Here is a 64,859-nt window from a genome sequence, read left to right as displayed (position 1 = left end):
CCCGGGCTCCGGCGGCGGGCCGTGGGGCTGCCCCCCTGCCCCGGCTCGGCACGGCCCCCGCCGGTCACCCGCCACCCTGCCCACCCAGGTGCTGGAGGGCGGCGCGGGCGGCCAGAGCCCGGTGCGGCACGACCTGCGGCCCCTCGTCCTGGCCCGCTACCTGCGGCTGGTGCCGCTGCAGCACGGCGGCAGCCTGCGCCTGGAGCTGCTGGGCTGCCCGGCGGGTGAGCGCGCCGGGTCCCCGCTCCCCCCGCTGCCTGCCTGCAGTGGGGCTGGAGGGGGGGGGGCGGACACGGTTGGGGGGCACCGGGGCGGGGGGGTTGGCCCGTGCCGCAGCCTGTCCTTGCCCCGCGCAGGGGAGCCGGCAGCCGAGGAGGACGCGGCGGCCACCGCCGGGCCGGGGGGCTCCGGGGGGCCGGGGCTGAGCGTGGCCCTCCCCGCCGGGCTGCAGAGCCCCGCTCCCTCCGTGGGGCCCCCCGGGCCGCGCATGGCCGCGGTGACGGTGTCTGCCGGCGGCACGGCACAGCCCACGGCCCCCTCCCGGCCGGCTCCGACCGGGGTCAGCCCCCCGACGCCTGCAGGTAAGGGGGCACTGTGCGGCTGGGGGGCTGGGGGGTTGGGGTGTTGTGGGGTTTGGGGTGCTGTGGGGCTGGTGTGCTGTGGGACTGGTGTGCTGTGGGACTGGGGTGTCGTGGGGTTTGGGGTGTCGTGGGGCTGGGGTGCTGTGGGGCTGGGGTGTCGTGGGGCTGGGGTGCTGTGGGGCTGGGGTGCTGTGGGGCTGCAGTGTCGTGGGGCTGCAGTGTCGTGGGGCTGGGGTGCTGTGGGACTGGGGTGTCGTGGGGCTGGGGTGCTGTGGGGGTGGGGTGTTGTGGGGTTTGGGGTGTCGTGGGACTGGGATGTTGTGGGGTTTGGGGTGTTGTGGGGCTGGGGTGCCGTGGGCCAGTGTGCCATGGTGCAAGGTGCCATGGGGCAGGGTACCGTGAGGCAGGGTGCCGTGAGGCAGGGTGCCGTGGTGCAGGGTGCCATCATGCAGGGTGCCATGGGGCTGGGGTGCTGTGAGACTGGGGTGCTGTGGGGCAGGGTGCCATGGTGCAAGGTGCCATGGGGCAGGGTACCGTGAGGCAGGGTGCCGTGGGGCAGGGTGCCATGGGACTGGGGTGCTGTGGGGCAGGGTGCCGTGGGGCAGGGAGTCGTGGGACTGGCGTGCTGTGGGGCAGGATGCCGTGGGGCAGGGTGCCATGGGACTGGGTGCTGTGGGGCCCCCCCAGCCCAGCTGCTGCCCCACTGCCTGCGCACTGCTGGCTGCGGGCGGCCGTCGCCTCGTGCCCCGGGTGGGACGGCTGCCTAGATGGCTCGGGAGAGGTGCACTGCCCTGAGCGCGGCCCGCGGCCGCCGGGGCGCTCCGGGAGCTGCCGGGGTGGGATGCTCTGGGAGCCAGCGGGATGCTCTGGGAGCTGCTGGGATGCTCTGGGAGCTGCTGGGGTGGGATGCTCCGGGAGCCAGCGGGATGCTCTGGGAGCCAGCGGGATGCTCTGGGAGCTGCCGGGGTGGGATGCTCTGGGAGCCAGCGGGATGCTCTGGGAGCTGCTGGGATGCTCTGGGAGCTGCTGGGGTGGGATGCTCCAGGAGCCAGCAGGATGCTCTGGGAGCCAGCGGGATGCTCTGGGAGCTGCAGGGGTGGGATGCTGTAGGAGCCAGCGGGATGCTCTGGGAGCTGCTGGGATGCTCTGGGAGCTGCTGGGGTGGGATGCTCTGAGAGCCAGCGGGATGCTCCAGGAGCCACCAGGATGCTCCAGGAGCTGCTGGGGTGGGCTGCTGCAGGAGCCAGTGGGATGCTCTGGGAGCTACTGGGGTGGGATGCTCCAGGAGCCAGCGGGATGCTCTGGGAGCTGCCGGGGTGGGATGCTCCAGGAGCCAGTGGGATGCTCTGGGAGCTGCTGGGATGCTCTGGGAGCTGCTGGGGTGGGATGCTCTGGGAGCCAGCGGGATGCTCTGGGAGCTGCTGGGATGGTCCGGGAGCTGCTGGGGTGGGATGCTCTGGGAGCCAGCGGGATGCTCTGGGAGCTGCCGGGGTGGGATGCTCCAGGAGCCAGTGGGATGCTCTGGGAGCTGCCAGGGTGGGATGCTCCAGGAGCCAGTGGGATGCTCTGGGAGCTGCTGGGGTGGGATGCTCTGGGAGCCAGCGGGATGCTCTGGGAGCTGCCGGGGTGGGATGCTCCAGGAGCCAGTGGGATGCTCTGGGAGCTGCTGGGGTGGGATGCTCCAGGAGCCAGTGGGATGCTCTGGGAGCTGCCGGGGTGGGATGCTCTGGGAGCCGCCAGGATGCTCTGGGGATGCTGTGCCGCCATGCCAGCCCGGCTCTGTGCCCACAGGCAGCCCCGCAGCCTCAGCCGGCCCGCTGGTGCCCACGGCCGGGCCCCCCACCTGCTCGCCCAAGCAGTTCTCCTGCCGCTCTGGGGAGTGCCTGGCGGCGGACAAGCGCTGCGACCTGCGCCGTGACTGCACCGACGGCTCTGACGAGAGCGACTGCGGTACGGGGGCTGGGAACGGCGGCTGGAGCGTCTCCCATCCCCGCTGGCTCCTGCATCTGGGGGGCCGTGCGTTTGTCCCGCTCCGGGCCGGGCCCGCGGGATGAGGGGATGACGGGATGAGCTGGTGTCCCACGGGGACCGGGGCAGCAGAGCCCGGCGGGTGGGCTGCGCCTGGGGGACCGGGACGCTGTGGAGCACCGACAGGGCCGGCGTGCTGGGCGCTGAGGCCGCTGCATCCGTCCCGCCAGTCGACTGCATCATGTCCGCCTGGAGCGGCTGGAGCGAGTGCAGCCGCTCGTGCGGGCTGGGGGTCATCTTCCGCCGGCGGGAGCTGCTGCGAAACGCCCTGCCGGGGGGCACCTGCGACCGCCCCGACTTTGACAGCCGCTCCTGCTTCCTCCGCGCCTGCCCAGGTACGGCTGCATGGGGTCCCCATCCCCTGCGTGGGGTCTGTGTGGGGTCCCTGGTACCTGCGTGGGGTCTGCATGGGGTCCCCATCCCCTGCGTGGGGTCTGTGTGGTGCCCCTGGTCCCTGCGTGGGGTCTGCATGGGGTCCTCATCTCCTACATGGGGTCTGTGTGGGGTCCCCATCCCCTGCATGGGGTCTGTGTGGGGTCCCTGGTCCCTGTCTGGGGTCTGTGTGGGGTCTCCATCCCCTGTGTGGAGTCTGTGTGGGGTCCCTGGTCCCTGTCCGGGGTCTGCATGTGGTCCCTGTCCCCTGCGTGGGGTTCCCGGTCTCTGCCTGGGGTCTGTGTGGGATCCCCAGTCCCTACTCGGGGTCTGTGTGGGGTCCTCAGTCCCTGTCTGGGGTCTGCGTGGGGTCCCCGGTCCCTGTGTGGGGTCTGCGTGGGGTCCCCATCCCCTGCCCACTGTCCGTGTAGGGTCCCCATCCCCTGCCTGGGACATGCGTGGGGTCCCCATCCCCTGTGTGTGGTCTGCATGGGATCCCCATCCCCTGTCCAGCATCTGTGGGGGGTCCTCATCCCCTGTCCGGGGTCTGCGTGGGGTCCTCATCTCCTGCATGGGGTCTGCGTGGGGTCCCCATCCCCTGCGTGGAGTCTGTGTGGGGTCCCTGGTCCCTGTCTGGTATCTGTCTGGGGTCCCCCTCCCCTGCGTGGGGTCTGCATGGGGTCCCTGGTCCCTGCGTGGGGTCTGCATGGGGTCCTCATCTCCTACATGGGGTCTGTGTGAGGTTTCTGTCCCCTGTCTGGGGTCTGCGTGGGGTCCTGGGTCCCTGTATGGTTTTTGCGTGGGGTCCCCGTCCCAGGTGTGGGGTCTGCATGGGGTCTCCATCCCCTGCGTGGGGTCTGCGTGGGGTCCCTGGTGCCTGCATGGGGTCTATGTGTGGTCTCCATCCCCTGTGTGGGATCCGCATGGGGTCCCTGGTCCCTGCATGGGGACGTGGGGCCGGGCCGGGGGGGCCGGGGTGCACCCAGACTCTCGCCTGCCCGCGCTGCCTCCGGCCCCCAGTGCCCGGCGCCTGGGCGCCCTGGGGCGCCTGGTCGCAGTGCGACGCCGAGTGCCGGGGGGGCGCGCGGAGCCGGGCGCGGAGCTGCGCCGACCCGCCGCCCAAGAACGGGGGCCAGCCCTGCCCGGGCGACGCCGTGCAGACCGAAGCCTGCAACCTGCAGCCCTGCGGGGACGCCGCAGGTAGGGCGGCCGGGCGCCGCGGCTCGGGGCGCTCGCCCCCCCGGCCGCAGCCCCGCCGCAGCCCCCTCTGCCTCCCCTCCAGACTGCGGCCCCGACATGGTGCTCGTGCGGGCGGGCGACTGCGAGCGGGGGCTGGTGCCCCCCTGCGCCCAGGCCTGCGGGGACCTGAGCGCCACGCGGAGCTGCCGCAGCCCCTGCGAGGAAGGTGAGCGGCCCGGCCGGCGACGCGGGCAGCGCTGCCCCGGCCAGCGCGGGCACGCACGCGTGCGCACCCCTGGCTGCAAACCTGGCTGTGCACCCTGCTTTCCCCGGGGACCCGCCGTCAGGTCTGGGGCGCGGGGTCCCTGGGCACGGGGACGTCCCCGCCGCGGGCGGCCAGCCGGCGGTTCCCGCGCCCCGTGATGCTGCAGGGGTGCGTGCGCCGGCGGGGCTGACGGTGCGCTCCGGGCAGGCTGCCGGTGCCCGCCGGGGCTCTTCCTGCAGGAGGGCGGCTGCGTGAACGTCAGCCGGTGCCACTGCGGCGCTGGCCCCGAGCGCCGCCTGCCCGGCGAGCTGTTCCTCCGCGACGGCTGCAGCCAGTGGTGAGCGCCGGCTCCCCGTGACGCCTCCGGGCCGTCTGCACCCCGGCCCCGGTCCCTGCCCTGGGCTCGGCTCGCGGCGGGCTGCGGTGCCCGCGTGCTGAGCCCGCCCGCCGCCTGCCCGCAGCGTGTGCCTGGACGGGGCGGTGAGGTGCGAGGACGTGGCTTGCCCCGTCGACTGCGGCTGGTCGGCGTGGTCGGCGTGGACGGCCTGCGACCGCAGCTGCGGTGTGGGCGTGCAGGAGCGCTTCAGGTGCGGGGCGGTGCGGCCGGGGCGGCCAGCGGGCGGGGGCACCGCTGGCCGAGCTGGGGCGGCCACGCTGCACTTCGCCCGCAGGTCCCCCTCCAACCCCGCGGCGGCCGGCGGCGGAGCCCCCTGCCACGGGGACGCCCGGGAGGTGCGCCGGTGCCACGTGCCCTGCGCCGCCGGTACGTGCACGCCGCCCGTCTGCGAGACGCGCCGGGCTGCAGCTGGGCGCGGGGTGGGGGGGGCGCGGGTGCCCGCTGCGGTCCCCGGAGCACCGTGCCACCGCGTCCCCCGGCAGAGCCAGGCGGCCTCTGGAGCGCTTGGACGTCCTGGTCGCCCTGCTCCAAAACCTGCTTCCACCACGTGGACCGGGTCGGGGTGAGGAAGCGCTTCCGGCACTGCGGCGACGCCGGCGGCTGCCCGGGGCCGGCGCTGCAGGAGGAGCTGTGCCACACGCCGCCCTGCCCGGGTAAGGTCCGCGTCCCCGCGGCGAGGTGCCCGGAGCTGGGGCACGGCCTGGCGGGACGGGGCGGCAGGCAGGGCGGCCGAGCGGCTTCTGGCGCTGGAGCCGGGCGTCCCCAGGAGCCCCGTCCGCGCCGTCCGCGCCCGCTGGGCCCCCGCTGCTGGGCATCTCCGCAGCTTGCGGTGAGCTCGGGACCCTCCGGCCAAGCCCGTCCCGCCGCCCCTCTCCGGCAGTGGACGGCGTCTGGACGCCCTGGACAGCCTGGTCCGAGTGCTCGGCTCCCTGCGACGCCGGCGTGCAGACGCGCAACCGCAGCTGCTCCCACCCGGCCTACGGGGGTCCCGGCTGCACGGGCCCCCTCGTCCAGACCCGCGACTGCAACACGCAGCCCTGCAGAGGTGGGCAGGCGCCGGGCTGCCCCGCATGCGGGGCTGGGATGTGGGACGGCGCCCGTGAGGAGCACGTGTGCTCCCGCCGGGCGCCCCTCGCTGGGCACGGCCCCCACGCGCGGCCCCTCTCCTTGCAGCGCTGTGCCCCGGGAACATGGTCTACCGGACGGCGGAGGAGTGCCGGCGCGGCGGGGGCGCCTGCCCGCGGCTCTGCCTGGACCAGGGCGCCGGCGTGGAGTGCGCAGCCCACTGCTACGAGGGCTGCTACTGCCCCGAGGGGCTCTTCCTGCAGAACGACACCTGCGTGCCGCGCAGCCAGTGCCTCTGCTACCACCGCGGCACCCTGTACCAGCCCGGCGACACCACCGCCCTCGACACCTGCAACAACTGGTGCGGGGGCTCCCGGGGTGCAGGGGGCTCGAGGGGTGCAGGGGGCTCCTGGGGTGCAGGCAGCTCTCAGGGTGCAGGCAGTTCCTGGGGTGCAGGGGGCTCGAGGGGTGCAGGTGGCTCCTGGGGTGCAGGGGGCTCCCAGGGTGCAGGGGGCTCCTGGGGTGCAGTGGGCTCCTGGGATGCAGGGGGCTCGCAGGGTGCAGGGGGCTCCCGGGGTGCAGGTGGCTCCCAGGGTGCAGGGGGCTCGCGGGGTGCAGGCGGCTCCCAGGGTGCAGGGGGCTCCTGAGGCACAGGGGGCTCCCGGGGTGCAGTCGGCTCCCAAGCCGGGACTGCTGGTGTCCCGAGGTGCTCCGGCCCTGCTCACCCAGCCTCACCCCCATCTCTTGCAGCACCTGCATGTCCGGGGAGATGGTGTGCGGCGCCAAGCCGTGCCCAGGTAATGCCGCGTCCCGCTGGGGTAGAGCAGAAGCGCTTAGGCGCGCGGCGAGGGTAACTCACCGGAGCGGGTGCCTGGAGAGCAGGAATTTTCCCAAGCCTGTCTGGATGGAGCCGCTCTCCACGTGCCTCCCGCTGTGCCTGGGAGGGGCGGGATGCCAGGGGACGGGGCCTTCCCCATGCCTGGCTGCAGGCAGAGCAGGGTGCAAGGCCAGGCCCCGGGCCAGCGCGGGCGGCGGGAAGCCGGGGTGCCCTCGGCGCGCCGCGGGGCGGAGGGCGGCACCGGGGCTGCAGCGAGGTCCCTGCGCCTCTCCGCAGTGCACTGCGGCTGGAGCAGCTGGACGGCGTGGAGCGCCTGCAGCCGCAGCTGCAACGTGGGCACGCGGCGGCGGTACCGCACCGGCTCCACTCCGCCGGCCGCCTTTGGGGGCCGCGACTGCCGGGGCCCCGGCGTGGAGATGGAGTTCTGCAGCCTGCAGCCCTGCCGCGGTGAGCCGGCCCGGCGCCGGGCCCTGTGCCCCCTGGGGGGGCTTTTCCTGGGGCGTGCAGCGAGGGTGGGCACCCCAGGGGGGCCTGGCAGTGCCCGGAGCCCCCTCCTGCCGTGTGCGCAGGTGCCGGAGTGGAGTGGGGACCCTGGTCGGAGTGCTCGGTGCCCTGCGGGGGCGGCTACAGGAACCGCACGCGGACCGGCTCCCCCCCGAGCGGCCTCGAGTTCAGCACCTGCAACCTCGCACCCTGCCCCGGTGAGCCCGTCCGCCCGAGCAGCCCCTCGGCGAGCGCGGTCCATCCCTCCAGCGTGAGACCCCCTGGGGCATGGTCCCTCCCACCGCGTGTGGTCCCGGAGGGTGGCTCTGCCCGCAGCCCGGCGGGACGCCGGTGATGTGCCGGGGGTGGTGCGGGCTCGGCTGGCTGCATGCCGCACGGCACCGGCCCCGCGCGCAGCCCCGGGGCTTTGCAGCCCGGCTCGCGCCAGGCGGGTGCAGCCCCTCTGTCCGGCTCCGCAGGCGAGGCGCCGGGCGCCTGCCCGGCCGGGAAGGTGTGGAAGGAGTGTGCCGACATCTCGGCCTCGTGCGCCGAGCTGAGCGCGGCGCCCGCCGCCAACGGGACCTGCCACCCCGGCTGCTACTGCCCCACGGGTGCCGTGCTGCTGGTGAGCGGGGCGATCGTGGGGCCGGGGTCTCCGCGGTGGGCGGCGCGGGCTCGGCAGGCCCGACGCCCCCACGATGGGCTGGCTGGCCGCTGCCTCTGCCGCGGGCTGTGTCCGACGCCGGCGCGCGGCGCTGTCTCCTGCAGAACAACGAGTGCGTGGCCGAGACGGAGTGCCCCTGCGCCGCCGACGGCGAGCTCTACCCTCCCGGAGCCGCCGTGCCCCGGGGCTGCGAGAACTGGTGAGTGCCAGTGCCGGGGACCCCCTTGCCCTGACCGTGCCCCCCTCCGCTGCCCGGCTCCGACCGGCTGCTCTCTTCCCTCTCCCAGCTCCTGCATCGCTGGCCGGATCACCAACTGCTCCCGGGCGGCTTGCGATGATGGTAAGGCCTGAGCCCCCGTGCAGACGGGGCTCCTGCAAGAGCCCCCGGGCAGGGCGTGCGTGGGGTGGGGGGCTCTGCTGCCCCAGCACTGTGCTCACCCCTGTGCTGCAGCATCGCGGACCGGCCCCAGGCCAGCGACCACCCCCCGTCCTCTGCCCCGGGTCCCCAAAGGTCCCCTTGTTCCTGCTGTCCCCAGGACTGGGGGGCCTTGGGCCTCGGGGCTGGGTCAGGGCAACATGCTGCACGGGGTTGTCACATCCCAGCCCTGCCCCGGGGCAGCGAGGGACCAGCCCCAAAGTGAGGGACCAGCCCCAAAGCTGGGGGACCAGTTGCAAAATGAGGGACGAGTCCCCAAAATGAGGGACGAGTCCCAAAGTGAAGGACCAGCCCTGAAGTGAGAGAACAGCTCCAAAATGAAAGACGAGCCCCAAAGTGAGAGACAAGCCCCAAAATGAGGGATGAACCCCAAAGCGAGGGACCAGCCCCAAAGCGAGGGACCCGTGCACAGAGCAGCCTGGGGACCCCCGTGTCTTCCCCCAGGAAAGCAGCCGTGCATGGGCCGGGGGTGGCCGTCGGCTGGTGTCTGGGCTGCTGGGGGGCTGGGGGTGCCCGCGGCCGGGGGCCAGCCTGATGCCCACTGTGCTTCCCGGGGCAGCAAGCGGGCGCTGGTCCGCCTGGACCCCCTGGAGCGACTGCTCGGTCTCCTGCGGGCTGGGCCTGCAGCGCCGGTACCGCTTCTGCCCGGAGGCCGGGCCGCCCTGCCCGGGGCCGCAGCCGGACGAGCGGCCCTGCATCCTCGAGCCCTGCTCCCGTGAGTGCCGCCGGCCCGCACCCGGCCGTCCTGGGGACGGGCACGTGGCCGACCCGGCCGCCGGCACGTGCATCGCCTCCGTGCATGCACGAGCAGGAGGCGGGGGGCGCGGGGCAGCGGGGACCTAGGGGGCTGCATGCACCGGCCGCGGCAGCCCCCGGGCCAGCCCCGGCGGTGGCTGAGGGTGCTTTGCCCGGCGCAGGGCCCGGCGGCTGGGGTGCCTGGAGCCCCTGGAGCGGGTGCAGCCGGAGCTGCGGGCAGGGCGTGCGCAGCCGCAGCAGAGCCTGCAGCAGCCCCGCTCCCCAGGGCCAGGGCGACTTCTGCGAGGGGGCCCCAGTCCAGGTGGAGGCCTGCAACCCCCAGGAGTGCCCGGGTGAGCCACCGCGGGGCCGAGCGGGCACTGGGTGTTGCGGCCGCCTCCGGCGCGCCCTGACGCCTGCTCTCCCGTGCCCGCAGCCCTGGACTGCGCCGCCGTGGAGGGCTCTGCGTACAGCCGCTGCGGCCCCTCCTGTCCCCGCTCCTGCGACGACATCGCGGTGAGCGGGTCCCCCCCGCCGGCGCCCAGGGTGCCTGCGCCCGGCGCCTCCAGCTTCGTCCCTCTGCAGAGGGAGGAGAGGTCACATCCCGTCCCCAATATGCCGCCCCCAGCACTGCGTCTGGCGCTGCGAGCCCGGCTGCTACTGCCCCGCCGGCCGAGTGCTGGACCCGCGCGGGCCGACGTGCGTGACCCCTCAGCACTGCCCCTGCCTGGACCTGCTGGCCGGCCGGCGCTACCTGCCCGGGGAGACGGTCGCCCGCGGGGACGGCTGCAACAACTGGTCAGCGGGGACGGGGATGGGGATGGGGACGGGGAGGGGAAGGGGGATGGGGATGGGGACGGGGATGGGGACAGGGATGGGGACAGGGATGGGGACAAGGATGGGGACGGGGACGGGGACGGGAATGGGGACAGGGACAGTGACGGGGTTGGGGATGGGGATGGGGACAGGGATTGGACAGGGATGGGGATGGGGACGGGGACAGGGACGGGGATGGGGACAGGGATGGGGACGGGGATGGGGATGGGGATGGGGACAGGGATGGGGATGGAGAGGGTCCGCAGGAGCGCAGGGGGGTCCTTGCGCTGCAGGAGCGCTGCCTGCTCCTGTGCTGACCCCTTTGCTCTGCCTCCCCAGCACCTGCACCCAGGGGAAGCTGCTGTGCACCAGCCTGCCCTGCCCCGGTGAGTGTCCGCCGCCGGCTGGCAAAGCCGGAGGGACGGCGGCGGCTCAGGACCTGCTGGGGTGGAGCGCGGGGTGCTGCGGGGAGACGGAGGGGCTCGCGCGGCGGGGTGTCCCCCGCTGCCCCAAGCCGCCAGCGCTCGCCCGGCTCTCCCCAGTGCCCGGCGGCTGGTGCGACTGGTCCCCGTGGACGCCCTGCTCGCGGACCTGCGGCGGCGAGGCGACGAGCCGCTACCGCGCCTGCTCCTGCCCCAAGCCGGAGCGGGGCGGCGAGGCGTGTGCCGGCCAGCAGGAGCAGCACGGGGACACCGGGGTCCAGCGCCAGCGCAAGGACTGCCCGGCCGCCGCCGCCGCCTGCCCCGGTAGGTGTGTGCCGGAGGCTCGTGCCGGGGCGCCCCGCAGGCTGCCCTGCCCGCCCCGTGCCCCACGTCTCAGCGCCCCGTCTCGCTCGCAGTGCACGGGGCCTGGAGCGCCTGGGGGCCCTGGTCACCCTGCGGGGGCTGCGCGGGGCAGGCGGTGCGCGCCCGGCACTGCACCAGCCCCGCCGCCCGCTTCGGGGGCCTGCCGTGCGCCGGGGAAGCCCGCCAGAGCCGCCCCTGCCCGGAGGGCAGCAGCGCCTGCGAAGGTGAGCGGGCAGCCGGCCCCCGGCCCCCCCCTCGCTCCAGGGTGACGCGTGGTGCCCGCCAGCCCTGCAGCCCTGCAACCTGCGGCTGCTGCGTGGTGCACGGTGCACGGTGCACGGTGCACAGCCCAGGGCACTGCCCCGGGGCCAGCTCGGAGCGTGTCCCCTCACCCGCCTGCACACCCGCTGGGGCGGCACGGGCGCTGATGCTGTGCCCCCCTCCACCCCAGACTGCGGCGGGGGCCAAGTGTCCTTCGCCTGCGGCAAGCCCTGTCCCCGCTCCTGCGAGGACCTGCACGAGGACACGGCCTGCCTGGAGAGCCCGCGGTGCCAGCCCGCCTGCGCCTGCCCGCCCGGGCTGCTCCTCCAGGACGGCGCATGCGTGAGCCCAGCCCGCTGCCGCTGCAAGTACCGCAGCAGCTCGCTGGGCGACAGCTCGCCGGGTGACGCCTTGCCCGGTGACACCATGCTGGGTGACAGCTCGCTGGGTGACAGCTCGCCGGGTGACGCCTTGCCCGGCGACACCATGCTGGGTGACAGCTCGCTGGGGGACAGCTCGCCGGGTGAGTGCTGGGGGCTGCAGCGCTCGGATGCCCGGGGAGCCCCTTCACAGCGGACGGGCTGCACCCAGTGCTGGCCCCACGCCGTGGGGGGGTCCGGCCACCCCACGGGGATCATGCACCGCGTGCCAGACCCAGTGACCGGGGCCGGGGCGGGCCTCAGGGGCGGTGTGCGAGGGGTGGCAGGGCCGGGGGCGCATGCTGCGAGGGGCGGGAGGAAGGGGCCCAGCAAGGACGGGGCAGGCGGGAGCCCCCGGTAGCTCCCCACTGCGCGTGCACGGTGCAGTCCGGGCTGGGGGCGACGCCTGTCTGCCCACAGGGTCCCCCCGGGCGGCCAACGCCTCGGCCGGGGACGGGATGGTGCCGTGGGAAATCCTGCAGCCCGGCGAGAGCGTGCGCGGGCCCTGCCAGAACTGGTGAGCGCCCTCGTCCCGCTCGTCCTGCTGGCGTCCGGCCCCGGGGCCAGGGCCCCCCGGCTCCGCCTGACGCCGCCGTCCCTCCTGCAGCACGTGCGAGGCCGGGCAGCTGCGGTGCCGCGCGGCGCCTGGCTGCCGCGCAGATGGCGGCTGGAGCCCCTGGGGGCCGTGGACGCCCTGCGCCCCCGGCTGCCACGCCGGCACCCAGCTCCGCTCCCGCGAGTGCAGCAACCCGGCGCCGCAGCACGGGGGCCGGGGCTGCCCCGGGCAAAGCCAGCACCGGCGCGCCTGCCCCGCAGAGGGCGCCTGCCCAGGTGAGGGGCGCGGGGCTGGGCTGGAGGGGCAGCGGTGGGTTTCACGGGGCCGGCTTGGGGTGCAGCGAGGTGCCATGCTGTGCAGTGCACTGCCCTGAGGGGCTGTGCGGGGCCACAGGATGCCGTGTGGTGCCCTGCAGAGCCGTGCGATGCTGCGTAGTGCAATGCTGGGCAGTGCAGTGCCGCACAGTGCGGTGCAGCGTGGTGCAATGCCAGGCAGTGCAGTGCCACACAGCGCGGTGCAGTGTGCTGCAATGCTGGGCAGCGCAGTGCCGCACAGCATGGTGCAGCGTGGTGCAATGCCGGGCAGTGCAGTGCCATGCGATGTGGTGTACTGTGGTGCAATGCAGAGCAGTTTAGTGCAATGCCGTGCAGTGAGGCGGCATGCTGCATGGTGCAATGCTGGACAGATCACCGCAGTGCCACGCAGCGTGGCGCAGTGTTGTGCAATGCAGAACAGTTTAGTGCAGTGCCACGCAGCGTGGTGCAATGCTGGGCAATGCAGTGCCACGTGGTGCGGTGCAGTTCAATGCAATGCAGAACAGTTCAGTGCAGCGCCATGCAGCGTGATGTCGTGCTGCATGGTGCAATGCTGGGCAGCGCAGTGCCATGCAGTGTGGTGCAATGCGGGGCAGCTCACTGTTGTGCAGTGCGGTGTACTGTGGTGCAGTGCAGAGCAGTTCAGCGCAGTGTCATGCAGTGTGGTGCCATGTGGCGCCGCGCAGTCCAATGCAGCGCAGCATAGCGCAGCGCCATGCAGGGCACTGTGCTGCAGCGTGGGGTGCAATGCCACTCGGGGCAGTGTGGGGCTGCGCAGTGCAGTGCAGCGCAGCGCGGGCAATCCCGCTGGGGCCCAGCACGTCCAGCCCTGCCCCGGGAGGGGAGCTGGGGTCGGCGTGGGGGCCGGCGCGGGGCGAGAGGCAGCCCCAAAGCCCGCAGGGCGCGCGGCCCCAGGCCGGCGCTGCGCGAGGCTCTGCGCTAGCCCCGCTCTCCTGGCCCCTGCGCCCCGCAGAGGAGGAGCCGTGGGGCGAGTGGGCCCCGTGGGGGCCGTGCAGCGTGTCCTGCGGCGGCGGCGAGCAGCTCCGCAGCCGGCTCTGCCGCCGGCCGGGCTGCCAGGGGCTGGCCGTGCAGAGCAAGGCGTGCAACATCCAGGTGTGCCGCGGTGAGTACGGGCTCGAGTGCGGCGGGGGCCGCGGGGGGCCGCCGGGCAGGGGGCGGCCGGCGGCTCAGCCCCGTGCACCGCGGCCCGCAGAGGCGGGCTGCCCGGCGGGGCGGCTGTACCGCGAGTGCCGGCGGGGCGAGGGCTGCCCCTACAGCTGCGCCCACCTGGCGGGCCGCGTGGCGTGCTCGGCCGAGGGCTGCGACCAGGGCTGCCACTGCCCCCGCGGCACCTTCCTGCACCGCGGCGCCTGCCTCCAGGTGAGCGGCGCTGCCGCCCGGCGCGGCCCGCGGGTCCAGGGGGCAGCGGCGACCAGCGGGCTGCCTGGGGCTGCGGGGGCTGCTGGGGAGGAGGGGGCTGTGCAGGAGGAGGGTGCTGGGTGGGGCTGTGGGTGCTGGGTGGGATGAGGGTGCTGGGTGGGGCAGTGGGTGCTGGGTGGGGCTGTGGGTGCTGCCTGGGATGAGGGTGCTGCTTGGGGCTGTGGGTGCTGAGTGGGGCTCTGGGTGCTGGGTGGGATGAGGGTGCTGCTCGGGATGAGGGTGTTGCCTGGGGTGAGGGTGCCACATGGGATGAGGGTGCTGGGTGGGATGAGGATGCTGCTTGGGGCTGTGGGTGCTGGGTGGGATGCGGGTGCTGCTTGGGATGAGGGTTCTGTGTGGGATGAGGGTGCTGGCTGGGACAAGGGTGCTGCGTGGGATGAGGCTGCCGGGTGGGGCTGTGGGTGCTGCTTGGGATGAGGGTGCTGGGTGGGGCTGTGGGTGCTGCTTGGGATGAGGGTGCTGGGTGGGACAAGGGTGCTGGGTGGGACGAGGGTGCTGCTTGTGATAAGGGTGCTGGGTGGGTCTGTAGGTGCTGCTTGGGGAAGAGGATGCTGCATGCGATGCGGGTGCTGGGTGGGATGAGGGTGCTGCTTGGGATGAGGGTGTTGCTGGGGCTGTGGGTGCTGTGTGGGGCTGTGGGAGCTGCTTGGGATGCGGGTGCTGCTTGAGATTAGGGTGCTGCTTGGGATGAGGGTGCTGGGTGGGGCTGTGGGTGCTGTCTGGGACAAGGGTGCTGCATGGGATGAGGGTGCTGCTTGGGATGAGGGTGCTGGGTGGGGCAGTGGGTGCGGCTTGGGAGGAGGGTGCTGGGTGGGGCTGTGGGTGCTGCTCGGGAGGAGGGTGCTGGGTGGGGCTGTGGGTGCTGCTTGGGATGAGGGTGCTGCTTGGGATGAGGGTGCTGGGTGGGATGCGGGTGCTGCTTGGGGCTGTGGGGCTGCTTGGGATGTGGGTGCTGCTCGGGCTGAGGGTGCTGGGTGGGGCAGTGGGTGCTGCTCGGGATGAGGGTGCTGTGTGGGATGCAGGTGCTGCCTGGGATGAGGGTGCTGCTTGGGGCTGTGGGTGCTGGGTGAGATGAGGGTGCTGCCTGGGGCTGTGGGTGCTGGGTGGGATGTGGGTGCTGGGTGGTGCTGTGGGTGCTGGGTGGGTCTGTGGGGCTGTGTGGGGCTGTGGGTGCTGGGTGGGGCTGGGTGGGGCTGTGGGGCTGGGTGGGGCTGCAGGTGCTGTGTGGGTCTGTGGGTGCTGGGTGGGTCTGTGGGGCTGTGTGGGGCTGCGGGTGCTGGGTGAGTCTGTGGGTGCTGTGTGGGGCTGTGGGGCTGTGTGGGGCTGTGGATGCTGGGTGGGTCTGTGGGTGCTGGGTGGGATGAGGGTGCTGGGTGGGTCTGTGGGTGCTGTGTGGGGCTGTGTGGGTCTGTGGGGCTGGGTGGGTCTGTGGGGCTGTGTGGGTCTGTGGGGCTGTGTGGGGCTGCGGGTGCTGGGTGGGATGAGGGTGCTGTGTGGGTCTGTGGGTGCTGGGTGGGTCTGTGGGGCTGTGTGGGGCTATGGGTGCTGGGTGGGGCTGCGGGTGCTGGGTGGGATGAGGGTGCTGGGTGGGTCTGTGGGTGCTGTGTGGGTCTGTGGGGCTGTGTGGGGCTGCGGGTGCTGGGTGGGATGAGGGTGCTGGGTGGGTCTGTGGGTGCTGTGTGGGTCTGTGGGGCTGTATGGGGCTGCGGGTGCTGGGTGGGATGAGGGTGCTGTGTGGGGCTGTGGGTGCTGGGTGGGGCTGTGGGTGCTGTGTGGGTCTGTGGGGCTGTGTGGGGCTGTGGGTGCTGGGTGGGTCTGTGGGGCTGTGTGGGGCTGTGGGTGCTGGGTGGGGCTGCGGGTGCTGGGTGGGATGAGGGTGCTGGGTGGGTCTGTAGGGCTGTGTGGGTCTGCGGGTGCTGTGTGGGGCTGCGGGTGCTGAGTGGGATGAGGGTGCTGGGTGAGTCTGTGGGTGCTGGGTGAGTCTGTGGGGCTGTGTGGGGCTGCGGGTGCTGGGTGGGGCTGCGGGTGCTGGGTGGGATGCGGGTGCCGCCCGTGCCCGGGTGCCGGGGGCGCGCTGGGTCTGGCCCTCGCAGGAGTGTCCCTGCGCGCTGACCGACGAGGTCCTGCGGGAGCTGCACAACGGCTCCGCCGAGCCCAGCGCGGCGCCGGCCCTCGCCGGCCCCCCGGGGACCCCCGTGGCGCTGGGCCAGGAGGTGCCGCACGGCAGCACCCTCCTCTCTGCCTGCACCAACTGGTGAGCCCACCCGCGCCTGCACCCCGCACTGCATCCCTGCACTGCATCCCCACGCCGTATCCCTGCACTGCACCCCCACGCTGCACCCCCACGCTGCATCCCTGCACTGCACCCCCACGCCGCATCCCTGCACTGCACCCCCACGCTGCACCCCCACGCTGCATCCTTGCACTGCACCCTCATGTTGCATCCTTGCACTGCATGCCTGCACTGCATCCCCACGCTGCACCCCCGCGCTGCATTCCCCCGCATTGCAGCCCTGTGGGCCATCCTTGCACTACATCCCCACACTGCATCCCCACACTGCATCCTCGTGTTGCATCCCTGCACTGCATCCCTGCGCTGTATCCCTGTGCTGCCATCCCACACTGCAGCCTTGCACCCGGCCACGGTGCCACGCGCATCTCTCGCCCCGCAGCACCTGCCTGCACGGCCGCCTGAGCTGCGCGGAGCCCCGGTGCCCGCGGGACGGCGGCTTCACGCCCTGGAGCCCCTGGAGCGGCTGCTCGCGCACCTGCGGTGGGCTGGGCCACATGAGCCGCACGCGGGCCTGCACCAACCCGCCGCCCGCCCGCGGCGGCCGCGACTGCGCCGGGCCCCGCACCGACACCAAGTACTGCCAGGCGCCCGACTGCGAAGGTGGGCCGGGGTCCCACCGGGGGTCGGAGCCCATCACCATCCCCTCCAGCCTGCCGGGGGTTGGAGCCCATCCCTGTCCTCTTCATCCCACTGAGGGTCTGAGCCCATCCCCGTCCCCTCTGTCCCACCGGGGGTCCGAGCCCATCCCCATCCTGTCCTCCCTGCTGGGGATCTGAGCCCATCCCCATCCCCTCCTCCTGTTTGGGGGTCGGAGCCCATCCCCGTCCCCTCTGTCCCGCTGGGGGTCGGAGCCCATCCCCGTCCTTTCCTCCTGGTTGGGGGTTGGAGCCCATCCCCGTCCCCTCCATCCCGCTGAGGGTCTGAGCCCATCCCCATCCCCTCCATCCCGCTGGGGGTCTGAGCCCATCCCCGTCCCCTCTGTCCCGCTGAGGGTCTGAGCCCATCCCTGTCCTTTCCTCCTGGTTGGGGGTCTGAGCCCATCCCCATCCCTTCAATTCCCTTCCATCCCACTGAGGGTCGGAGCCCATCCACGTCCCCTCCATCCCACTGAGGGTCGGAGCCCATCCCCGTCCCCTCCATCCCGCTGGGGGTCGGAGCCCATCCCCGTCCCCTCCTCCTGGTTGGGGGTCTGAGTCCTTCTCCTCCTGGTTGGGGGTCGGAGCCCATCCCCTCCCCTCTGTCCCACTGGGGGTCAGAGCCCATCCCTGTCCCCTCTGTCCCACCAGGGGTCCGAGCCCATCCCCATCCTGTCCTCCATGCTGGGGATCCGAGCCCATCCTTGTCCCCTCCTCCTGGTGGGGGTCGGAGCCCATCCCCGTCCCCTCTGTCCCGCTGGGGGTCGGAGCCCATCCCCATCCCCTCCTCCTGTTTGGGGGTCAGAGCCCATCCCCGTCCCCTCTGGCCTGCCGGGGGTCGGAGCCCATCCCCGTGACGGGGCCGGGCAGGGCGGCGGGGGTCAGCGCCGTGTGCCCTGCCCTCCGCAGCGGTGGCCGTCCCCACGGAGGAGCCCGGCCCCGGTGCGCCAGGTGAGGGCACGGTCCGGGGGCCGCGGTCCCTGCGCGGGGGGCGGAGGGGGCCGGCTGCCTTGGCCAGCACCGAGCGCCCCCCGCCACCCCCTGCCCCGGCCAGGTGACCAGGAGGCCTTCAGCCCCTGGACCCCCTGGAGCCCCTGCTCCCGAACCTGCACCGAGCCCCGCGCCCCCGCCACCAAAACCCGCACGCGCTCCTGCGCCGCGGCAGCCGGCTGCACGGGGGAGACCTTCCAGGAGCTGCCCTGCAACCTGCCCCACTGCGCAGGTGAGGGGCCCGGGCCGGCCCCTGCCCCACTGCGGGGGGGAGACTGGCCCCCTTGCCCTGCTGCTGGGGGCATCTGGGACCAACCCCCCTGCCCCGCTGCTGGGGGGGGTCTGGGACCGGCCCCCCTGCCGCACTGCAGGGGGGGACCAGCCCCCCTGCTCCGCTGCTGGTGGGGGTCTGGGACTGGCCCCCCTGCCCCACTGCGGGGGGGGTCTGGGACCGGCCCCCCTGCCCCGCTGCTGATGGGGGTCTGGGACCGGCCCACCTGCCCCACTGCAGGGGGGGACCGGCCCCCCTGCTCCGCTGCCGGGGGGGTCCTGGGACCATCCTGCTTACCCCACTGCTGGGAGGGGGGAACTGGTCCCCCTGCCCCACTGCTAGGGGAGGTCTGGGACTCTCCATCTGCCCCACTGCTGGGTGGGGGAGACCAGCCCACCTGCCCTGCTGCCATTGGGGGGGAGTCTGGGACCCTCGATCTGCCCCACTGCCATGGGGGGGGGCGTCCTGCCTGCCCCACTGCCAGGGGGGTCTGGGACCATCCCGGCTGCCCCACTGCTGGGGGGGGTCTGGGACCCTCGATCTGCCTCACTGCCATGGGGGGGGGTCTCGGACCATCCATCTGCCCCACGGCTGGGGGGGAAGGTCTGGGACCCTCCATCTGCCCCACTGCTGGGTGGGGGGGACCAGCCCACCTGCCCCACTGCCATGGGGGGGGACGTCCTGCCTGCCCCACTGCCGGGGGGGGGTCTGGGGGCCGCCGCCGGCCGTGCCCCCCCCGACGGTGCCGTGTCCCCGCAGCGGCGGCGCCGTGCCGGGGAGAGGAGTGTGCCGGCGTGAACTGCTCGTGGACGCCGTGGGGGCCGTGGGGCGCGTGCTCCCGCAGCTGCGGCGGGGGCCTGCAGCAGCGCCTGCGCGCCTACACCCCCCCCGGGCCGGGGGGCCGCTGGTGCGAGGCCGTGCTCAGCGCCCACGCCCAGCGCCGCCGCTGCAGCCTGCAGCCCTGCCGAGGTGGGGGCCGGCGCGGGGGGCGCGGGCCGGGGTGACCCCCCACCCCTGCCCGTGCCCTAACCCCCCCCCCGCCCCCTCCGCCTGCTTCCCGGCCGCAGTGGACGGCGCCTGGTCCAAGTGGAGCCCCTGGTCGCGGTGCGACCGGACGTGCGGCGGGGGCCGCGCCGTCCGCACGCGCGCCTGCACCGGCCCCCCGCCCAAGAACGGCGGGCGGCACTGCCGGGGCGAGCGGCACCGCGTGCGCGCCTGCAACGCCCAGCCCTGCGGTACGGCCACGGCGCAGCGCGGCACGCACGGCCCGGCGGCGCCGCGGCCCGATGCGCCCGGCGCCGGGCTGACGCGCTGCACCGTCTCCCAGGCGAGAGCTGCCCGCCCGGCATGGCCCTGGTGGCCTGCGCCACCCGCTGCCCGCGCCACTGCTGGGACCTGCAGGAGGGCATCGCCTGCCAGGACGAGGAGCCCTGCGAGCCGGGCTGCCGGTGCCCCGACGGTGAGCGCGGCGGGCCCCGGGGCTGCTCGTGCTTGGCGCGCTGGCCCCCATCCTTCCAGCCCTCCTGGGGAGGGAGGGGAGCCCAACCTGCGGGGCTGCCGGGGAGGGAGCAGAGCTTGCGTCCCCCATGGGCAAGGCTGCAGGGGCGCCGTGGCTGCCTGCTGCGTGCATGCACTGCAAACGCACCCAGCCATGTGCGCGCTGCAAATGCTGATGCACAGCTGTGCGGGCGCTGAAAATGCCCATGGAGCTGTGCACACACTGCAAGGACAGCCACACGCACAGCTGTGCATGCACTGCAAACAGTCACAGGGCTGTGCATGCACTGCAAGGACAGCCACATGCAGGGCTGTGCATGCACTGCAAACACAGTCACAGAGCTGTGCATGCACAGCCACACACAGAGCTGTGCATGCACTGCAAATGCAGCCGCAGAGCTGTGCATGCACTGCAAACGTGCTCACACTGAGACAAGCAGAGGGGACCAGCCACGTGCAGCTGGAGGCTGTGCTGGCCACGATACACGTGCTCACACGCACCCGCACACGCACTCACGTGCCCAGAAGGGTCCCTGCCACGCTCAGAGCCCGGGGGGGCAAAGCATGACGCTGCTCCCCCCTGCAGGGACCCTGGAGCAGGACGGCGGCTGCGTCTCCCCCGCGCACTGCGAGTGCACGGACGCGCAGGGCCACGGCTGGGCGCCGGGCAGCCAGTACTACGACGGCTGCAACAACTGCACCTGCGCCGAGGGCCGGCTGCTTTGCACCAACCGCACCTGCGCGCCCCGCGAGTGCGGCTGGAGCCGCTGGTCCAGCTGGTCCCAGTGCAGCGTCACCTGCGGGGACGGCCTGCAGACGCGCTTCAGGTGGGCTCCCGGCCAGGGACACCCCCGCCCTGCCGCCCGGGGGCGCGAGTGGCCCCCCGGGGCGCTCACGCTGGCCGCCTCCTGCCCGCCTCCGCAGGGCTCCCACGTCGGGCTCGGGGGCCGCCGAGTGCCGCCGGGAGCAGCTGGAGAGCCGGGGCTGCGCGCCGGGGGCCTGCCCGCCGCTCTGCCCCCACGGCGCCGGGGAGAGGCGCCTGGGCGACGCGTGGCTGCAGGGCGACTGCCGGCGATGGTCAGTGGGGCGGCGCGGTGGGACGGGCAGGGGCAGAGGGTGGGCGCGGGCAGGGGGGTCCGGGGATGCTGCAGAGCCGCTCCGGGGGCCGCGGGAGCCGCCTGCCGCCAGCCGCCTGCCCGGCCCTTCCTGCAGCACCTGCACCCCGGAGGGCACCGTCTGCCAGGACATCGCCTGCGCCGGTGAGAGCCCCTCTCCCGCGGCCCCGGCCCCCCCAAGGGCGGCGCGGCCGGGCTGACCCTAGCGCTCACCCCGCAGTGCCGGGAGGCTGGACGCCCTGGTCGCCCTGGTCCGACTGCCCCGCCACCTGCGGGCGGCACCGCCAGATCCGCACCCGCGCCTGCATCAACCCCGCGCCGCGCCACAACGGCTCCGACTGCGCCGGGCCCGACAGCCAGGCCCAGGACTGCGCCGCCTGGCCCTGCCCGGGTAAGGAGCTGGGGGCCGAGCGGCGCGCGAGCGAGGCGGTAGCGCCGGGGCGAGCGCTGCCGGGGTCCCCCGGGCTGGCACTGCGGACCCGTGCCGACCCCTTCTGCCGAGCTGGGGCTTCCTTGTGCGGGGCATGCCCCTTGCTAAGATTAAGCTGGCAATGAGCAAATTGGAGGAGACTGGGTTGCAAAAGCCGCTTCCTAGCCCTGAAGCTGCTGGGAATGCAGGGGGCTCGCGGGTGCTGTGGGGCACGTGCCGCGCGAGGGCTGCCGCCGCAGTGCTGTCCCTGCGAAGCCCTTGGCCCCAGGTGCCCGCGCCCGCCTTGGAGGGTGCTGGAAGCGCTCTGGGAACGCGGCAGGCAGCTGCAGAGCCCCAGGCCACGAGCCGGCTGCGGGACGCACCGGCACTCTGCAGCGCTCGGATGCCTCCGCGCCAGGGCCGTGGGGCTCGGGTCGGGGGGCGGAGGTGCCCGCTGACGTGCCTCCTCCGCAGCCCCGGGCCACGAGCGGTGCGACTGGACCGAGTGGAGCCCCTGCTCCCGCACCTGCGGCACCGGGCTGGCCTCCCGGGAGGCCACGTGCGCCTGCCCGGCCCCCGCCGCTGCCGCCGGCGCCCCGTGCAACGCCAGCGCGCACCGCGAGCTGCAGGCCTGCTACCTGCGCCCCTGCCCAGGTACGGGGGGCCGCTGGCCGGCGGGCTGCTGCGCGGCACGGCGCCTGCCTGCCACGCTGCCCCTCTCCTCGCTGCCCCCAGACGAGTGCTCCTGGAGCGCCTGGACCCCGTGGAGCCCCTGCTCCTGCAGCCTGCCCCTGCAGCAGCGCTACCGGCACCAGCTCGGCCGCAGCACCAGCACCGGCGCCGGCTCGGAGCTGTGCGTGGGGCTGGACGCGCAGTTGCGCCCCTGCAACCATTCGGGGTGCTCAGGTGAGGGGTGGCGCAGGCAGGAAGCTGTTGGCCCGCCGCTGCTGCCTGTCCTGCGCCCACTGCCCCGGCCCGGCCCGTGTGCGCAGTGCCTGCACCCCAGGGTGTCCCTGCCCACCCGGCCTGCTCCCCCCAGCGCCCGTCCCCTTTGCTGCCAGCCCTCTCCCGGTGCATCCCATACGCTCCCCGGGGTGTCCCTGTCCGTCCGGTGTGCTTCCTGCCCCGACCCTGCCTATCCTGTGGGTTCCCCGGGGTGTCCCTGCCTGTCCCATGTGCTCCCTGGGGTGTCCCTGTCTGTCCCGTGTGCTCCCTGGGGTGTCCCTGCCCAGTCTGTGTGCTCCTTGGGGCGTCCCTGTCCATCCCAGGTGCTCCCCGGGGGGTCCCTGGCTGTCCCGGCTGCTCCCCGGGATGTCCCTGGAGGGTGCCCATGTGCTCCCCTGTCCATCCCTGCCTGTCCCGGGTGCTCCCCGGGGTGTCCCTGTCTGTCCTGGGTGCTCCCCGGGGTGTCCCTGTTCATCCCGTGTGCTCCCTGGGGTGTCCCTGTCCATCCCTGTGTGCTCCCCAGGGTGTCTCTGTCCGTCCCTGTGTGCTCCCCAGGGTGTCCCTGCCCATCCCTATGTGCTCCCTGGGGTGTCCCTGCCCATCCCTGTGTGCTCCCTGGGGTGTCCCTGCCTGTCCTGGGTGCTCCCCGAGGTGCAGGCTGCCTGTGCCTGGTGCTCGGGCGTCCCTGCCCAGCAGCCCAGCTCCCCGCCTGACCCCTTCGCTCTCGCGCCAGCCGCCAGCTGCCAGCCCCCCTTCGAGTACCGGCCCTGCGGCTCGCCATGCGCAGGGCTCTGCGCCAGCAGGCAGCACCCGGAGCTGTGCGCGGAGCTGCCCCCCTGCCTGCCCGGCTGCTTCTGCCCCCAGGCAAGAGGGGTGGGCTCGGGGGGGGGGGGAGATGGGGTCCTGGCGCTGAGGAGGGGTCCCGGCTGGTAGGAAAGGGCCGATATAGGGCCCCGGAGCCAGGCTGATGCGCAGGCACATCCCGTTGCAGGGGTGCAGGTGGGGGGTGCAGATTGCCCCCGTGGCGTCAGGCGGACGGGGCGGGAGAGCCCAGGAAGAGCCCGCTGCTCGCGGGGTCAGGGCGAGAGGTGGGCTGCAAAGGTGCAGCGGTTCCCGCGCTGGCGGGAAGGGCCGGGGCAGGCTGCGGGGTTGCGCTGGCGGCCCCAGCCCCAGCCCGGCTGTGCTGGCAGGGGCTGCTGGAGCAGAGCGGGGCCTGCGTGCCGCCCTCGGGCTGCGGCTGCCTGCACGCCAGCGGGCTCGACGTCCCCGTGCACCTGGCCGCCGGAGACACCATCCTGCTTGGCTGCAAGGAGTGGTGAGAGGGGCTGGGGTTGGGGGCAGACCCGCGCGGGGCAGCCCGGGGCCGCCGCGAGCTCATCGGCTCTTTGCCTTGCAGCGTGTGCCAGGACGGTGCCCTGCAGTGCAGCAGCGAGGGCTGCCAGGGTGAGTGCAGCCTCCTCCAGCACCCGCCCCGTGGACCCCCGCTGCCCCCAGGCACCGCCGAGCCGCAGCCCTTGCAAGGGGCTCAGCTTGGAGACCCCTCCCTGGTGCAAAAGTCCCGGGACGTCCGGGTGCCGAATGCACCCAGGCATCCCAGCCCCTTCGGCCACGCTCGATGCCGAGCGGGCGCGCGGCCGTCCCCACCTCCTGCCCGCCAGCCCTGCGCACGCAGCATCGCGCCTGCCCTGGCCCCGGGCCCCCCGACCCGCTGGCAGCTCTGTGTCCCCGGCAGGGCTGCTCCCGCTGAGCGACTGGTCCGAGTGGACGCCCTGCAGCGCCTGCCTGCCCCTGGCAGAGCTCGGCCCCGGCACCCTCTCCCTGCTCCTGGCCCAGCCTGGGCACCGGCAGGAGGCAGAAGGGTCCCCGGCGCCCATCCCACTGCTGGCCTCGGTGCAGCGTCGCTACCGAGCTTGCCTGGACCCGCAGAGCGGGCTGCCCTGGGCCGGCGGCGGGGCCGCCTGCACAGCTGAGCTGCAGCAGGAGCGCCTCTGCCCGGACCCCCGCGTCTGCCAAGGTACTGGGGGCTCTCGGCGGCCGGTGTGCCCCAGACGGCCCTGCTGCCCGGGGGGGCTGTGCGGCCTCGACTCGTCCCCGTGCACGGCGCGAGGGGCTGCGGGGCTGTGGGGCCTCGGCTCTTCCCTGTGCATGGGGCAGGGGGCTGCGGGGCTGTGGGGCATCGGCTCGTCCCCGTGCACGGGGTGGGGGACTGCATGGCCTTGCTCATCTTCATGCATGGGGTGCGGGGCTGTGCGGCCTCGGCTCGTCCCTGTGCACAGGGCAGGGGGCTGCATGGCCTTGCTCGTCCCCATGCGTGGGGTGGGGGGCTGCAAGGCTGTGGGGCATCGGCTCGTCCCTGTGCATGGGGCAGGGGGCTGCACAGCCCCAGCTCGTCCTCGTGCATGGGGCAGGGGGCTGCACGGCCCCAGCTTGTCCCCGTGCATGGGGCAGGGGGCTGCGGGCAGACACCAGCCCAGCTCCCCTCCTGCCCTGCTTCGCCTTCCCCTGCGGGGCCAGGGGTGCTGCAGGGGACGGGGGTGTCCCCTGCCGTCGCCGCGGGGTAGGTGACAGCCCCATCCCGCAGACCTCTGCCTCTGGAGCCCCTGGGGCCCCTGGGGGCCCTGCCGGGAGCCCTGCAGCGGGGGCTTCCGCCTGCGCCGCCGCCACCTCCAGCACCCGGCCGGCACGGGGCCGTGCCCCGGCGCCCGCTCCCAGACGGAGAGCTGCAACACCGCTGTCTGCCCAGGTAACAGGGCCGCGTGCCCGGCCCCAGGGGAGCACCCGCCGCCCCCCGCTGAGCCGTGCCCCCCCCGTTGCACCCTCACACCCGGCCTCTGCCCGCAGGCGAGGCGTGCGAGCACCGCGGCAAGGTGTTTGCTGCTTCCTGTGCCAACGGCTGCCCCCGCACCTGCACCGACCTCTGGCATCACGTGGAGTGTCTGCAGGGGGGCTGCAAGCCAGGTAGGTGCCCGCGCCCGGCCCACACTCACCTGCAGCCCCCCGCGCGCTCCCGGAGCCCCCTGCCCGCATCGCAGCCCCTTGCTCCCGTGCACCCCCGCTGCGGCCGTGACACCCCCGTTGCAGTCGGGGCTTTCGGGGCCTCTCTGCCGCAGACCAGGGCCCTCGCAGGAGCGGCGGCCCCACAGCACCCGCACCCACGGCGAGGGCCACGGGTGCCCTGGAGCACCACGCGCACTGCACGTGCCGCACGCTGGCACCGGCCCCCTTCCACTGCGTGCACATCCTCACCCCCTCCCTGCCCCAAGCTGGGTGCTCGGGGGGCGCGTGGGCACCGGGGGGCGCAGCCCTGCTGCTCACGGCCCCCCCCGGCCCGCAGGGTGCCGGTGCCCCGAGGGGCAGCTTCTGCAGGACGGGGCGTGCGTGCCGGTCGCCGAATGCCGCTGCGGGCTCCCCGGGGCCAACGGCACCCAGGAGGTCTGGCCGGAGCAGACGGCCGAGGTCGAGTGCCACAACTGGTAGGTGTCGCGGGCGGGGATGGGTACAGGGCGGGCGAGGACGTGGCGGGTGACCCGGGGCAGGATGGCGGGTTGGCAGGATGCGCTGTGCCTGGCGGGGAGGGCTGGGGCAGGCGGGGGGGGCATGCGATGCTTCGGCTGCGGGCCGGGGCGGGGGGACAACGCGGGTGCCTTTGCGAGCCAGCGCGTGTCCCCGTGCAGCACCTGCAGGAACGGGACCTTCGCATGCCCGGTGGCGGCGTGCCCGTCCTACGGGCCCTGGTCCGCCTGGAGCCCCTGCTCCGAGAGCTGCGGAGGGGGCCGCACCGCCCGGCACCGCGGCTGCGAGGAGAGCGCCGGCGGGGCACCCTGCGTGGCCCAGGCCATGCAGGAGACCGCCGCCTGCAACCTGCAGCCCTGCCCCGGTGAGCACGCTGGGGGCACGGCCCCGCCGCCGCTGCGGCGCGGCAGCCCGGCCCCGCGGCACGGTGTAGCCAGCGCGGCCCCGTTCTCTGCCCCCGCAGCCGGCTGCCGGCTGAGTGAGTGGTCGCCCTGGAGCGCCTGCAGCGCCAGCTGCGGAGGCGGCGTCTCCGAGCGGCGCCGGGCCCCGCTGCCCGCCGAGGAGGAGGGCGCCGAGGAGGAGCCGTGCCCCGCGCTGCCGCTGCTGCTGCACCGCGTCTGCAACGCCCGCAACTGCACGCCGGGTAGGGGCCGCTAGCGGGGGTGCAGCCTGCCCCGGGGCCGGTCCGTGCCTGCTGCTCGGGGCGCGCTGCCCCGCTCCTCGTGCCCCCCATCCGCCGGGACACACCGGCGGGGCTCTGCAACTGGGCGTGCATAACGGCGTGGCCGGAGCGGCCTTGCTCGCTAAGCCTCGGGAGGCGCTGGGTGTCCGGGGTGGTCCGGCAGGGCAGGGGTGTCCCGCCGTGAGCGCCTGCATCCCGCCGCGGTCTCGCTGCCCAGCTCGGCGTGGGCTGGGCAGCTCCGTGCGCTGGGCGATAACCAGCGCCGCGCGCGCTCTGCAGAGTGCCCGGGCAGCCAGGTGCACCGGGACTGCGCCAACGCCTGTCCCCACGCCTGCGCCCACCTCCGCCCGGGGACCCGGTGCCTGCAGGAGACCTGCCAGCCCGGCTGCGCCTGCCCGCCCGGACAGGTACGGCGGCGCCCCGGCCCGGCCAGGCACCGGGGAGCCTCCTGGGCTGGGGAGGCTGCGGTGGCGCCGGGCAGGCTGCCGAGCCGCGCCGGGACGGGGCCGGAGCTCCCTGGCCGCCGGGGGCCGGAGCGCGCCCCCGGGCTGGCAGCACGGGTCCCAGCGGAGTCACCGCCGGGGGGTCCCGCAGGTGCTGCAGGACGGCGCCTGCGTGCCCCCCGAGGAGTGTCGCTGCGTGCTGGCCCCCGCCGTGCCCTGGGCGCACAACCTCTCGCGGGAGGAGCGGGCGCAGGAGTACCCGCCGGGCAGCCGCCTCCACCACCGCTGCAACACCTGGTGAGGGCGGTGGGGCCGCTGGGCCCGGGGCAGCCTGGCTGTCCTGCCGCCGGGGCTGAGCGCCGTGGCGGGCGCGGGGCAGGGGCGCGGGCTCTGACCGCCCTGGCTCTCTGCAGCGTCTGCGTCCGCGGCGCCTTCAGCTGCTCCCAGCAGGACTGCAGCGGTAAGAGACCCTCGGGCCGGGTGCCGCTGCGCCATCCCCCTCGCGGTCCCCACCCTGCCCGCTGCATCCTCGCTCGGGGTGGGGGGGGGGTGGCACCGCGGCCCCTCGGCGCCCGCCGGCACTGCCCGCTCCTCCCGCAGTGGACTGCCTCTGGTCGCCCTGGTCGCCCTGGTCGCCCTGCTCCGCCACGTGCGGCCCGGCCGAGCGCCTCTCCCGCCGGCACCCGCTCCGGCAGCGCCTCTACGAGGGGGCGGAGTGCGAGGGGCCGGCCGCCCGCCGGACCCCCTGCCGCCTGCCCGACTGCGGTGAGTCGGGGCGGTGGGTCGGGGAGCCCCCTCTTCCCTGGGCCCCGGGGCAGCGGGCGGCAGCGGGGGGCTCCGGGCGGGCTCCCGCCGAGCCCCCCTCCCCAGCGCCTCCTGTCCCCACGTCTGGCCTCCCTGGCCAGGCTTGTGCCCCCGAGCAGGGCTCCCACCCCATGGCGTCCCCCCCTGCCTGGCAGCACCCCTCCGCCCGCCCGGTGCCTCTTAGAGACGGGGCGATGCTCCAGCGCCCGCTGGTGCCCGGCGCGGGCTCCCGCGCTGCGGTGTCCGGCAGCGCCAGCCGCTTCCCCACGCTCCCGGGGCCCGGCGGCGGGCGAGCGGGCAGCGCGGGTGCGCAGGGGGCGAGCGGGGTGCAAGGTGACGCGCCGGGCGCCGCTCGCAGCCTGCCCGGCGGGGGAGCGCTGGCAGGGCCCCGGGGCGCCGGCAGGCTGCGAGCGGAGCTGCCGGGAGATCTACGAGGAGGCGCCGCACAACTGCAGCGGGGCCGCGGCGCCGGGCTGCGCCTGCGAGCCGGGCCGCTACCGCAACGGCAGCGGGCGCTGCGTGACGGCCGCCCGCTGCGAGTGCCTGCACCGGGGGCGGCTCTACGAGGTGAGCGGGCATCCCCCAGCGTGCAAGGGTGGGGGGGTCCCCTTGCACCCGCTGCGCCGCGGCTGAGCCCTCCTCTCCCGCCCAGCCCGGCAGCGAGTGGCTCGAGGACTGCGAGACCTGCCGCTGCATCAACGGGCGGGCGGCGTGCGCGGCCGCCTGCCCTGCGCTCTCGTGCCGCGAGGTAGGGCCCCGCGGCCCCCTCCCCGGCCCCCCCCGGGGGGAGCAGCCCCGGGCGAGGCGGGGGCTGAGGCCGGCGCTGTCGCTGCAGGGCGAGGTGAAGGTGCGGGAGCCGGGCGGCTGCTGCCCGGTGTGCAGGAGGGAGTCGCTGGGTAAGGAGCGCGGCGGCGGCCCGGAGGGGGTCCGGAGGGGGGCTGCCACGCCGGGGGTGCCACCGCTGCGCTCCCTCCTCGCAGAGGAGCCGTCCGCCATGTGCCAGCGCTTCACCGAGGTGCGCAACATCACCAAGGGCCGCTGCTCCCTGCCCGGCGTGGAAGTCAGCTACTGCAGCGGGCGCTGCGCCTCGCGCACCGCCGTCACGGCCGAGGTGCGGGCGGGGGGCCGCGGCGGGGGGGCCAGCCGCGGCCGGGCCCCCGGGGCTGACGGGCAGCGGCGCCCCTCTGCCGCAGGAGCCCTACCTGCAGACGCTGTGCGACTGCTGCAGCTACCAGCTGGACCCCGGCAGCCCCGTGCGCATCCTGAGCCTGCCCTGCGCCGACGGCCAGGTGGAGCCCGTCGTGCTGCCCGTCATCCTCAGCTGCCAGTGCAGCAGCTGCCAGGGTGAGGGGGGGGCCGGGGCTGGGGGGGGGGGGCAGCGCCGGGGCAAACTGCTGGGCTCCGGGCAGGGAGGGCTGGTGCAGAGCGGCCCCGAGCTCCTGCCGCGGCTCCTGGCCCGCGCGGCCGAGGCCCCCGGCGCCCTGCTCACCGCTGCCCTCCCGCAGGCGGGGACTTCTCCTAGCGCTGAGGATGCTCCAGCTGCGGCGTGCGAGGAGCCCGGGCTGCCGCCGCCGTCCCCCGTGCCCAGCAATAAAGCAGATGGCACCAACCGGCGCGGTCGTCCCTTCCTCGGGGCAGCGGGGCCGCGACGGGGTGGGATGGCGCTGGCTCCCGGGTGGGGGGGGGGCCGGGAGCAGGCTGCGCCCCAGCGCCTGGGGTGGCACCGGCAGGACGCGGCGCCACCAAGACCAGGTTGGGGCTGCGGGGCTGCACCATGTCGTGGCTGGCTTGGAGCAGGGCCTAGCCCGGGGCACCCGCCGGGCACGATGTGCACCCACCAAACTCCCCAGGCACACTTGTCCAGCTGCCTGAGCACCCACTGGCCTTTGCACACACCCTTGTCCAGGTCTGTGTGCACCCCTGTCACCCTCCCCAGGCACTGACCAGGCTCTGCACACACCCTTGTGCAGCTCCCCAAGCAGCCGCTGAGCTCTGTGCGCACCCTCGTCCGGCTCCCCATCCACCCGCTGGGCTCTGTGTGCACCCTCGTCCGGCTCCCCATCCACCCGCCGGGCTCTGCGCGCACCCTCGTCCGGCTTCCCGGGCACCCACTGGGCTCTGTGTGCACCCTCGTCTGCCTCCCCGAGCACCCACCAGCTCCCTGGGAACCCAGCAAACTCTGCGTGCACCCTCGTCCGGCTTCCCGGGCACCCACTGGGCTCTGTGTGCACCCTCGTCCGGCTTCCCGGGCACCCACCGGGCTCTGTGTGCACCCTCGTCTGCCTCTCCAAGCACCCACCAGCTCCCTGGGAACCCAGCAAGCTCTGCATGCACCCTTGTCCAGCTGCCCATGCACCCACTGGGCTCTGCATGCACCCTTGTCCTGCTCCCCGAGCACCCACCATGCTCACTGGGCACCCACCAGCTCCCTGGGTGCCCCCCAGGCTCAGCACACGCCCTTGTCCGGCTCCCCAGGCACCCGCTGGGCTCCCCAGACAGCCTGCTCCCTGCACGAACCCCCGGATGCCCCCCCGGGATCCCTGCCACCCCCCGTGCTCCTTTGGCACCACCCTGCTCCCTGCACACCTCCCGCGGCTCCGCAGACCCCCGCCGAGCTGCCCGGCCAGGCGCGGGGCTCCAGGACCCCAGGGAGCCTCTCGGAGGCTGCGCCCTCGCCGCGCAGCCCTGGCGGTCGGAGACGAGGGCGTCCCGGCCTCGGGCCCCCGCTGGCCGCTTGCACCGACGGAGCAGCCTGTTCAGACCCGGGGTGCTGGCGGGGATCCTCTGACCCGCCGGTGGTGCCAAGGGAATTGTTTCCGCGTCCCACTGTGCCTTCAGGTGCTTTTCAGCTTTCGTGCCTGATGCAGCAAAGTCCCAGGCACTCGCTGAGCGATTTCCTCCAGCGAGCCCCGTCGGGTGCTCCCTCCCTGGGTGAGGCGGCCGGCGGGGCGGCCGGCGCCGCTCGGCTGCGGTGGCTATCTGCAGGGTCCCTGCTTGGCTCTGGAGCCTGGTGCTGCCACCGGTCCGGGGCTGCCGAAACCCCCATCTGCCGAGCCGGGCTGCGAGCTGTGAGCCTGGGCTTGCAGCCGGCACATCCCAAACGTGCCTCCCAGGCGGGAGGCAGCGCTCGGACGGAGCCCCTCGGAGAGCAGGGGATGGAGGCGGCGGGAAGACGGCTTTCCCGGCTCCCGCGGTGCCGTCCCTGCCTTAATCCAGCCGGGAGGGCTGGCGTGCCGCAGGGCCGGAGCTCTGCTCTGTTTTGGGGAGGAAGCCTGGCACCGGGGGCTCCGGCCCGCCGAGCTCCCCTGCGCTGGGTGAAGCTCGAGGTTTCCCGCCCGCCCGCTGGCTCGGGCTCCGGACCCCTGCGGGTGCAGGGAAGAGCCCAGCCCGCTGGTTCGGAGCTGTGCAAGCCGGGTCGCATCCCTCCCTGCTCCCGCCCGGAGGGCTCTTCCCGTCCCGCCGAACGCGGACGAGCCCAGCACGGCTCCCTCGCAGGAGCGCCGCACGCCCCAGGATTGCCCCTTTCGGTTTTCCTCCTGCCCTGCAGCGGCGTGACGGTGGGACGGTGCCTTGGGCTCCACCGAAACACCCGCTGTTCACGTGAGCGACGGGAAAGGGTGGAAAAAAGAGAAGCCGAATGCTTCCGCTTTAAAGTAGCCTAACGCTGCATTTCTTCTGGGAAGGAAATGGCCCAGACTCGGGCCCTTGTGCCCCTCTGTCCCCGGAAAGCCGGAGCAGGGCTCAGGGCCAGCAGTTCCTGCGGGCTGAGCGCTGGCGTCCGGGCGCTGCGGGATCCGCCCCTCGGCTCCCTGCGCAGCCCTGGGCAGCCCCTGACCAGCGGCGCTTCCCTCTTTTGGGCAGGGGGAGATTTTTTTTTGCCGGTCTGCCCTTGCTTTTGGCTTAGTTACTCTGCGATGCTTGGCGATGCCAAGAGCACCTGGCGGGTTTAGCGGGAGAGGGCCTCCGGGAACGGAGCCGCGGGGCGGGCGCCCCCGCAGCGCGGGCCGTGCAGCGGCCGCCAAGGGCTGCTCCGGCGTGCAGCGTTTCGGCCCCTCGGCCGGGGCGGGAGGGCGCCTCTGCTGCTCTGCCCGTTGCTGCCGCTGCTGGGGTTCGGCCTGCAGCAGCGACGGCCTCTGCGTGCCCCTAAACAAAAGCTTCCCATACGGGTAGAAATGGGGCTCTCCGGCTTGGCTGGTCCGTCTGGCCTTCGGGGAGGGAGCGCCGGTCCCCAGCGTGCTGGCAGGACCCTTGCGCCCCCAAGACCCCGGAGCTGGGCTCCACGCGTCCTTTCAGATCTTTTTATTTTTTTGAGCTATTTTCTAAGCTCTTCGTACTCCTCCACGGTTAACTCGCTAGGCGCCTGAGCTCACTGCTTGCCCACATCACTCGTTTACATTTGCAGCAAGCTTACCTCATCATTTATTTTATCACCATGGTTATATTGTTATTATAACTTACCCTTCTGCTTGGTTACCAAACGAAAACAGTTCTAGCAAGTGACCCAACTGTTATAATCGAACCAAAACATCACACCGTTTGTTTTCAACTTTACCCTAAAGATAAGGTCGTTCCAGCTTTCCGGGCGATAGGGCAACTTCCAAATAAACGAGCTCATTGAATTGGCACTAAGTGAACTCGGGGGCCTCCGTTTTCCGTGCCTGCGCGCATGCCGAGCTGGAAGCTCGCTTCAGTGCAGCTGACAGGCTTAATGCAAGAGCTGGTCGCAGTGGGAATCGCGGCAGGACGTCCAGCGTTGCCAAAACCAAAACCAAAACCGTTAGTGCGTGCGAGCCCGCCCGGGCTGGCACCCAGAGGCTGGCTCTCTGTAGCTCAGTGTCTCGCCGCGTTGTCTTCAGCGCTGGGCTGCCTCCCCCGGAAAGCAGAGGATGAATTTAGGCAGGCCGTTAACAAGTGCCATGTCACGGGAGGCTTTTGTGTGAGACCTGGTTGGAAATATTTACCTTAGGGGAAGATAAATAAAAGATGAACACGGAGCTGTAGAAAGTACAGCGCGAGAAAACATGCTGTTCCCTGTTTGCCCTCTTGCAGCACACAAAAGTGGAGCGATGCCAAGTGAGATGCAGCGGTAGGAAATGCCGAGGCTTTAAAACAGAAAGCCGGTTCACCAGGAGGGTATTTAATCCCTGGAGCTCATTGCTGCAGGCGCCTCGAGGGCAAACGCAGGCAAAGGACGGCGTACTGGCCCTCGCGAGCATCATACGCTGCCTCCGGAGAAATTAGCGCTGCAAAACCTCTAGGTCTTCAGGGTGCGAAGCCAAGTGTCAGCCAAGGGGTGCTGCAAACAGACGGCCGTGCGCACGGGGAATCCCCCGGACTCTGCCGCCCTCGGAGCGCCTCGGCTGCCTGTCGGAGGCGGCTGCGCGGCCGGGAGAAACGCTCCGGTCGGCTCGGCTGTTCGCAAGCCGAAACCCCGGCGCGGCGTGCTCGCGGCAGCAGCCCCCCGCCGGGCCGGCCGCGGGGGCCGCGGGGGCCGCGGGGGCCGGTCTCTGCTTCGGGGTGCCGGCGACGCCTGAGGATGTCGTGGTGTATGTCTCCCCAGAGGAGCAGAAGGAGCTGGAGGAGCGGCAGAAGGGGCTTTGCTGGCACGGCATGGAGGAGACCTAGGAGCTCGTCACCTCGCTCGGTAAGGGGAGGCTGGGGGGCTCCCGCGAGCCCAAGGGCCCCCGCGCCGCCGGCCTTGGGGCTTCTCCTGCCCACTGTGTGCCAGCACCGCGTGGGCTTCGTTGGACGTACCCCTCAGCACCCCTAAAGTGCAGTTAAAGGCGGAGAGGGTGCACAGCTGTGTTTTCACCTTCGAATAACTGCAGGGATGTGGCATTTTTCCCCAACCACAGCGTTATAAGCCCAGGAAATTCAGAGCTAAAGTTACCCCTAAAGGAAACGTAAAGTCAGCAGTGCGGCGGGAGGCACCTCGAGCATCGCGGCGCGCTCCTCTGCGTGTCCCCTGCAGCTAACGGGGGGTGCGAAAAACGTGGCCCTGGCCGAGAGCATAAGAAACGCGTTAGCCTGGCCCGGCCCGCGCTCCGGCAGAGCGGAGCGGTCGGAGCCTCGCGCTTCTGCCGCGAGGGAGCCCCGGGGAGCGCAGCCGAGCCAGCGCCGCGCGGTCTCAGCCCGAGCGGCAGATCGGGGCTGGGCCGTGCGTGGCCGCGATGGCATCCCCGCTGGCCAGCCCGGCCGGGGGCCGCGAGCCGAACGGGGAGAACTGTTGGCTTTTGCTCCGCCGGAGTTTGGAGACGGGGCGAACCAGGAGGGCTGCTGCTGGGGAGACAGTTTGTCCCAGCAGTGGCCTGCGGCTGTCTCGCCCCGGGGCCTTTGGAGCCATCCAGCGACGCTGCTCTGCTAAGGCCTCCAGCCTGGGGTCCTTGGCCCAAATCCAGAGGTGCTGTGCACACGGCAGAGCTGTGCAGCTCTCCGCGTGGTGTGGCTGCAGCACAGAGCTGAGCCTGGCCCTCGTGACGCCAAACCCAAGGGCAGGCAACGAAACTGGGGGGCACGCAATATAAAAGAGGGTAAAAAAAAATCCTTCCTGCCCGTGGCAGGGAGACAGCACGCTCCAGGGGGTTGCGAACGTGCTGCAGCTCCAGCGGGTGCTCCCCAGGAAGGCCCTGCAGCCGGGCCACCCCCGAGCGCTGCGTGGGCAGGACGGGGCCGCGCTAGGCAGACGGCTCCATGCGCACTGGCTGCTGGCCCCGGCCCCGGCCCCTCTGGTGCCTCAGTCTGGGCAGGAGCAGGGCAGTTTCCTGGCTGGAAGCTGGGTGAGCAGCGTGCAGACGTGGGGCAGGCTGCCGTGTGCTCCCAGCGCCGGAGGGAAAAATCGCGTGGCTGCAGCCTTAGGGGTTGTCACTGCAAGTCACAGCCAGCTTTATCTTGGCAAGGCATGTCGCTGCCGGGGGCTCATCACACAGCTGGTGTGACAGCCCCGATCCTGGTCCGGGTCCCAAGGCCCCGCTGCAGTGAAACAGCATTCTCCGTCACGCCAGCGCCTTGTGTTCAGGTCCTTTCTGCTTTTCACTGACCCAGGCGCTGTCTGTCCTTTCCCTTCCAGTTGATGGGGTTTCATGTTTGGAGGAGAAGAATCTTGAGGAAGATGCTGATGGCTTAGACCGAGTCAAGAGCCTTTCAGTGAAGCTTAAGGAGCTGTTTTCCCAGGGTTTGGTGAAGGAGAGCCCTGGCAGGCTGCAGACCCCGCAGGGGGGTGGCAGGCAGCAGTGCGCGGGAGCGAGCCCCAGAGAGCAGAGGCCAGGCAAGACCCCCATGGCAGAGAGACTTCAGGGCCTGCCGGAGCGTGGGCTTGGTGGACAGGAGTGATTTCCTGGCATGGCCACAGACCCACAAACAGGAGCACCCATTTCCGTGCAGTGAGTGCGGGAAGTGCTTCTCCCAGAAGGGCGACCTGAAGATCCACCTGCAGATCCACACTGGGGAGTGGCCTTACACCTGCACCCAGTGTGGGAAGAGCTTCACCCAGTGCAGGTGCCTCAAAAATCCACCTGTGGCTGCACATTGGGGAGAAGCCCTTCCCCTGCACCGACTCTGGCAAGCAGTTCCCCTCCAAGGGAGACCTGAGGATGCACCAGCACAAGCACACAGGCGAGTGCAGCAAGTGCGGGAAGAGCTCCACCAGGAAAGTTGACCTCTGGGTGCATCTGTGGAAGCACACGGGTGAGAGGCCCTTCTCCTGTACCGAGTGTGGGAAGAGCTTCACAGCCAAGGGCTACCTCGAGATCCACCTGGGGCAGCACAAGGAGAAGAGGCCGTTCATGTGCCTGGAGTGTGGGAAGAGCTTCATTTCTAAGGGCTCGCTCAAGATCCACCAGTGGATCCACACTGGGGAGACGCCGTACACCTGCCCCAAGTATGGGAAGAGCTTCACCACCAAGGGCTACCTGAAGATCCACCAACAGCTGCACAGAGGAGAGACCCCCCTCCCACCACCCCTGTCATGAGTGCGGGAAGAGCTACCTCCAGGCCCACTAGAAGATCCACAAAGAAGGGACGTCCTTCATCTGCAGTGAGTGTGGGAAGAGCTTTACCACCGCACGCTATCTCAAAATGCACCAGTGTAGCCACATCAGGCAGACAACATTCCCCTGCCCAGAGTGTGGAGAGAGCTTCATGCAGAAGGGCCATCTCTGCATCCACCAGGGCACGCACACTGGTGAGGGCCTCTTCACCTGCTCTGAATGTGGGAAGGCTCCCACATTCAGAGGGCTCCTTGAAAATCCACCTAAAAATCCACACCCAGCTGTCGCTGAGCATCTGCATGGACTGTGGGAAGAGCTTCTCCTCCACTCACTGTCTCAAGGTGCACCAGAAGATCCACTTGCGAGAGCAAGTGCCTGTGCCCACTGAACATGGGGACAGCCCTCTTCCAAAAGCCCCAGCCCCCATCTCCCAAAAAACCCACTGGGAAATGATCTCCTTCACATGCAACGAATGTGGGAAGAGATTTTTTGTCAGAAGTCTAATTTAATAACCCATGAGAAAACCCACACGGAGCAGAGGTCGGTGGATATAAAGCACGAGAGCATCCTTGGCTCTGGCACTAGCTCCAGTGTGGAGCTGCAGCCAGTGGGTCCGGGCGAGGAGATGGGGTGAGCAGTGAAGGCTCACCTAGACCCGATTCCCTATCCCCTTGCAATGGATTTCAAACCCAGTTTCCAGTTTTCTCAGCTGCTTCCACCTCTTTCCTCGGGACTAAATCTCAGCATAATCTGAACTGAATTTCACGCAGAACGTGAAATTTGGAAGTGCCGTGCTGCGCTGGGAGCAGAGAGGCACAGAAATCCAGGAATATGCTAGTGTGGTACGCCCATGGCCTGGCCCAGCCTGGCATGAGCCCAAGGGCTTTACACCTAAATTCCAGCGGTCAAGGCTGTCCTTTTATTTCCATGCTAGTTTGCTATAGCAATAGACATTTTATAGTGTGCAGGCTGCTAGAATGTGAGACCACCAACCTAGGCAGATGCTGTTTTGCTGCTTCTAGAAAGCTACAGTCCTAACATTATTTAATACATACAGCGCATGGTTTGGGATAAAATAACGCTGAAATATCAATAGTTATCTTTGTAAACAAAATAATGCAAGCTGGTTTTCATCTGAAGAAGAAATTATAGCCCCCCCAAGATAATATCTTTAAAATATAATATCTTTAATATAATGTTGCCTTGAGCATGAAGAAGGCTTACAAGTTTAGCTGTCAAAGATACATGTAACAAAGATGAAGATATAGTACTTACTTCTTTTACCAAATGTGTTTGAATAGGATGCAGAAAGTCAAGCAGTAACAAATCTGCACTTTTAAATAACCTGTTACCAGCTGCAGAACTGGAGGAACTCAGATTGGATTACACCGCTCCTGGCTGCAGGTACAGCTACTGTCATTTGTACTTCATGGGATAAACCGCAGTAGCGCTTCAAGGACGCGGGCTCCTTCGATGGCTGGAAATCCAGTGGTGCACAGGGCGGCGGGGAGCGCCCATGGACCATCTCGCTGCGGAGCTGGCGACGCTGCAGGTACCGCTGCTGTCTGAGGCCGTGTTCAGTGCTCTGCTGCTGATGCAACACGCACACATGCGCTCACGCACGCACGGGGAAAACGCGCTGCTCATGGTGAGCAGGTGAAGGACCACCCCTTCCCCAAGCCCCCACATTTGGCTGCACTGCTGCGGTAACAGCGTGGTGTCCACACTTGGCTTGTATTCAGCCACTCTTTTGGCATAACTGATGCCTCTTAATCTTGGTTTCTTTTTTGCTTTTTGCTTGTTCTACATTTCTAAATAAAGAGAGTTTAATGAGGACAAGTAAATGGCTCCATTGCCCTAGCTGCATAGCGGCACCAAGCCTAGGCTGGGCGAAGGCCTTTGCGGTGCTAGCACAGAATGGGCTGCTGGACACCAGCGTCCCAGAGCACCTGCAAAGCCCAGGCTGAAAGGATTAATGTCCGGGTGCTGAAGGAGCCTGGGGGTGGCTTTTAACGGGAGCATGACTGTGAGATGGGGGCTTTCTGTGGAGACTGCAAGGCCCCAAACTAAGCCTGAAGCTAACTGATGTTCTCAGTAGGGATCTAGAGGGCCAGAGAGGATGAGCCGGACACAAGCCCGTGGTGTCAGTCCTCCTTCCAGGCCAGGCAGCCCTGGGGCCATTTCACCCAGGAAATGATGCTGAAGTACTTCAGTGCTCCCCCTTATGCGAGGAGGTGGAGGAAAGACAGGGCACACTAAAGCCACAGGTAGCAAAAAGCTGGGAAAATGGCTCTAACGCAAGTCAACTTTGTTCATCTCACCAAGATGGAGAAAACACCTTTGCCAGGGAAAGTGCTAGGCATTAAAACAAAGAAGAAGCAAGAATCCAACTGGAAACCGAAGAGAGAAGTTCACATCAGGTATAAATTTAACAGTGAATGTAATTTCACTGTGGGAATAACTAGAGAAGCAGCAGGTTCTCCATCTGCCATCTTCAGATTAAATCCAAGAACGGGGCAGGACAGCACCCAGGCCCCAGCACAGCAGGGGGTTCCTCCTCAACACCCAGGATGGCTCACTGAGGCCAGCAAACACGGCCCCTGCGCCAGGAGCCTGAGCAGAGCCCCCGCCCGGCTCTCCCCTCTCGCTGCCCCACGCTGGCGCAAGCACCCGAATGCGGTGCAGGAGCAGCAGCTCACCCTGCACCGGTATCATGGGACCTTTGCAGGGCAGGAAAGCTATCCCAAAGCCCAACACAGTATTTCACCTTTCTTCCAACATCCCTGTCATTAGCAGCCACGCGTAACCGTGCATCGGCTGCATTACTCCAAGGAGGAAACGCTGTGCTCAGAAGAAGAACCAGGCTGTGGACCCATGGCACTCCCCTCTCCGTTGCCTCTGCCGGCTCTGGGGCTGCCCCCCTCCTTTCAGCCCTGGCAATGCCCCCTCCGTGGCTCTTCCTGCGCTCAGCTCACAGAGGGTCTCTGCTTGGGCACAGGGATGCCCTGTGCAGGGGAGAGCCGACAGCACGTTGATCAATGGGTAAGGGGACAGCCTGAGGCTGTAAACATCCATAGGCAACACTGACGTGAGCCCGGCCAGGTCAGTGAACGCTGGTGCCTTAGCTGGATCTGCCCTTACAGCGGCGCTAGGAGGAAGTGAGAGCGCTCAGCACAGCAAAACCTGCCACTCCGGCGAGGCTCTGCCCCCGCCTGCCCAGACCCCCGCTTGCTGGTGAGGGCACCCTCTGCCTCGCGCTCTCCCTTTTGGGGGACGGCAGCCGGGGCGGAGAGACCCCCCGCTTCAGGGAGTGCCTCCGTGCACGAAGCCTTGCAGCCTTAACTCCACGTGAGCAACAGCTCCGCGGTCACTGCTGAGGGTCTGAGCGCTCCCAAATCACGAGCCCCAGCGCGCCTGAGGAGAGAGTCCTTCGGCCATGAGGAACAGGGAAAAAGCGAAAAACTTCTCCTTACCCAGCGAAGAAACCAGCTGGTAGTTCTCCCTCACCACCTCCTGGGAAAGCCCCTCTTGCCCTTCTCTCAGCTCTGCCCATCCCTCCAGGGAGAAGGAGGCTGCCGCATCCACAATGGTCACCAGCACCTGCAAAGCTCAAGCGTATGGACCCTGCGCGTCGGGCTCAGCGACTGCCAGCGCTTCCATCCTGGAAAATGAAAACAAGTTTACCTACGCGAGGCTGCCGGCACGGCTGCGCTCTAGGCGATCTGTCATCTCTCCTGGCTGACTTTATACCTCTCCTCTCTCTGAAGTCTGTCAATATTGGATGCGTAGACACATCACGCTGGGATGAGGCCTCGACACTGAACAGGAACACAACAGCCGAATCCCCTGAACTCTCCCCCACAACTCTCCTAGGTCTCCCAAGTGCATGACATAGGTTGCCTGAATACACCAGATTTCTTTTTCTGCACCCACCGCTTCCCAGAGCACAGCCAGCAGCAGTTTATCTTCAAGCAGGCTCAACTGCTGCGCATCACGCAGTCCCTGTCTCTCGTGCGGTAGCGGGTCTGATGGGCCCGGGCTGAGAGAAGGGTTAGGAGCAACTCCTGTGCGAGGGGTTGCAAAGCGCCTGCTATCCTCAGGCACCTCCCCGGAAAGGTCGGCTTCCGTCTCCATCAGACTGGCCGATCAGTGCCAAGGCTGCCTGTTTGCTGCTACAATATTAAGTTTGCCTTCTCTGCTTTTCCTCCTCACGGGCATGAGACAATATCCTCTTTCTGATCGAGGCTTCACTGCTTTATGCTTGCCCAGACAAGCAGAGGGGCCCCAGACGAGCCTGTGAGCAGCTGTGAAAGTCTGTTCTCTAACAAGCACCACTTCAAGGTTCCAGTAGTTTCAGCTTCTGGGCTCAGAATCTCATTTATCATCAGAGGACAGTGATGTAACAGGAATTATAGACACAATCACGGATCCATAAACCAGAGCACCAATCTTTGCTGAGTAAGACCTCCCCACCTAGGCACTGAAGCAAGTCTTCGACGACCCAACAATCCCACATCATTCCATAATTTGGGCTCTGGCTGCTTCCCTAAAATACCAAAGAGACTGAATACCTGCAGACAAACCTAAGACCCAGGCTTTGAATTACATTACTGCCACCACCAGCTACAGTTCTTTGGGATATACCCAAAAAATTAGTGCCCGTTATTTCTGGGCACTAATGAACATTTTGGCACATATCTTTTTCCGTTGTTTAAATTGTGCAATGTGTGACATCGAAATCGATCTGTACGAGCCTATATTTTGGGGTCCATGAACCTCCCCAAGTCACTTGTTTGAAGACCTTTTTTCTTACAGCTCTCTGGACCTACACAGCCCTCTTTTGGGCTTGCAAGTATATTCTGTTTGATGCCTTCAACTCAACTCTTTCAATTGTGATTTCCACAAAGTGTTTTTATTCTGAAGCAATAGCCTCACTTTTTTAATGTTGTTAAATAGCTTGAGATAAAGGGTTTATAAAAATTCATCTGTCAAAAATTGCAGCCTTGCACCTGAGGCAGAGTTTCTGTGGGAAGCATAATTTAAAGACAAGAAGGGGCCCTGGCTAGGATTTGCCCTGAAAAGTGAATCAAATTACTCCTGTGCTGATAAAAAGTTACTATATGCTCAAGAGAAGAGCAGCAGTTCTTGGGTAAGGTCTGGATGGCACCCCTTGGGAGAGATGTGCAAAGGAGAGCCCTCACGCACGTCCAAACGGACTTCCTTGAGATGCTGCTTCACCTCTCAAAGTCTGATGAAGCCCTCAGCTCTCCGCAAAGAACATGATTTCTTGCTACATCCCAACATGCGTTGTCAGGGGTAACAGTTTTAAAAGGAGAGGAAATGAGCGCTCTGGACATTTGCACTGAGGAAATGTAAGAGACTGCTGTGGAAGAGCAGCGGCTCTTTAGAGAAGCAGCATGTGGTTTACCATGGATTGCCACGTACATCATTGCTTATTATCTGCATCAAGAAACTTTTAATTTACTGTCCAGGAAAAAAAGCATCTTCCTTCCTTTCCCATAAAATATTCTGGATGTATTATTATGATTTTTGTATCATGAGCAGCCAAGTTCTGGGTTAACAGTTATTTCATGCAGTATGCTGTCACCACAGTGCAACTTGAACATAACAGGCAAGAGGAACCACCACTGCTAACGCTTATTCAGGTAAAAGAGAGAGCTTTATACCAGAGATCCAGGGAAGGGTGAACTCCAGCAGCATACAGCAGAACCCACTGCATTAGGGAAGTGAGACACAGCTTTGCCACCACTTTTCGCAAAGGTCTGATCATACACGGAGCAACATAGTGAGGTTTCATGTTACTGAGACATCTTCGCTTTCACAAGTTACACCTCAGAATGCTTCCTAATATAACACAATAAATAAAACTAGCTACACGGTCAAATGAATGAGCTACATTCATTGCAAGGCAGCATCTGTGCCTACTATACAGAGCAATCATATGCTTACTGTCTCACTGGCAAAATTCAGCGATTTCACAAGTACTTGTGCAAACTAGCAAGGGCCGACTGTAATCAGAAAGCCAGGGAAGATTCTGGTTACTCCACTTCCATTTCAGTCGTTCTGCAGGGTACTGACGGGTCAGCGAGGCAGCAGGGTGACCTGTCCATAGGAAACAGAGCATGGAAAGAAGAGCCACGTTTCGGTTTTGAGTGTCCCTCAAGCAGCAAAGGTGAGGGGGGCTTGAGGCTGTGTGGTTCAAGGAGATGCTTCTTACGGTGAGGCTGAGAGGTGAGAGTGGTTTCCAGCAAAGCAGCTGGACAGTCCCTGTGGGCAGCTCCCCATGGGGTGGCTCGGTGCGTGAGGAGCCTGAGCACCACCCCGAGGTGGAGCTCACTGCAGAAGACACTGTCTGCTGCTCGATAACTGCTTCATGTGTGGCTCCTCTGGTGGAGCAGGAGGTACTTGCTCTGGGTGAACCTCTTCCCACAATTACCACAAGCAAAAGGTCTCTTGGCAGCCAGGGCTCCCTGTGGAGCCATGACACCCAGTTTCTGGGGAGGGGTTGCCCCAGACGGCAGCAGGATGGGGCCGCGTGCCTGCTCCAGCTGGGAGCTCTGCTGCAGAGCCAGCCGCAGGCTCTGTCCCACCCGAGGGATGCTTTTCAGCGGCCCTTGCTCAGCGTGGGTTCGCTGGTGAGCCAGCATGATCCTCTCATCCCGAAACCTCTTCTCACACACTGCGCACTGGAAGGGCTTTGCCTCTGCCCGCGTGCCCGGTGGGGACACCACTGGGCCCTCTCTCCGGCAGGTCTCCAGGGCCCCCAGCATCCGCAGGCCTCTATGGATGCGCTGGTGGCTCTTCAGATGCTGTTTCTGGCTGCAGGTCTTGCCACACTCATTGCACTTGTAGGGCTTCTCCCCAGTGTGGATCCTCTCGTGGATGATAAGGGTCTTCTTGTCCTTGAAGCTCTTGCCGCACTGAGTGCAGACGAAGGGGCGCTCCCCAGTGTGGATGCGCTGGTGACTAATCAGGTGGTGCTTCTGGCTGAAGCAGTGACCACACTGGGTGCAGGTGAAGGGCTTCTCGCCTGTGTGTACGCGCTGGTGGCTCAGCAGGTGATGCTTCTGGCTGAACTGCTTCCCGCAGTCCGTGCAGCGGAAGGGCTTCTCCCCGCGGTGCACCTTCTGGTGCGACACCAGGATCTGCTTGAGCCGAAAGCTGCTCCCGCACTGTGGGCAGGAGAAGGGCCGCTCTGCCGTGTGTGTCTGCTGGTGCTTCTTGAGGTCTCGGCTCTTGTTGAAGCTCTTCCCACACTGGGTGCACGTGTGGGGCCTCTTGGGTCCCAGGGGGCCACGCTGGGGCCGAGCAAGCAGCAACTTCGGAGGGAGGCACATTGTAGGCCCAAGAGAAGGGGACTCTGTTTTCCCCAGGTGGATTTTCTGGTGTCTCTTGAGGTCCCCTTTGGAGGGAAAGCCTTTCCCACACTCTTGACACTTGAACGGCCGCTCACCTGTGTGGCTCCTCTCATGAATAGTCAGCGCGGTGTTGCTCTTAAAGCTCTTGTCACACTCAGGACACGTGGGTGGTTTCTTTTTGAGCAGGGCTGCCTGCCGGAGAGCCAGGAGGGGCTGAGTGCGGGGCCGCACTGCTGGACCACCCCGCCTCCTGCCCAGCCTGCCGCGAGCTGAGCCACCTCGCCACTTGAAGCACAGCTCAGGCTTCCCCAGGAATGCAGCAGCCGCTGGCAGTGTTTCCGGGCCTTCCTCTTCCTCCTTTTTAATCTGGGTATCACCATCTAATGAAGAGGAGAGTCCAGAGGTTATTTCAAGGTGGAATAAAACAGTACACTCAAGAGACCTCCCCAAAGGGAACAGCAACCTGAGGCACCCCTCAGGAGAACAGGAGGCTAAAGCCTCCAAGCACCCAAACACCTCCTGCTAGAGGAAAGCTCCACTTCTTCCACCGAGGGCGGAGGCATCCCTGTTGCAGCACAGAGCTGGCTGAAGAAGCAGGACCTGTTTAGGTCCTAACACCTGTTCTCAACACACAGACCCACCCTTCAGGCAGACACTGCCAACTGCACCCCAGAGCTTCAGAGACATTGGGAAACTGGGACAGGCTGTGAATACCCGCAGCAACCATTGCTTGCTCTCGGCCAGGGCACGGGGGCACCAAGCAAAGGAATTCCTGCCATCTGGGTCCTTGTCTCTAGCTCTGAGCAAGCTCTCCCCGACCCTGAGCACAGGCAGGACCTGAGCTCCTATGAGATGCGCTCTGGAGCAGAGTTATAACCACGTAGCTGCCTTACTGCTTCCAGCAGCTCTGGAAGCTGTCCTGGATGCCCCACCGAGCCCAACTGACTTCCTGGCTGAAGGACACAGCTGAGCAGCTAGCAGTTTAGTCCAGCATAGGATGCCAAATGGGACCATCCTATTTTAAGATGCCCTTCTTCCCACCTCCCCAACCCTTCAGGATCTCTTGGTACCCACCTGGCAAAGAGAGCTGGTGTCTCCTCCACACACTGGGGTCTGGAAGGTCTCTCACACATGGCTCTTCTTCTTGCTCAATCTTACAGATGATTTCTGGTTTGACAGAGGGCCAGCCTGTCACAGGGCAGACTGAGAATAACCTTCTCTCGCACTGGCACTGCTGGGACAGCTTCTCCTCCCCACTTTCACCTCCATCTCTGCTCTCTGCCCACTTACATCTGGCTCATGCACATTTCACATCCTTCTTTTCTTGCTCTTTCTTCCTGCTATTTGGCCCCTTATGAGATTCCGGGCTGCACCCGCCAAACTGCAGCTTCGTTACCCAATTTCTTTTGTCTGTAAACTTTCCCTGTCTTGCTGTCTTCTCCTTGCCTGCTCCACTGCATTTCACCTGGCCTTGGACAGCCTTTAACACCAGGACTACTGTCCTTGGGGTATTGCCTGGGCCCATTTATGTGCAGTGTAAAAGCCCACAATTAGAACTCCTAAATCAACATTCAGATATCAGAATAAATACATTTAGATTTTCAGTTTCAAGGATTCCAGCTCAATTAAATAGGTAAATTCTAGCTCAGTCCCAGTCCTACAGCTCCAGTGAAGTCCTCACCCAGTGAGGTGACCACCTCGTAGTTCTCCAACATCACCTCCCGGTACAGCTCCCGCTGCCATCCTGCCAGCTCTGCCCACTCCTCGGAAGAGAAATAGACAGCCACATCCTCAAACGTCACTGGCATCTGCAACAGAAAGCAAGCCCTGCTCAGCACGTGCAGCTGCACTGACAGGGAGCAGGGGAAGCCTGTGAGTATGGACAAATCCCCTCAGTCCCTGAAGTAGGCCAGCTGCAGCTTAGCACCATGGCAATGCTAGAGAGCAGGGAGTAAAATAAAGCAAGTTGCTCACTAACGCCTCTGCAGAAATACTGCCTCTGCTTTGCATCATGGCAGCTAAAGCAGGACACCGGGCAGCTCTTCAGGACTGCTGGGCACTGCCATCCTGCAGAGCACTGCCGGGAGATTTCAGAGTATCCTGGTACAAGGGAAAGGTGAGGGTGGAGAGGCAGTAACCTATATCACAAAGTAGTACAGGATGGTAATTGCAGCACAGCAAGGTGTGCACAGCAGGTCCCCAGCCTTGAGCTGGCTCTTCCACCACCTGAGCCACGTAGGGGTGTCCTGGGAAGGAGGGGAACAGAGCCAAACCTCACTCCCCCAGCGGTCTGCAAGTCTGCATCCTCACGGCATGTGAGTCATCCCGTGACAAGGCTTCCAGAAAGCAGCAGTGTTTCCATCATCTGCCTCACCTCCCTCCCCACTTTTATTTTCAGAGGCAAGTTTAACTTTGATCATGACAGATTAGTGATTAATGCTCAGAAAACAGGGACTGCGTACTGTGAGCTACAGCACATAGCTCCATCGGCATCTTTAACCCCGATGCTCCACACCTTCCACAACAGTCCTAGTCCGTGGCAGAGCACTGCGGTCACAAGAGTTGGATTACCTTTTCTGAGGTAGTTTATCAGCAGGCAAACTTCTGCCAGCAAGACTCTCCTAAACTCATTTTGCTTGTGATCCAATCCAGTGCCAATGCTCAGGAACAGAACCAGGCCTCAAACCACTTCCCTCAGAAAGGGCATGACCTGAGGTGCTGGGTCTACCTCCTACCCTGCATAAATTTATGAGCAGTGCCCACCACCTGGGGACACTGTTATCCACAGGGTCTCCCATCGCTGCTCTTCATGTCCTTGGAAAAGACTCGAGCAGGTATCAGGACACAGCCACTAGACCCATAGCACCTCAGACTTGCCCTTGTACCCCATCTCTCTCCCTGCAAGTATCTTTTCTCCATGCAAACCTCCTGGCCTCCTTTTAAGATCCTCTTGCTTTCCATTTAGCTTTTTCCCTCTGTAATCCTCCTCCCCTCCAAACCCCACACATGCTGCTGTTTGCAGCAGGATCTAGCTTGCTGCCAGCATGGAAAGACCTCTGGCAATGCTCCTGCGAGATTTCAACTATAGGGAAAAGCCCCTGTCCTCTCCCCTCTTTCTAAAGCAGATAAACAAAGGAGAAGCAAGAGTAGCTTTAGATACAGCTACAAAGATGTCAGTTTGATGTCTGCTACAAAGACGCTGTTCTGGAAGATCTCATAGATCCAAGAACAATATTGCCAGGTGCAGAACAACTCAGCAGGCTGCTGGAAGGTGACCGGAAAGGACAGCCTGAAATCACACTGGAAAGGGAGGACTATAGCCCAGAAGAGAGGGAAAGAGGGGTTACGTTTAGACTTGCTAAGAAAGGAGACTTGAGGGGTTGCAGCAACTGGCCCTGCATTTTGGGGATGGCAGAACCCGTGACATTCTTGTCCGTCATCAACATAAGCAGCTTTGGAGTGGCCATACATAGCAGACATGAGAACAGCAACCTAAGTTTCATCCTCATTGGTCCCACAAGGACCACATTTTCACACTCTTACACCACAGCACAAATTCAAACCATAGCTGGTAGAAACCTCACGTTCCGTGGCTTTCCCACAGAAGAAACCACTGACGAGGTGGATATAAAGTTACCGAACAAGATAGCAGGAGCACTGAGATTCCTAGATTACAAATCTGTATCAGAACACACATCAGCAAGGATAAACCAGGAGCAAGTAGACTAGTTTATCATTAACACTGGTGCCAGGCACTATCCCCCACCTTGCCTGAGCAGCCGTGGGGTTTGCCATGCTGCAGGCTCTCAGCATGGAGATGGAAGCACGCACAAATATTTAGCCATAAAGATGGAGGTTGGATGCTCCAGATTCTGCAGAATACATCTATCTCATAAATCAGTCAAACAGATGCAGCAAAGACAAACGGACTTGCAAATTCTGCGAAGCACAAAATTTTAATCAATAAATCAGAGAAAGAAGTTAACTTACCTATCAACAACTGTATTCCCTTGGAACACAGAGAACTATTAATAAACGCACTAACCTACACAGCATTGCTCATGATCCTGGAGAGACTGCCTGTTTGGCGCAAAGTCAAGAAAGAAAACAATAAAAAGGATGATTCGGAAAGCTCCTTACAGTACCTAAGTCAGCCTCTGACAAGCACGAACACCAGAACGAAGACCTGTAAAAGCAGCACCTCAGGGGTGCTCGTGTGAGAAGCAGGCTCTGGGAGGTTTCACCACCCACCCAGCGCAAACTGAGGCTGCAGCCGGTGCTCGGCTGTGCTGCCCTGGTGCTCCCAGTCTGCCACGGCCCGTCACTCCCATGTCCCGCGAGTGACAGAGGAAGGCAGTGCTGCAGCCGGCAGCAATGGCCAGGCCAGGCTGCGCTGGGCATCCTTCCCGCAGCGCCTGGGCAGCGGGCAGTGCCCACCCCCGCTGGGCCCCGCTGCGCCCTACCTGCACCGGGGGCCGCACCGCCATCCCGGCGCGGGCACAGACAGGGACAAAGGCGGCCCCAGGAGCCCCGGCCTGCGTCAGCCCGGCGGGGCCTCCTCGCCGCCGGTGCAGCACGGGAGGTGTAGTCCTGCCGCCGCTGCGGCCTGGCTGCCGCCGCGCTCCCGGCAGAGAGCGGGGCTGCAGCCGGAGCAGCGCCCCAGGCGGCTGCAGGGCAGCGGAGGGACCGGCTCCTGCTCTGGTGCGCTGCCTCTGCTTGGCCTGTGAACCCCTGCACACGCCCAGCCGCGGGGACTGCTGGCAGCCTCCCCCCGCGGGGATCGCCGCAGGCCCCTTTGTGGTTTACGTGGGATTATCAGCACACAGAACACTACAAGGTTACGGAAACACGGTCACTTCCACTTGCCTTTTCCATGCTTGTCAGAGGTCGGGGGCACTGGGGCACTAAGCATTTTGGTTCTGGTCGTGGGAGCTCGCTCTCGACATCCCTGGAGATCCTACGCACTCAGGTACCCCCGAAGGTAAAGTTGTGCCGCGGTGGGCAAGGTGTACAAGACGGAGAGTGTCTTCCAGAGCGTTCAGTCTTTGCTGTTTGGTGAACTGCTCTGGGCTGTTTCTCATCGATTGGTGTAGTGAGTCACTGGGCTATATTCTGGTACAAGTTTAGTTCTGCTATTTCCACTAGTTACAAGGGCTCCCCCCCCCCCCCCCCCAGTAAATGTCTAACAAAAATTACGTCCCTAACAGCTATATAGCAATACACTCAAGGTCAAATTCCAGGCCTCCGACATCAGCCCAATTACTTGAGTGATGCCAGCTCCGTAGGCCAAGACAGTCCCTGGTCTTGTCCTCCAACCTCCCAGGTCTCTCCAGAGCAGGGTCACTGGGCAGCTGGGACCCGCTCTGCTGGGCCTACATCGCTGCTGCTGCAGATCCCTCGTAGGGCCTGGAGCAGCCTTCAGTGCCCCAGCCCCTCTGCTCAGCCCTGCATGCTGCTGAGGCTGCTCTCCCCACTCCTGCCCTGCTCAGGGATGCGGCAGAGATGGGACTCTTCTTTGAAATCCAGCTCCCCAGATCAGAGTGGGAGAAGGGAAAAAAGCAGGAGAGCCTGCAACAGTCTCAGCTGTCACTTCTTTAGGACGAGATTTCAAGCCCTCTCAGCTGCAGAGCAAAGCACAACTAGGAAATTGGAAAGAATCACTAATGTGCCATTTCAAAACTCCCCTCTTGAAAGGCAGTTTCATGAGTTTATAGAGGGGGAGTCACAATTTTTCTTCAAAGAAAATGATCGCTCTCCTGCTGCACGTCTGTGGCAACCTCCAGCTAACTCTGCCTCACACTCTGTGCTGCGGGGCCTGCGGTGCACGTGCCCAGCCCAACAAGAGACTGCCCCACGGCTGCAGGACAGTCCTGCTCTCGTTCCGCTCGGTCTGGCAAGCTGCAACATGCTCCTGGCTCCCCCACAGCCACCAGTGCTCTGCTCAAAGCGGGTCCACTCCAGCTGTGTGAGAGCAGGGTACAGCAGCTCACACAGGCCTTGCTGGAGACATGAGCCCGTGGGGAAGCAGGGGACGAGCTGCGGGCTGACCCAACTGCGGCTGCAGTGAGGCTGAGATCTGCCTCCATTCCTGGATCCGCAGCCAGTGCCCAGTGAAGGGCCCTGGGGACCCCATCATGGATCACGGTGCGCAGGCTGCAGCTCACATCGCCCACAGCGCACGCAAAGCCCCCAGCTGCTCCCTGGGAACCCACAGGCTTTGGTCCCGCCTCAGCCCGTGCAGTTCTGCAGCCGGCGCTGCACTCGGGACCTGCTCCCCAAAGAACAGGGCAGCAGCTGGCCCCCACGAGGGGCCAGGCCAGGCCTAAAAATGTCAGCTTCATGTTACTGCCCATCTTCCCTGCAACCGAGTCCTGCTTGGGGAGTCTGAGCCAGATCAACTAACGTGACATGGAAGGGACTCTTGTGCTTGTTCCTGCTACTCACAGGTCCCCCCTGCTGGCACACAGTACAAAGGACACAGGAGGGCTCTGGTTATGTGCCTAGTGCTTCACCCGGTCCAGGGCTTTGCTGGGAATGTCACCGATCAGTCTCCACACACACAGCCCAGACCAAGTTCCCTTGGCTTCCAGCATCTTTTCTCTTGGTCTGGTTCCCTTGGCAGATCCCTGGCCATTGGAGTGCTGAAGCAAAAGGAGGTGTAGAGTCCTACCAGGTTTTGCAGGGTTTCCCTTAAGGAGGGTGGGGCTCATCATCAATTATAACTGAGCTGAGTCCAGACCATGACGACTGACAGAAGAACAAAGGGAAATAAGAACTGCCCTGTGATGCTGCCAGTTCCTAGATCTTGTTCATCATATTCCAGACAAGCCCCTGCTGCCATTTTGCCAGCTGTTCCTGCTTCACCCTGGAGAAACAGAGTTGCATCATCAACTACCAGCAGGACCCACAACAAGCTCTTCTCTGCTCAGCCACCCAGTGAGCCTGGCACTGGCAGCCCAGACAGATATTTGGCAGGAGGGCATCTGGGGACAAGAAGCCAGATATTAGCCCAACATCCTAATCTAACTCTCCTGGGAAAACACTCCACTGTCTATGACCTAGTAAACAAAACAAGCTGTGACCTGTTTTTAGCCCTGACAACAGCACAGGACAGCTCACCTCAGAGATCTGTCTGCCTAAGCTATCCTGGCCTGGCTGTGTCCAGATGTCCTCATGCCCTCACGAGCTCCCAAACTGTGCCAGAGCTTCCTGTGAAAGAGGCCCAGGCTGTGAGTGCCAGTCCCTCCAGGCCAGGCTCTGCTTGCCCTCTGGGCGATGCCATCTCACTAGCTGACTCAGGCTCCCCTATCCCCCAGGCCCAAAGGCACTGGGCACAACCCCTTCTCCAAGGGCAGAGTTTATGCCCAAGGGCCACCACAGAAACTCATCCTGTGTTATATCACACAAAGGGGACACAAGCCACGGCTTGCAAAACAGACCCTTCTCAAACTCACAGACAGCAGGAGAGAGGTTAAAAGGAGTCTGTGTTGGCTACATATACCTAGAAAATAAGTGCAGGGCTCAGAAATAACTCAGCAGAGCACAAAGCTCATGCAAAACTCTCCCTGACTACAGTACCAAGACCAAAGGGCTCTAGACACTGCACAGTTAATCAAAGGCTCCAGGCAGCATGGTGAAACCCAGGAAACACTCAGCTGGACCAAGGGATCCATGTCTGGAGAGCAAAAGGTTTCTTCCGGGAAAGGCTTGGAGCAACAGGCAGCGAGGCTGGGCAGGGAGCTCCTCTTCCAGCAGGTGCCACTGGACGATCAGTGCTATCGTCTCAGCAAGCGCATGATCTGTATCTCAGGAAGCCTTCACGCATATGGGAGTCCCTGGAAACGACCTGAGAACAGAGAGGATATACTCCAAAAGGGCAATGGCTATCCAAGGAGGGAAAAGAAGAAACATATGAAAACCAGAGTGGAAGGGAAGCGCAGAGAAAAGCTGCCCTGGCACCACAGAGAGCCCCAGCATCCTCTGCTCTGCCCTCACGAACCAGCCCGACACCCTCCAGCGGCCCAGCGAGTCCAGCCTGCCGGAGGCTCCTGCCTCCTCTTGCCTTCGTGCCAGCCCAGGGCTGGGCAAGCGTCCCTTCAGGAAAGGGCTCTGGGGCGGGGAGGGCCTGCTGCGGAGAAGCACGAGGCCTGCAGCCCCCCACGGTCCCTAGCGCCGAGGGTGCGGTGACCAAGCCGCGAGGATGCCACACAGACAGAGGAGCGGGGCCGGGCCAGGAGCCCGTCCCACCCCCCCGCGGATGAGCAGTACCTCTGCCTGCGCCACGTACACCGCCGCGCCTCACCGGTCCCCTCCTCCCCCGGGAGCCATCCCTGCCCGCACACCGCTGAGGAGCCGCCATTACGGCCCCACAGCACCCCCTCAGCACCGGCTGCGAGGCCAACCGCTTCCCGCGCAGCGCCAGCCAATAGCAGCGGACCACGCGTCACCACGTGAGTGTGAGCAGCCAATGAGAGTGCCGCCACTAGGCGGGGAGGAGGAGGGGGTGGCGGCAGAGCCGGCGCCATTACCTGCCCTCCCGCCGCCGCGGCCCTGCTCCTCCTTCCCGGGCGGCTCAGCAGGACCGGGCGCGTCCTGGCAGGGAGCGGAGCTGCGGGCAAAGCCGGGACGAGGCGTGCAAAGACCGGGACGAGGCGTTCCGCTCGGTGGAAGCGGTGCGGGGAGGCGAACGGCCGCCGGCCCGGCCCAGCCCGGCCCGGTGGGGGTGCTGGACGCGAGAGAACCGACCCGCGAGTTCCCTCCATCCCTTCAGAGCCTCCCGCAGCGCGTGGCACGCCGGCCCAGTCTGCTTCCTCGCCCCATCGCGCTTGTCCCCAAACGATCTTTCCTCAGGGGGTAGAGTTTTTTTTTTTTTATTTATTTATATGGGCTTGGGGTGTGGTTTTTTTTGTTTTTTTGATGCTCCGAAAGCGGTGATATTGCAGAAGCGGGGCTCTGTGGGCTGCCCCGTGGCCTGGTAGCCGGAGTCACCGCGGGAGGCTGTGATGGAGCCCCGGGCCCTGGAGGACGGGGCAGGCGGCGGTGGCTCAGTGCGAGGGAGCAGAGGGGAGCCAGCAGCCCCTGTAGCTGCGGCCCTGGGGGTCCCCGCATGAGGTGAGGAGCAGGGGCCGAGGGGTGCGCGAGCGTGAGGTGGCAGGGTGCGTTTTCCTCTCCCTCTGTCTTCCTGCTGGAGGCCTCTGTTCTTCCACTCCAGCTTTTCCTAATTGATGGTTAGAGCTGTGCTTGTTTGTTTGCCTGTTCCCAGCTTCCACTTAAAGGTTTTTCCTGTTCACACCTCTCCTGGAACAGTATGCCAAAGCTGCACTGCCTACGTGCTGTGAACGACTCGGTGCCCGAATGTCTGCGTCAGTTCCTCTATCCCATCGTGCTGCAACTGTCACGCAGACCTGCCAATGTGCTGCACCCCCGTGCTGATGGCAAGTTGGGCATGAGGTGCAGCCCTCCCCATTTCTCAGGAGTTGGGTGGATTTGGCCACTGTGAAGGACCAGCCAGAGCCTCTGGATTTGAGCCAGAGACAAGTCTTGGGATCAGAGGAGTCCCTCGTGATGCGGGACTCCTCAGGGCTGTGCTGGGAGGGACAGGACCCTTCCTTAGCTGGAGATGTGGAAAGAATTGGCACAGATGCTTGACACTCATCAATATGCTTTTATTCATCTGGGTGACTATTGCCATATGAGATCATTAAGCGTGAACAAGTAGCGGATGATCAAAGAATGGCATACTGTGTTTTAGTACACTCATCATCATAGAAAGGCTGTCCAGCAGAGCTGTTAACAGTTGTAATTCCTTGCATTTTCATATGAAGCTTGATCAGTTATAAATACAGCTGATTACATTAAGCCCATTAGACCATCACTTTAGCAACTGAGGCCAGTGGAATAGAGCTGCGAGTTAGAAGTGGGCTCCTCAAGTCTTAAAGAAAACTTTTATGAGAGACCCAAACTGGGATTAAACTGTGCACTTTGTTTAGAATCATTGGTTACGTCATCCTCCTGAGTAGCTTGAGTTTTGAACCTTTGGATGGGTTTTTTTCTGCTTGTTTTTCCGGAGAAGATTGTTGAGTTTGCATGCTCTCATACATAGCCTTCTCTCCAGGCAACAGTTCTTCTTTATTTGCAATCTTCTGTATGATTTCAGCTGCCTGCCTCACATCCTTGAGAGACTGTATTCGTTCCATGTACCCAGGCTTCAGCTCGTGCTCTTCTGACTTGATCAGCATATCAATGTATTCCGGAGTGGAGAGCGGGTTGGGCTTCAGGGCAATTTCTTGCAGGCGCTGGAGACTCTCTGAAGATCTAGTAATGAGGCCTAGCAGTCTCTCTCTCACTTCTTTATATTCCTCTTGCAGCTTCTCAACCAGATTCTTGGCAGATAACACCTTGCCGTGTGCCTTCTCATACTTCTCCTTCAGCTGTGCATAGGTCTGTTTCTCTTTTACAACTTCATACTCAAACTTATACTTCTGATTGAAGTGATTGTTCCAGCAACACTTCCTAGGACACACGGTACAACAGCCTGAGATCTTTTCTATTGCTGCACAGGAATGCTTGTTGATATCGTTTGAGATCTTGCAAGGATAGTGACAAGTGTAGTGACAATTTTGGCAATTTGTTATGTATTGCCCAGTCTTAGAAATGTCTTTCTGCACAGGCACTATTTTCTGTACCTCATATTCAAAGTTCTTATTTGCCTCCATCTCATCTTTGTGGTGCTCCAGAGTTTCTTGTGTTTTCTTCAGCTCCTCTAGCTTTGTCAGTGCAGCTTTGATTTGTGGCTGTAGCCCTTCTACAGCCACCTCGAGTTCCTTCCGCTCTTGGAGGACTTCCTTCGTCAGCGTTAGACTTCTGCTTTCCACAGTGCTTAGAAACTGAAAGAATTTCTGCATGCTGATGGCTCCCATTTTCCAGAACATTGCATCAAAGTCAGAGCTGCTGTCATCTGCTCCAGCGTTGTGGGCAAACAGGGAGGAATTATTGAATTTGAAATGCACAGGGTTCCCCTTGGCATCTTTGGCACAGGGCACCTCAGCAGTTTTAATGGCTTCTAGCACAGGCGGGGTCTGCCCATCTGCAAAGGTGACCAGGACTTGGATGTTGTTTTTTACATCCTTCCCAAAGATGGAGAGCACTGAGTCAAATACGTATTTCTGGGCGTGCGTCAAGCGGGCAAGTGAAGCTTGAACAACAACGCAGATGATGTCTATTTGGTCGGTGCCCCCTGGGGTGGAGAAGGAATCCCGGATCTGTTCTGTTATCAGTTTGTCCTGCTCTATTCCCCTGGTATCGCCAAATCCTGGGGTGTCTATTATGGTCAGGTTGTAGGGGACTTTGAAACCTGTTCTGAAATTCACTTCGTAGGCTATCACTTCTGATGTCTGACTCTCTGCTTGGCTTCTGTTTGTGGTTTCGTGGATCAGTTTGAACCTGAAGCTGTCTTCCCATTGCACTCCCAGGATGTAGTTGATCATCCCGTTGATGAGGGTGGTCTTCCCAGAGCCTGTGGCTCCCATCACCATGATGACCTTTTTGGGGGCCTGTAGGTTCTCTGCTCCCAGCATGTATTTCAAATGAGGGAATTCAAAACTGTTTTCTACCTTCTCTAGGGGCAGGGTGTAAACTGTAGGCTGCCCTTTTTCTACTAGACAGCTGTTATTGAGGAACATCTGAGATACTGCCTCTGCTGTCATAATGGATGCCTCTTTGCTGGGGTCACTGCCAGCCATGTCTGCACACAGAGCTGACACGCGGAAGCTGTAGAGAGTCTGAGGCTTCAGGCCCCCAACCTTACAGCTCTCTACTTTCTTGCCTGTCAGTTGCTCTTTCCATTTTCCCTCTCCCCGGTGACTCAGATCTCCTACCTCTCTGTACTCCACCCGGTACTCTCTTATGCGGGCACCTTGTCCAACAACAGCTGGTGTCTCCCAGGAGAGCGTTATTGCAGATGAGTCTGTGATAGTGGGGAGAGGCTGCCTAGGGGGACTGGTGGGAAGTGTCTTCACAGCGTTACTGCTGTTGCTGTTCGCGCTGAACCCTGGCTTGCTCACTGCAGCATACCGGAACTGGTACTCCGAGTTGGCATGCAATCCTGTCACAGTGAATGTCCCCTGTGTGTCTGCTGTTTCCAGGCCCATCCAGCTCTCCTGCCCAACTAATCTGTACTCCACCCGGTAGTGGGTTATTGCAGCCTTTCCATAGTCAGATGGTTTGAACGTGAGTTGTATGCTGTCATGTTTAATCCTGCCTGCCGTGGGAGGATGAGGTATTGCAGGAGGCTCAAAGTTGGTGTTGACCAGCTCTCCATCCTCGTACAAGTAAATTGATGCTCCTGGATTGGCCTTGTCTGAGATGGAGGACACGACAAATCGAATCTTCTCATTAGCTTTGTTGGCCTGGACAAACTCTGAAAGGATTTTTGCCGCTTTGCGGGCACTTTGGTTTCTCAGTCTGTCCTCAAACCACATTTTTGTTTTTGTTTTCTCGCTCTCAGAAGCGACTGATGCCAAATCCTGAGTGTTGCTGGTGAATCTGGTCTGAAGCCAAAGCTTCAGACTGGACAGATATGGCTCCTCTTCATGTAAGGCTGTGAAAGTAAAGGAAATTACAAAGCGATTCATCGGGTCAAGTACAATTTCATCCAGCTCGTTCTGGGAGGACACAACTGCCAGATCCTTGAGGAGAGAAAGATGGGCTTTCACAAAAGTCATTTCCCGCTCCTTTTTATCCAGGAACTCCTTGAGCTGTTGGGTGTTGAAGGGTGACTGTTTATAGCAAGTTAAAACATCCACCAGGGCTTCTTCCTCTTCTTCCCCTCCGCGGATGGATGGTAAGACCCCTGCCAGCTCCTTTTGGAAAGCCTGTCGGTGCTGCTTGCAGAGATCTTTGAACTGCTGCAGTTTGTTCTTGATTTGGGGGAAGCTGCTGGCCACTGGGTTCCTCTGCAGGTCGTTGCACTGCATGTCCAGCTCTGCCAGTTGCTCTAAGGCAGTTTGGGCATCAAAGACCAGTGCTAAGCTGATCTCGCGGACCAGGCACGCTGCTTTGGCGTCCAGCTTTGTCAGGGGGTACAGCCAGACTCTCATGGGCACAGCCTTCTCCCCATTCGCTCCCAGCATCTTGGGGAGGGTGGCATAAACTTGCATGGCATCTTGGTACGTAACTGGGTTACTCTCAAGAGCAAAGTCACCATGAAACCGGCAGCTGAACTTTTCAGTGAACGATTTGTCCTTTTCATCCATTTTGCCTGATGCTTCCCCTTCTATTTTGGTCTGTGATATTTTACTAATAGTGAGCTCCAGCCTCCCCTGTATGTCTTGAAAGTCTTCATTTTCAGAAACTTCCCGATCAAACACAAAGAAAGCTTGTGCCCCGTACAGCACAGCTGTGACCACGTGGGTGGCTGTGCCTTGGTCAAACACATCAGGGTAAGAGATGTTTTGCCGCCCCAGTTGGTTCATTGTCAGCTGCTTGAACTGTGTTGTGGCTGAGTACTGGAGGGTGACCCGGGCCTGGTGTTTGGACCTCTTGGTATCCCTTAAATATTCTGCAGAGCCGCTCACATCAGCCATGCCAGAGAGAAAACTGACTTGCAAGGATGCCTTGATACCGAGGGCAGAGGTCTTGTCCTCCATGGAATCAGATGCAATGATCTTAAACTCTGACTTGTGCTGTGGCTTTACATCTACATTCTTCTGGACTGTGTCCAGATCCCATAAAGAAATGCCTGGAATATAACAGACCAACAAGTTTTAACTGGTACATCAAACTGAATGGTCTTGGGCAAAATACCTAACCTGGTACTGTTTCTTACTCATGTTTGATTAGTCAGTAAATGCCCAATTGAACTGTTCTGGTAAGGGGCACATTCACAGGATCACAGAATCACAGAATCGTTTAGGTTGGAAGGGACCTCTGGAGATCATCCTGTCCAACCCCCCTGCTCAAGCAGGGTCCTCTAGAGCACATTGCACAGGATCACGTCCAGGGGGGTTTTGACTATCTCCAGGGAAGGAGACGCCACAACCTCTCTGGGCAACCTGTGCCAGTGCTCAGTCACCCTCTCCAGTAGTGCCATGCCTCTCTTGGACTGGGGAGCCCAGAACTGGAACCAGTACTCCAAGTGGGGCCTCACCAGGGCTGAGGAGAGGGGCAGGATCACCTCCCTCCACCTGCTGGCAACACTCTGCCTCATGCACCCCAGGATCCCATTGGCCTTCTTGGCCCCCAAGGGCACACTGCTGGCTCACGTTTAACTTGTTGTCCACCAGCACTCCCAGGTCCTTCTCTGCAGAGCTGCTTTCCAGCAGGTCAACCCCCAGCCTGTACTGGTGCATGGGGTTATTCCTGCCTAGGTGCAGGACCTTGCACTTGCCTTGGTTGAACTGCAGGAGGTTCCTCTCCACCCAGCTCTCCAGCCTGTCCAGGTCCCTCTGAATGGCAGCACAGCCCCTCTGGTGTGTCAGCCACTCCTCCCAGCTTAGTATCATCAGCCAACTTGCTGAGGGTGCACTCTGTGCCTTCCTCCAGGTCATTGATGAATATATTGAACAAGACTAGTCCCAGTGGTGACCCCTGGGGAACACCTCTAGCTACAGGCCTCCAACTAGACTCTGTTGCACTGACCACAACCCTCTGAGCTCGGCCATCCAGCCAGTTCTCAATCCACCTCACTGTCCGCTCATCCAGCCTGCACTTCCTGAGCTTGCCTGTGAGGATGTGATGGGAGACAGTGTTGAAATAAAAGAGCAGCTCCACCACCTCGCCTTCCTGGCCTGACTTCCCTAAAAAGCACATAGCCATCCATTACAGCATTCCAGTCATGTGAGCTATCCCACCATGTCTCCGGGACTGCAACAAGATCATGGCCCTGCGACCGCACACAGTTCGCTAATTCTTCCTGCTTATTCCCCATGGTGCGTGCATTGGTGTACAGGCATTTCAGAGAGCCAAATGGGGCATGCAGGCTTCTCAGGAGAGGTGCAAGAGGATCCTCTATAGCCATGTCCCATGCTGTCTCCCCTGGCTGCATGCACCCGCTGGAGGCATCCTGACTTGAGCAGTGTTTAACTGACTACCCTGTCTCTATAACACTCCCCTTCCCCCATCTTTCCTAGTTTAAAGCCCTCTTTACCAGGCTGGCCAACCTGTTGGCAAAGACACGCGTGCCCTGCTTGGTGAGGTGGATCCCATCTCTCCCCATCATCTGTTGATCTTCAAACAGGGTCCCATGGTCATAGAAACCAAGGCCCTGCTGCCAACACCAGTGGTGCAGCCAGTTGTTAACTTGGAAAAGCCGTTTACTCCTCCTCCCATCTTTCCCCTCACAGGTAGGATTGAGGAGAAAATGACCTGGGCTCCCAGACCCTTGACCACCATCCCCAGAGCTCTGAAATCTGTGTGATGGCACCAATTTGCCCTTGGTGTCATTAGAGCCCACATGGAAGAGCAGCAGAGGGTAGTAGTCCGATGCATGGCCAAGCCTTGGCAGTCTTTCCATGACATCTCTTCTTTGAGCCCCTGGCAGGCAGCAAACCTCTCTGGACAAGAGGTCAGGTCAGCAGATAGGTGCCTCTGTCCCCTGCAGCAGGGAGCCACCCACAACAATCACTCGATGCTTTTTCCGGGTGTTCTTGCATGGCATGGGGTCTGTCAGGCCAGTAGCTTCCCTTGAAGCCGTGCCCAGCTCCTCCTCAGCTTGGAAGGTGCTAAACTTGTTCCTCAAAGGCAAGATTTCAGGAGGAGCAAGAGCCTTTCTCTTTCTATGAGACGTGACCAGTTTCCAGCCTTCTTCAACAGTGTTACCATGTACTGTTTCACATGGTACAGAGCCCTCCACTGCTGTCGGGGGTTGCGAATCCTGGAGCTGCACAGTCTCCGAGAATACCCTGTCTATCTCTTGCTTGTCTTCTCGGATGCTACGCAGCCTACTGACTTCCTCCCATAACTCCTTGACCTGGCGATACAACTGGTCAACCACAGCACACCTCATGCAGGAGAGCTGACTGTCAACCCAGGCCTCACGGAGAGGCCCCAGGCACTCCCTGCAGCCTGACACCTGAAGAGCTGCATCTGCTGTCTGAGGGTCTGTCTGGGTTGAAGCTTCAGACACAGCTGATGCAGCAACTCCAACAGATACTGGGGACTGTGCTCTGCAGTGTGTCATGACCGTACCTGAGGAAGCACACACTACTAGGAGAAATGAAGGTGCCTTCTTGCTGCTGCGCATACTGCTGCGTCTGTTCACTGTGCTCAGATAGATATTTTTGTAAGTGACTGGAAAGTCAGTGATATGCTCATATGAAATTTAATAGACGTCTGAGTAATGACTTTTGGAGCCTGATATACTTCCAGATAACTGATATGTTAGCCCATGAGGTTACAAGACGTTTGGAACAAGAATACACAAATCAGAATTTTAAAGAAGGGTATAGAGGACTGTTCAGGGCACTTTTTTTTTTTTTTTTTTTTTAAGGAAGGTGTCCTCCCTGGATGCTGTCTTTCACACTTTGAGCAACCCTGTCCCTTCCCATCTTGGCTAGCACAGCCAGGGAACCAGCTTGGCTCCCCAGACCCATCCCCATGCTGCATGCAGGGCAGCCCCAGAGAACAGGCCTAGAGCTGGCATTGCCACAGCCTGGCCTGGCTTTGGGCCACATCCTTCCCCCTCAGCCCCAGGGTGCCGAGCAGCAGCCCTACCCGGGATGAGGATCTCCTTGCGGCAGTCGTACAGCATCCCCAGCTGGAAGGGGCGTCCCAGCGTCGGCATCTCCATGGTGTCATCTGCTTTGGCCATGGCTGGCGCTCAGATGCCCTCTGTGGGGTCTGTCCTGCGTGAGAGCCAGGGTCGGACGCAGCCCTGCTGGGGCATGGGCGCTCAGCGCTCCCGGCACACAGCTAGCTCTGCGGCAGCACTCCCTCTCCCGACCCTGGAGCCTGGCGTGGCGGCAGCTCCCCGTCCCACGGCGCTGGGGCCCGCTGGGGGGCACTGCTCGGGGCTTTCCCGCGGCCCTCGCACGCCCAGGCTGCCCTGTGCAGCAGCAGCCCAGCGCAGGACTCGTCTGGCCCCACCGGCCCCTCTGCCCTGCGGTGCTGTGTCCCCTGCGTGCACCCCACGGTCCTGTGCACTGGGCTGTGGCATCCTGCTGGCACAGCCCTGCCCGCGGGGTCTCCTCGGGGTGGGGGCGCAGGCAGGGACCGACATCCGCAGTCGCTGCAGACTGTGCTCACCGCACCGGGCCGAGCTGCATCAGCCCAGCTCGTGGCGGAGGAGCGTGTGGCCGGGCCCTATGTGCCGGGAGGGCAGGGCTGGGTCCAGGGCTCGGTCATCCCAGGAGACTATGCTCGTGCCTTCGGTACCCACCCGGTCTCACGTCCCACCCCCCTCCCAGTGCCGCCATGGCCCAGCCGCCCTCAGTGCAATTGCTGTGGGGGGGGGCTTTTGAGCAATTTGGCCCTTCAGTCCCCTGAAATCACTGTCTCCTTGCTCAGTGATTGATCAGGCAGGCAACATCCCAGAGCTGAGCCCACAGCCTTGTCCATACCGAGAGGGTGAGACCTCTCCCCAAAAATGAGTTGTACAGCTGACCTCTTCTGAGAACTGAGCAGTTGGAAAATCAGCTTTGGAAATGTAAGGGCATGGTTCCCTGGCCTCGTGAGCTTGATTATACGGCACACGCACTTTGCCTTGCCAGGGGAACATCCCGGCACTGGGTGCAGGCTGGGGGGAGCCTCCCCTGGCCGTCCCACTCCTCCCTGCCCGCAGGACAGCAGCATCCTCGAGGAGAGTTTGGGGACGAAGCTGGAGCAGGACTCTCTGCCCCCATGGGTGTGGGGCCAGCAGGGCCCTGCTGCTGCTTGGAGGAAAGTCCCCATGTCCTGCCATCGGTGGGCCCTGTAAAAGCCCTGGTCACTCTTTTAAGGATATCTACGTAGCGTTGATTCAGCATAATTCAGTGGTAGCAAAGATCACAGCTGTTATGTTACTGATTGATGGGCTATTATGGGAACCAGTCCCACATAACCTTGAGAAGGTTTAGAGGACTTTGGTAGGAAGTGGCAAGGTTACCCTGGCTCTCACGGGGAGGAGCAAAGCTGCTATGGGATGCTGGAGGAGGGTCGTGGGGCTGTGCAGACCATGTTATGGGACGTTTTAAGAGATTTTTGCAGCAAGATGCAGAAGTTAGGGGATGTTTGTGGGAAGGATCAGAGCATGGGAAAATGGAGAGGAGGGGAGATAAAAGGGGCCAGCTGCGTGTCAGCAGCTCGTGGTTAGCACGCTCGTCTGGCCCAGCCCTGCGCCCAGTCGCTACAGCCTGTCCTAGCTTCCCATTAAGCTCTATTCCCAACTATTTTCTGTGCGAGTTCGCTCTGTGCTCTGTGTGCGTTTGTGCGTGTGCGCGTGTGACTTCAGGCCAGACTAGCTGGATGAGAGGTCTGAGAGCCTGACTCTGACTTAGAGGTGAATGCCTGGGGACCTTAATAACAAAAGGGAGTCACAAATATCAGGGAAAGTGATAAAACACACAGAGACAGCATCTGACAAGCACACCATAAATGAGATGACAGCAAAGACCAAAAATCCCAGTTGCTAATTGATGGGCCATTAAGGAACCGCAGGCCCAGCTTTGGGGGGGGGGGGGGGGGGGGGGGGGCCAGGCTGGACTTTGCAACTGCTGGGCAGGGTGCAGCAGCCGAAGACCCTTGGACCCAGAGCGCGCCAGAGCCCTTGTACTATCCCTTAACATGCTTATTGGGACTTCGTGCCTAGCCTCGCTAGGGGCTGGAGGTGGGAAAGGGGAAACCAGCCAGCGGGCCCAGAGGGGGCAACGCCTCGGCTCCCGCCGTGCGCTAGATTAAGCTAACCTTAGGCTAAGGGCAGCCCTGGCTGCAGCCCCCCGGCCGGACGCATCGCCGCAGGACTTACCCTTCTGGAGCTGGGGCTCCTGCCGCCGCGGGGAGCGGCCGTCCCAAGAAGGGGCCGAGGAGCGCCCCTCGGCTGGCCGGCTCGCTTCGCCCCTGCGCTGCCTCGCCGCCCGCCGGCCCGCTCAGGGTGGTCGGAGGGGACGCGCTCAGTCTACAGTGCGTTGCCGGATGAGGTAGGAAACAGAAAACGAAAGCGGAGGGGACGCAATGAGTGTGCATGTTCTCTGCAGCCAGCAGGGGCAGTGTCGGGGGGGCCCTGCCAGGAGCTCTGGGAGCAGGGCCACCGTGAGGACACTTTTTTTAAGGGGGGGGGGGGGTGAGTCTGGGTGCAGCCCCTGGCTGCCCAAGCTCTCCTTTTCTTGCACAAACGGGGAACAGGCAGACAGGGACTAGACAGAGAAGAAACAAGGTAATGAAGAAGGAGAAGCTTGTGAGTATAAGGCAGAGGAAGAGCTTGACTGGAACAGAGGTCCCCACAGCCTTTCCCATTGGAGCTGGGCCCCCCGGAAACTAGGTGGTACCCCCCCCCCCCAAACTACATCACCCCCCCGCCCCCGCGGGCGAGCAGGGTGAGGACGTCGGGAGATGGGTCAGGAAGGGGCGCCGGTGGCGGAGGAGGTCACCTCGTCCTTGCCCGCCCTCGCGGGCCCTGGCCGGCCGGCGGCAGCACGGGGCCGTGCCGTGCGCTGTGGGCAGTGGCAAGGGACACGATCACGGAGCCGGGGTGCCGCCGGCCCCGCGGGGAGCGACTGCAGAGCAGCAAGGAAGAAGCTGGAGCGGCCCGGGAGCAGGGGGAGAGATGCCCCGGGGCTACCGCGGCACGGCGGCAGGTCGAGGAGGAGGGCCCGCGGGCTGGAAGCGACGCGCTCGTCCCCGTGTCCCCGTGGCTGCACGCGTGCCGGCTGCAAGCTCCGGGGCAGGGGGCCCCGGGCCGGGCCCCACGTTGTCCTCGCTGCCGGCCCAGCACCGGCGCAGCCTGCCTGCGGGACCGCGCCGCCCAGCCGGCACGCCAGGCGGAGGGGGCTGCTGCCACGTCCCCGCCGGACGGGGAAGCTGCTCCGGGTCCACCTGCAGGCTCTGCGCCGAATGGTTAAACCCGGCGAGGATTTTGACAGCCCGCGAGGGAGCAGACGGGCCTCAGAGAACCAGAGCGCTGCCGACGCACGCAGAGCCGGCGCAGATTTTCTGCAGCGAGAAAGGCCGAGCGACCATCAGCTCTTGTCGGGTCGCTGCGCTGTGGTGCAACCTCCCCCCGTGTCTGGGGGAGTCAGGGGCTTTGCAAATCAGCTTTGCATTAGCAGAAAGGGGAGATGAGGCCGCTCGGGTGCCTGCAGCCGGAGCCGCCTTGCCCTTCCCGCGCGGTCAGCTCCTCTTCCTCCCTGCGCGGCAGCAGGTCGACGCGGTGGGGCGAGGAGAGCGGGCTGGGCTGCAGGGCCAGCTGCTGCAGGCGCTGGGGGCTGCCCCGCGCCGCGCACGCCAGCCCCCGACGCCCTCCTCCAGGGCAGCGTACTGCTGGCGCAGCTCCTCGGGCGCCGCGGCCCGCCCCCCGCCACGGCCCCGTACTCGCAGCGGTGGGGCTGGCTGGAGGGCACGTGGCAGCAGCACCCCCCTGGGCCGGCCCTGCAGGTGCCCGTGCCGCGGGCCGGGGCCGTGCACTGCCGCTTGTTCACGTCGGGCGAGATGGGGTAGCGGCACATGTAGCTGCAGTGGTGGCAGTTGAGGGCCCGGCCGCCCATCCTGGAGATGTCTGTCAGCACAGAGATTTTTCTGCCCGGCTGCACGTGGGAAGAGCTTTCCCACACGCATCTCGTCCAAGTGCTGCTCCTGAGCCACCTCTCACATCTCCTGCAGCTTGGCCAGCCCAGCCTGGACAGGGGTGGGCAGCTCGTGCGTGCACCCGTCCAGCTGCTGCTGGGCCACGAGGACCTCCTTCATCAGCGCCAGACCTCAGCACGGACTCGAGCCAGGACGCCATGCCCCAAGCCGCTCACTTCCAGGCTACCTTATGGTGATTTCGACTGCCCTCACCGGCCATGGCATTGCTGGCAAAGAGGCTGGAGAAGTTGAACGGGAAACGCACAGGGAGGTCGTTGGCCCTGGGTGCTGGCAGGTCCATGGCGCTGATGGCCTCCAGGGCCGGCAGCACTGGCCCAGGCACAGAGGTGAGCAGCGCCTGGAGGCCACCCTCAATGTCCTTGCTGAGGAGAGAGAGAGAGAACTGAGAACAAGACATATTTCTGGGCTTGCATCAAGCCAGTGAGCAAGGCTAGGACGATGAGGCTGATGGAGTCAATGTGGTTGAAGCCGCTCAGGGTGGAGAAGAGTGTGTGGAGCTGCTGCGCAACCAGCTTGTCTTCCTTCGTCCCCCTGGCATCACCGAAGCCTGGCATGTCAATCAGGGTGAGGCCGCCGGACGCTTGGAAGCCCGCTTGGGAGGCGACCATGTAGGTCATCACTTCCGACGTCCGCTCTGCCCTGGCCACCCGGCTGTGTTCTTGGGGAACAGCGTGAACCTGAGAATGTCCTCTCATTGCATGCCCAGCATGTGGTTGACCATGGTATTGACCAGGGTGGTCTTCCCAGAGCCCATGGCTCCCAGCAGCAGGACCACCTTGCCAAGAGCCAGCGGGCTATCTGCTCCCAGCTGGTACGTGGCACTGGGGCAGCAGGAATTGTCCGCTGCCTTCTCCAGCAGCAGAGCGTAGACCGCAGGCTGCTGCTGGGCCACCAGCATGCTCTAGTCCTGGCTGCGTAGCGGAACAGGTAGTAGGTGTTTGCTAGCAGGTCTGTGAGCGTGAGCGTCTCTGCATCACCGCCGATTTGCACAGCTCACCAGTCCCTGTGCTCCGCGGTGCCATGCTTCACCCAATACCGCAGACAGTGGTCCTGCCGAAGGCGCCTGGGTCGGAGCACGAGCCGCACGCTGTCATGCCCCATGGGGGGCAACCTGGCAAGGGAGGGCCTTTGCCGGTGGCTCAAAATCGCTGTTGATCGGTATTCCAGCCTCGTAGAGGTAAATGGTGGCCCCTGCGTGGCTTTTGTCTGGGACGGAGGATGTAACGAACTGTGTTTTCCCATCAGATTTGTTGACAGTAGCAAACTCGGAGAAGGATTTTGCCAGCTCTCATACCTTTGTGTGTATCTCTGTCTTCTCAAACCACTGTTTGTGCTCTCCCTCCCCAGGAGCTGGATCCACTGATGAGGGATTAACATGAGACTTGCTGGAACAAAGCCACTTAATTAAATCTAATAGATGTGGCTCTTCTTCCTTTAAGGAGGTGAACGTGAATAATGCAACAAAGTCTTGTGTTGGATTGAACACCACTCT

General features: G+C 64.8%; 3 protein-coding genes across 11 annotated transcripts in view; 1 reads left to right on the top strand and 2 right to left on the bottom strand.

Annotated features, from left to right (window-relative positions):
* The window catches only part of LOC138066254 (SCO-spondin-like), a 48,735-nt gene extending 19,923 nt beyond the window's left edge, over nt 1-28,812 (top strand). Inside the window, exons 49-108 of the mRNA XM_068934073.1 lie at nt 89-224; nt 357-581; nt 2,373-2,531; nt 2,780-2,944; nt 4,002-4,181; nt 4,264-4,386; nt 4,633-4,762; nt 4,887-5,012; nt 5,097-5,188; nt 5,305-5,475; nt 5,703-5,867; nt 5,996-6,248; nt 6,638-6,684; nt 7,002-7,169; nt 7,295-7,426; nt 7,688-7,833; nt 7,977-8,071; nt 8,160-8,212; nt 8,868-9,023; nt 9,480-9,559; nt 9,672-9,841; nt 10,199-10,245; nt 10,402-10,605; nt 10,698-10,868; nt 11,096-11,278; nt 11,745-11,841; nt 11,932-12,155; nt 13,168-13,317; nt 13,408-13,574; nt 15,728-15,888; nt 16,307-16,527; nt 17,472-17,519; nt 17,617-17,784; nt 18,583-18,792; nt 18,891-19,058; nt 19,151-19,282; nt 19,907-20,147; nt 20,245-20,397; nt 20,533-20,579; nt 21,319-21,498; nt 21,580-21,750; nt 22,523-22,653; nt 22,980-23,104; nt 23,186-23,232; nt 23,522-23,803; nt 24,371-24,532; nt 24,631-24,747; nt 25,124-25,262; nt 25,464-25,666; nt 25,766-25,945; nt 26,264-26,391; nt 26,579-26,724; nt 26,841-26,887; nt 27,028-27,192; nt 27,590-27,798; nt 27,884-27,979; nt 28,067-28,127; nt 28,212-28,342; nt 28,425-28,575; nt 28,737-28,812. Of these exons, the coding sequence (XP_068790174.1) occupies nt 89-224; nt 357-581; nt 2,373-2,531; nt 2,780-2,944; nt 4,002-4,181; nt 4,264-4,386; nt 4,633-4,762; nt 4,887-5,012; nt 5,097-5,188; nt 5,305-5,475; nt 5,703-5,867; nt 5,996-6,248; nt 6,638-6,684; nt 7,002-7,169; nt 7,295-7,426; nt 7,688-7,833; nt 7,977-8,071; nt 8,160-8,212; nt 8,868-9,023; nt 9,480-9,559; nt 9,672-9,841; nt 10,199-10,245; nt 10,402-10,605; nt 10,698-10,868; nt 11,096-11,278; nt 11,745-11,841; nt 11,932-12,155; nt 13,168-13,317; nt 13,408-13,574; nt 15,728-15,888; nt 16,307-16,527; nt 17,472-17,519; nt 17,617-17,784; nt 18,583-18,792; nt 18,891-19,058; nt 19,151-19,282; nt 19,907-20,147; nt 20,245-20,397; nt 20,533-20,579; nt 21,319-21,498; nt 21,580-21,750; nt 22,523-22,653; nt 22,980-23,104; nt 23,186-23,232; nt 23,522-23,803; nt 24,371-24,532; nt 24,631-24,747; nt 25,124-25,262; nt 25,464-25,666; nt 25,766-25,945; nt 26,264-26,391; nt 26,579-26,724; nt 26,841-26,887; nt 27,028-27,192; nt 27,590-27,798; nt 27,884-27,979; nt 28,067-28,127; nt 28,212-28,342; nt 28,425-28,575; nt 28,737-28,753 (8,652 nt within the window). The 3' untranslated portion in view covers nt 28,754-28,812. The remainder of the gene's footprint in view (nt 1-88; nt 225-356; nt 582-2,372; nt 2,532-2,779; nt 2,945-4,001; nt 4,182-4,263; nt 4,387-4,632; nt 4,763-4,886; nt 5,013-5,096; nt 5,189-5,304; nt 5,476-5,702; nt 5,868-5,995; nt 6,249-6,637; nt 6,685-7,001; nt 7,170-7,294; nt 7,427-7,687; nt 7,834-7,976; nt 8,072-8,159; nt 8,213-8,867; nt 9,024-9,479; nt 9,560-9,671; nt 9,842-10,198; nt 10,246-10,401; nt 10,606-10,697; nt 10,869-11,095; nt 11,279-11,744; nt 11,842-11,931; nt 12,156-13,167; nt 13,318-13,407; nt 13,575-15,727; nt 15,889-16,306; nt 16,528-17,471; nt 17,520-17,616; nt 17,785-18,582; nt 18,793-18,890; nt 19,059-19,150; nt 19,283-19,906; nt 20,148-20,244; nt 20,398-20,532; nt 20,580-21,318; nt 21,499-21,579; nt 21,751-22,522; nt 22,654-22,979; nt 23,105-23,185; nt 23,233-23,521; nt 23,804-24,370; nt 24,533-24,630; nt 24,748-25,123; nt 25,263-25,463; nt 25,667-25,765; nt 25,946-26,263; nt 26,392-26,578; nt 26,725-26,840; nt 26,888-27,027; nt 27,193-27,589; nt 27,799-27,883; nt 27,980-28,066; nt 28,128-28,211; nt 28,343-28,424; nt 28,576-28,736) is intronic.
* Nucleotides 28,813-36,386: 7,574 nt separating this feature from the next.
* On the bottom strand, nt 36,387-47,408 carry LOC104141621 (zinc finger protein 2-like). Of its 6 annotated transcripts, XR_011139472.1 has the most exons (5): nt 47,059-47,261; nt 44,277-44,403; nt 43,670-43,798; nt 38,967-42,975; nt 38,825-38,877 (listed from the first exon to the last, which is right to left on the bottom strand). XR_011139472.1 is itself a non-coding variant. In XM_068933921.1 (4 exons), exons 1-4 carry the CDS (start codon nt 47,080-47,082, stop codon nt 41,609-41,611), a joined length of 1,632 nt encoding a protein of 543 aa, XP_068790022.1. In that variant the 5' UTR covers nt 47,083-47,408; the 3' UTR covers nt 36,387-41,608. The 6 variants fall into 6 exon arrangements, 5 of the variants coding, with proteins under 5 accessions (XP_068790022.1, XP_068790021.1, XP_068790024.1 ...); XM_068933921.1 differs by having other exon boundaries at nt 36,387-42,975; nt 43,670-43,783; nt 47,059-47,408; XM_068933920.1 differs by having other exon boundaries at nt 36,387-42,975.
* Nucleotides 47,409-51,474: 4,066 nt separating this feature from the next.
* LOC104141623 (uncharacterized) lies at nt 51,475-61,767 on the bottom strand. 4 transcript variants are annotated; one of them, XM_068933890.1, is made up of 3 exons: nt 61,533-61,759; nt 59,306-59,436; nt 51,475-56,333 (listed from the first exon to the last, which is right to left on the bottom strand). In XM_068933890.1, exons 2-3 carry the CDS (start codon nt 59,400-59,402, stop codon nt 52,594-52,596), a joined length of 3,837 nt encoding a protein of 1,278 aa, XP_068789991.1. In that variant the 5' UTR covers nt 59,403-59,436; nt 61,533-61,759; the 3' UTR covers nt 51,475-52,593. The 4 variants fall into 4 exon arrangements, with proteins under 4 accessions (XP_068789991.1, XP_068789993.1, XP_068789992.1 ...); XM_068933892.1 differs by having other exon boundaries at nt 52,246-56,333; nt 59,306-59,431; nt 61,533-61,767; XM_068933891.1 differs by having other exon boundaries at nt 52,246-56,333; nt 59,306-59,465; nt 61,533-61,668.
* Between the last annotated feature and the right edge of the window lie 3,092 nt (nt 61,768-64,859).

The sequence above is a fragment of the Struthio camelus genome, chromosome 2 (genome assembly GCF_040807025.1).
Source record: "Struthio camelus isolate bStrCam1 chromosome 2, bStrCam1.hap1, whole genome shotgun sequence".
In the NCBI taxonomy this organism is placed as follows: Eukaryota; Metazoa; Chordata; class Aves; order Struthioniformes; family Struthionidae; genus Struthio; species Struthio camelus.
This window is presented reverse-complemented; position numbering and strand designations above follow the sequence as displayed.

Bases quoted from the DNA above. Each gene is read 5' to 3' on its own strand.
- LOC104141623 (XM_068933892.1), bottom strand. From the start codon at position 59,402: ATGGCCAAAGCAGATGACACCATGGAGATGCCGACGCTGGGACGCCCC. The intron at 56,334-59,305 runs GTAGGGCTGCTG...GTTATATTCCAG, and splicing joins CAAGGAGATCCTCATCCCGG to GCATTTCTTTATGGGATCTG.
- LOC104141621 (XM_068933920.1), bottom strand. From the start codon at position 47,082: ATGGCGGTGCGGCCCCCGGTGCAG. The intron at 44,404-47,058 runs GTAGGGCGCAGC...TTTCTGTTGCAG, and splicing joins CGGTGCGGCCCCCGGTGCAG to ATGCCAGTGACGTTTGAGGA. The intron at 43,799-44,276 runs GTGAGGACTTCA...GGTTATTCTCAG, and splicing joins CGAGGTGGTCACCTCACTGG to TCTGCCCTGTGACAGGCTGG.